Source organism: Cibotium barometz, chromosome 48, assembly GCF_041138505.1.
Source record: "Cibotium barometz isolate CiBa-2024 chromosome 48, ASM4113850v1, whole genome shotgun sequence".
Lineage (NCBI taxonomy): Eukaryota > Viridiplantae > Streptophyta > Polypodiopsida > Cyatheales > Cibotiaceae > Cibotium > Cibotium barometz.
The window spans coordinates 8,268,725-8,340,813 of NC_141093.1; the positions used below are offsets into that span (position 1 = coordinate 8,268,725).

General features: G+C 41.5%; 1 protein-coding gene across 2 annotated transcripts; it reads left to right on the top strand.

Annotated features, from left to right (window-relative positions):
* Positions 1-6,731: 6,731 nt before the first annotated feature.
* On the top strand, positions 6,732-41,099 carry LOC147610776 (paired amphipathic helix protein Sin3-like 4). 2 transcript variants are annotated; one of them, XM_086785256.1, is made up of 21 exons: positions 6,732-7,816; positions 8,096-8,236; positions 8,348-8,522; positions 8,644-8,742; positions 8,908-9,057; positions 9,149-9,470; positions 9,559-9,692; positions 9,852-9,927; positions 10,276-10,305; positions 10,441-10,721; positions 10,819-10,973; positions 11,180-11,304; positions 11,434-11,688; positions 36,623-37,773; positions 37,895-37,995; positions 38,087-38,225; positions 38,311-38,463; positions 38,574-38,737; positions 38,876-38,987; positions 39,168-39,319; positions 39,871-41,099. In XM_086785256.1, the coding sequence occupies exons 1-21, from the start codon at positions 7,743-7,745 to the stop codon at positions 39,872-39,874; spliced, it is 3,993 nt and encodes a 1,330-aa protein (XP_086641382.1). In that variant the 5' UTR covers positions 6,732-7,742; the 3' UTR covers positions 39,875-41,099. The 2 variants fall into 2 exon arrangements, with proteins under 2 accessions (XP_086641382.1, XP_086641383.1); XM_086785257.1 differs by having other exon boundaries at positions 9,152-9,470.
* Positions 41,100-72,089: the final 30,990 nt, after the last annotated feature.

Sequence of the window (72,089 nt, forward strand, 5' to 3'; positions counted from 1 at the left end):
AAAAAACATTTTGAACTATTCTTACCAAGGTGATAGAGGCATCAAGGAGCAATTAGGAGCACAAGTTGTATTCCACTCTATTGGCCTATCATAGTGTCTACAAGGTGATATCACACCTTGTTAGCTTACATTTGGGCTTAATGACATAGTCATGCCAATGGAAAACTTGGTCCCAAGACTTTGACTTGTAGGCGAGGGAATAACCCTCTCATAAAGAGGTTAGTTACCTTAGAGAAACTAAATGAGCAAAGATTGTGATCCGCGTATGGATTGATGGTTGAAAAACTATAGCACAAGAAGTAGTGGTTTGACGACTAGCTTAAGGACAAATGCTTGAAGGTAGGAGACATGGTACTTAGGTATAGTGTCAAAAACACCAAATGAAATCTCAAGTACAGAGGCTAAGATCCCCTTACTGAGTAATAAAGATTACTCCTCAAGGTGTCGAAAAAATAGAGACCTTGGATGGGACTGAGATGGAAGGATATTTCAATGGTAGCAAGTTGAAATGCTACTATGGACCTCTCACCCACCACAACATGCTCTATCAAATTCACAAGAAAGAGGAGGAGAAATGAGAGGATGATATGAAAAAATGGAAAGTGTGGCCTCAAGGCAAACACCCCATAAAAAAAGAACCAAAGGGGCCATAGGTCCCCAAGCATATAGATCTCTTCTGTACATGCAGTTGTAACCTTCACAATGTGGCTGATATAGAAAAAATGGCGGAACCCACTTGTCTTGAGCTAGAGTTCCCCCAAATGGACTACCTAACTACATGACCAGTCTTAATTGACACTAGAGTTCCCCCAAATGGACTACCTAACTACATGACCAGTTTTAATTGACACTAGAGCTAGAGTTCCCCCAAATGGACTACCTAACTACATGACCAGTCTTAATTGACACTAGAGCTAGAGTTCCCCCAAATGGACTACCTAACTACATGACCAGTCTTAATTGAAACTAGAGCTAGTCACAATGTCTTGTCTTGGGAGACATGGACCTCGTTAGGCCACCTAGTCCTCACATCATCATCCGTAGCAATAATCAAAGTAAAAATTTCCCAATTTACGAATGCTGGTTGTTTTTAAGTGGAGTTTTTCATTGGATCTCAACCTGCATCTTACAAGTTTTATGTGACCCTTGCAGGTATAATGAGATAATCTTCCTCGAAAGGGAATGGACTACTATTTGCATGCGAAGAAGAACCATGATGCTTGAGCTCCCTTGTGGAATGGTTACTATAGCTAGGTGAATGACAAGGATACCCCTTTAACATCATCTAAATGCTCATCGTCTAACCACACACCGTCATTTTAGGTAACCCCTAACACACAACATTTCTCTCACCTCAATGCATCGACCATCCCCTCCAACCGTAGTAGTTTGAGATCCAAAACCTTGCTGAATGAAGAGCACCCCCCATGAACAACTTCATTGGACCCTCGTGGAGATCATTAGGAAGGAGTGGGTACCCAAGAGTACCCTGGTTAGCGAAGGTAGGTTCAATGCCAAATCAAAGGCTTGGAAAGCCACCCATTGGTTCAATGCCCACCTTTGAGCAAAACTCTACCTACTTTCAACCGAAGCCTTGATGGATTCTAATCAAGCAACCTATTGAAAGATCAAGGATACTATGAGGGAAAATCATTTGTTTGGGCCCCAAAGCAACATGTTCAAAGATCAAGGCTACTATGAGGGAAAATCATTTGTTTGGGCCTCGAAGCATCATCGAACACACCTACTCTCAACCGGAGCCTTGCTAGAACCTTTAGAAGATCAAGGCTACTTTGAAGGAAAATCATTTATTTGGGCCCCAAAGCCTTGCCATCCACACCACAAGACCCTAAGCCAAAAAGATCCCAGTACCCAATGCCAACCTAGTAGACAACACTTTAAGGGATCCCAACAAAGTGACTGGAAGCTCAATGTTTCTATGAAGGGAACCCCTACATTTGGGTTTTAAGATTAAATAAAACCACACCCTAGCTCTCTACAAATAGAACCTTGAATGTTAAATTCAAGTGGGTGTGAATATTCAAATCCATGCCTCCATGCCACCCCCAAAATTTAAAGCAAGAGCAGGGGCGCACCCTTTACATGTCAGTACCATCCATGAAGCAATTGGAAGAAACTGTGGATGTTTCACCAAGTCACACCCATGAAGCAATTGGAAGAAACTGTGGATGTTTCACCAAGTCACACCCCTATCAATTCAAATCAAAGGCAAGCTAGCCTTCGTGCCAAGCCCTTGAGAGAGCCATGTACACACTCCCTCGGCACTACCAAGCATTCAAAGGGTTCACCATAGTCCCACAACACCCATGTGTGCAACACCACAACATCATCTCACTAGTTGGACACCCAAAGTTTAGAGATACATACCAGTGAAGCCGATGGTGGCAATGGCATTCGAGCTTTCATCATGGATGGGCAAGCCGTTCTTCACCTTTTCCCATTGAGCCAACATGGTAAACCTTAAGCCCTCATTGTACATATGTAACATAGTACCCCTATCCAAGTACATAATCACATCTATCGTAAATTCTTAAAAACCCTAAAAGCTGAAAACTTGCACTGCATTCCCCCTATATTCATGTGCATAAAACACATACACACTCACTTGCATAAAACACATACATACTTACCTACATAAAACACATACACACATGTGCACAAAGCACACACACTGGCATGTGCACCCCCTACACACACATACACGAATTGTGCCAAAGGAATCGACACAATAGGGCGTCACTCACCATACTTGTCAAGCTACTTTTAGGCCAACCGATAAATTGGTGGGCTGAAGCCTTTCCCAGTGAGCTCCAAGCCTTATGCAAGAACCTCTAGCAAGGTACATTACATCCACATGCTTACAAAGATCCTTTGTCATGCCATTCGCAAAGCACTTCCTCCCCTTGTGCCTTTACCAATGAACTCTAAGGTATGTGCAAGAGCCTGTTTTGGCAAGGTACACTACGTCCACATGCTTATGAAGATCCTTTTGTGATGCCCCTTTATCATGCCATTGGCAAAGCACTTCCACCCCTTGTGACTTGCCAAACCCTTTCTTAGCTTATGAAGTAGCGTCTCGTCCACCACAAGCTTCAACTCTCCTCGAAGAGGAAAAAGCTAGAGACATCCCGAAATCCCACACGCTTGTAGCACAAGAACACCCACAATCATAACCTTTACAAGCCAAAATGCTTATTCCTTAATCCAATCAAAAGGAAGATTCTATTAGCTCTATAAGTGATATGTTTGAGCCTCATAACTTCTTAGCACATGACCCACATCAAGGAGAGGTGCTTAGAGCAGCCCAAGATGAAGATGCCCACCAAGAAAGTCACCAAGTGACCCATGCACTGGCTTCCACTGTCCTCCACAAATCCATCACCCACTCCCACATCATCCCAACCTCCACAATATCCAATTCGGTTGGCCTTTCACCTTCGGGACCACTCCATAATACCATCTCCCACAAAACTCTCAATGATGCCTACACCCTCTTAGCCTACATCATACCATGTGGCAACCAACCCTCGCCACCCTTTTCTTCTTTGACCAAGCCATCTCTCCTTCTTGGACACAACACTTCTGTACACTATTGAATCCCATTCAATTGTGTCTAACCTCACCACGTGGTGCTGGGTGCTTATCAATTCTACACTCTTTACTAAGGAAGATCACTTCCTCAAACTCACAGCACCACCCAACCTCAACTACCCCATCAAGAAGTATCTGCTTCACTCGGCCATGCACTATGAAGACCCTCGTTTGTTAAAGAGTGAAGTCCATATACTGCTAGCTTTGTCACATTCCTAGGGGGCGTCCTCCAACTATATCAAATAGTCTACACTTACTTTGAACCACTGGAGATGCCCACCATTTTCACGCCATCCATGTGGCTCACCTACAAGACATCTCCATTGACGAGGCATAAAAGGCCTATGCCTTCTTCCAAAGCCACAAGCTTGTTAATGAAGAGGATGACTTGATGATTCCTCAAAAGCATGAGAAACCTGCATTCTAGAGAAGAAGATCCGCAAGTTGATGAGGCACACTCTTTTAGTAGTTTGGGGTTGACAAAGAAAATACCCAAGAACAAACACAACCTCGGTCATGCGTTATCATGAAGCCACTATACCCATTGCTCCACCTGGACCAACTCTACACCCCACCCATAACCCTCCGATCAATCCATCCATATCATCCTCCATGGGGTTACACACTTTGTCCACAATTCAACCTCTCCCCTAACTCAACCACCTCATTAACTGTATCCATGAGACCCCATCATTGAATCATTCCATGAGGGGCCGGATCTCAATGAGGCACCATTGTCAACAACTTCAGAAGAAGCCAACACAGAGATGATGGGAAGGACTCAACGGTGTCCTTGCCTGTCCATGAACAACAAATCACATACCTGCCCAATGTACAGGATCTCACATTCCAAGGCAACTTCCATAATAGCCTTGATACACCCTTTGACTTGATTGAAATCCATCCGATGAATTAATATATGGATCACCTATTTACCTGGTAGAAGATCAACCACCCATCTCGTGGCACACTCGAGGAGGCTAACACTTTGTTGATCCTAGGGAGTACCCAATCGTAGGTCACATAGGAGTCTAACCCGAGTGGCACATGCCACTATCGCCTTGCAGGACAAATGTGGCGAGAGTACATGATGGTAGCACCTAGAGAAGTTCGCATCGACCCCAAGTTCATGCCAATCAAGCGAAGGTGGTCCTTGCACAAGTTCTTGTGCATGGAAGGCAAATGACCCATCTACAATTTCCTATATATTGATGGACCCACACCATTCACCACCATGGATGTTCAACTCAAGAGCTTACCTTATCCTTGTCGAATCATGTGTCATTGGGTCTTGACTTTGAGTCGTAATGCAATGTGGGTGCGTTAGCTCGTCCGTTCATTACAATATGCCTGTGCCATATGTCAATATCTTTAATGACACCTGTCCCATATGCAAACATGGCTGCTTCTTATACCATCATTGTGGCCTCATGCCTTACCCTTGCCTAGTCTCCCATGAGACCATTTCAACTATCTATCTCTCTTGTGTGCTCTTGCATGCTTGCCTACTCTTGTGTGTGTGTGTGTGTGTGTGTTTGCTTTGCAAGGAGCTCAAGCTCACCCTCTCCCCCACATTCTTCTCAAGATTTAATAGCATACATGCAAGCAAGAGAAGAGCTCACAAGTATTCTATTGCAAGGGAATAAATATATATTGCTTAGTGTCCAAAATAACTTATATATAAGTGACAAGTTTCACACTAGTATGCAAGCAAGAGTAGAGAAAAGCAGAGCTCACAAGTATTCTATTGCAAGGGAATGAATATTTATTGCTTAGTGTCAAAAATAAATTATATATATGTGATTAGTTTTCACACTAGACTGGTCAAACTAAAAAATGGTTAGGGAATTAGCACTAGACTTAAGCAAGTATGTATATGAAGTCTTTAGACTTTCCCTTTGCATTGAAATACCATCTATTCACTGAAAACTATGATAGTCTCATTTAAGTCTACCATTAGTTTTGATTGTTCTAATCTATGGTAGGGATGAACATGCATGAATAGTTTGAACAAAAAAATGTTCTACTTTTTTTGAGACCAAAGAGCTCCTGTGTGACAATGCTTTGCCATGCATCACAAAAAAGGGATATTGTGAACATTGACTTGCGTGCTAATTCCACTCTTTGTAAACAAAAGAATTATCATAAAGAATAGAAAACAACCAGTAGATTTATATGTTTAACACACCTAGTGCCATACACACAAAAATTGAAAACAGTAGATTTATATGTTTAACACACCTAGTGCCATACACACAAAAATTGAAAACAAAATTTTCTAAACTTTGAACTTCGTAAGAGTGGTGGCAACATCATTCACATTGATTGAACATGAACATTGCCTCATTACATGCAACGATGAAGCTAATTGATATGAATTACTAGCAGTAAAGGAGGTGCATGTCTATGCTAGTGGGGTGTGCAATAGCTTAATTCCATGAGTTTCCTCCACATGTATGGAGGAGTCAATAGCCCTTAGATACATCTCACAAGTAAGACTCTATGGTCTAGGCTATTCTAGCTTTGGGGGGGAAGCAACATCACATGTACTTTGTTATGGAGCATAGTCTTTTTATGTAGTAATTCATCTTATCAACTTTTTGCAACAATCTCTACCCAAAAGACAATCCAACTTAGCATATTCTTTATTACATTAGAGTGGGAATCGCTTACTAATGTATTGTCTCCTCCTATCTAGGATTCTATTCTAATATGAAAGTCCAAACTTGAACCCGTTTTTGCTCCTCTAATGAAAGTTCGATCACACATGGTCTTGCTTCTCCCTATCTAAAGGTCCCACTAATAGTCTGATCATGTGTGGTCTTGCTTCTCCCTATCTAAGTTCCTATGGATAGTTCGATCTTGCTCGCATCGTATCCAAGGTCTTTACGATAGTCCGCTCACTTTGTATCCAGGGTCTTAATGACTCACCTAATGATAATCAATGTCTAATCTAGTCTAGTCTAGTCTTGCCTTGCCCTGGTTGTGAAGATAGTCCACCGAGGATCATGATATGAAACAATCTTAACAAGTATACCATACCACCACCACCACTTGAGAATAGTGCTTTCTCCATGTAGGTATATATTGACCATTTTCCCAAGGTGATTTTGTCATGTGGTGATGGCCAATAAACAAAGCTACTATGGGGAGAGAGAGAGAGAGAGAGAGCGTGAGCGTGTTTCTCTCTCTTCGGGATGAAGCCTTATTTTGCTTTCTTCTTTTTCCTCCTCCTCTTCCTCCTCTTTGCTCACAATTACAACCAACCAACTAGCTTGTTTTCGTGTTCATCATCGCCATAGCCACACCAGTTAGCCTACCTCTTCCTGTTTAAGGCTTCCATCCCCTCCATCTTGCCTAGTAGAGATCTTCATTCCTTCCTCCTTCTCTCTTTTCCGAAGCCCCCCCTCTCTTCTAAGTGTTTGTAATTCTCAATTATCGTCTTTCCCAATGGATACCATAGGACGAAAGCCATATCCATGAAAGGAGAAGCAGTTATATATGTAGTGTGTGCCTTTTTGTGTGTATAGAGACGCGCTATCTTCATGTGATCGCCCAAGAAAAAAAGCTTTGCAAATTTTGCTGCTATTTTTTCAACCAGCCTTTTTTGCTTTTTCTTTTCTGCCACAGACAATACATTCATTGTATTACGGAAAATTTAGCACACATTCTTCCGGCCAAAGGATCCAGCAACTTAATACTCAAGAACAATCACCTGCTAAATCTGTGATTAGGTTCTTGCAGCAATGCCATGCAAGTGCTTACAAGTCGGTGAATAAAAAAGTGTGTGTGTGTGTGTGTGAGAGAGAGAGAGAGAGAGCATAAGGTGCCACATATAACGGCACACATCTTTTTGTGACCATAGCTCGGTGATTCTTACCACATGATCTGCAAGAGACAGAGAGAGACAGAGAGAGAGAGAGAGAGAGAGAGAGAGAGGAGATGGGTGCCACATATGATCACACACATCCCTTTGTGACCAAGTGTCTGTGTGGGCGAGAGATTTGATCTGACAAAAGAAGCAGAAGAGAGAAGATTTACTACATATTTTGGAGCTAGCTGACTTCAAGACAGTAGAGAAGAAAGAAAAGCTTTCCTCTACCAGAAAGGCATACCCTCACCTATACAGCATGAAGCGCGGGCGAGAGGACAGTGGTGGTGCCGGGACAAACTTCAAGCGCCAGGCGGCTTCTCGTTCAGAGGCGTAAGTCCATCCATTCTTATTCTTCTTATCCAGATGCTTTGCTCTTTAGGCGTCATAGATTTTGGTTGGCATTTGGTGATTAGATTGTCATAGATTTTTGTTGTCACTACCATTTGATGATTGGATTGTAATCCTCTAGCTGCTTGAAAAAAGGGTTTCCCTTCAACCTTTGTGCTCTAAACCTTCTTAGGTAACATTTGATGCCAAGGTTGTCATCGTGAAAGAAGTTCTTAGATGTCCACAGATAAATGTCACCATCTTCCAATGTCCTGAACACAGGTCCGGCCTGCCAGCACAATCTCAGCGTTTGACGACAGAGGACGCTCTTGCTTACCTTAAAGCGGTCAAAGACATGTTCAAAAACAACAAGGGGAAATACGACGAGTTCCTTGAAGTCATGAAAGATTTCAAAGCACAAAGGTAATCTTTTACAGCTTGAGGACTTTTGGCCTTGGAAAAAGTCAACATGGCTGCTGCGGTATTCTGTGCGGCTGTGTGCATCCATACTGATGTCAATTTTACCTTGTGCAGGATCAACACGCCTGGAGTGATAGCTAGAGTCAAGGAGCTGTTCAAAGGTCATCGCGACCTCATTCTGGGCTTTAATACTTTTCTTCCAAAAGGCTATGAAATAACCCTTGAAGACTGTCCAAAAAGGCAGCCAGTGGAGTATGACCAGGCCATTAGTTATGTAAACAAGATCAAGGTGTGCCTTACATCTTTCTCCATACCGCTTTCCCATTATTTGAGAGGATTATAAAGACGCTAGCAGTTTGCTTTGTGCAAACGTTACTTTTTGTGACCATGTTGGGGGATTGTACTTGCAGACTAGGTTTCAACAAGACGAGCTAGTTTACAAGGCATTTTTAGAGATCTTGAACATGTACCGCAAGGGAAATAAATCTATTAGTGAAGTGTATCAAGAGGTCAGTGAGCTTCCAACTTGTTCTGTTCAATCTACATGTGTGTCATATGTGTATGTGGGATGTGAAATAGTTGGGACTCAGCATAGGATATCATAGAAAAGGCTTGTTTTTCCATTGAAGGTGGGTATCCTTGACAAATATTGTAACCAAGGGACTTGATACCAGGTTGCAGCTCTTTTTAGTGACCACCCGGATCTTCTGGAGGAGTTCACATGCTTTCTTCCGGATTCTAGTGGTGTTGTGCACCCTCTTTCAAGAGTGAAAGGAAACACCGTGCTGCCTTGCAGACAACCACAAGTTGAAAAGGTTGTCAAGGTGGGTTTGTGCTCCCATGCATGTGTTAGGTCTTTTTGTGATTGCTTGCAAAGCCACAACACAATCGCAATGTGTTTTTTTGGATGTGAAGCAGAGAGAGATGGTGGATGCTTTACCTGATGATCATTGTAGCTTGGAGAAACCCGATGATAGAGATCATCACAATTGTATTGCCATTAAGAGTGACAAGAAGCTAGAAGAAGAGGAGCATAGAAATGAAAGAGAGCAGAAGCGGTTGGATTCGGAGCAGGAGCATGATGAAGATTGGCATCAGCTTTTGCCAAACAAGCGCAAGTCCGCTAGGAGGGCTGAAGATTTGATTTGCAAGCAATTGCAGGGTGGTGAAGGAGGAGAAGCATTTCCGGGACCGGCTGCCCCAATGCTTTCAGCAGAAGAAAAGAAAGCCCCCAAGTGTAGGTGTTTTTTGAATCATTCAAAAAAATGTTTTGGCCGGTGTGTTTTTAGATGTTCTAATGCTTATTGTGCCATGTGATACTGCAGTTGTACAGAGAAAGCTCGCCTTTTTCGAGCTTGTGAAGGGCAGATTGCAAAATCGTGAAACTTACCAAGAATTCCTGAAGTGCTTAAATCTATATAGCGAAGAAATAATCACTCGAGAACAGTTGAATGGCCTGGTTCGTCTCTCTATGAACCACCCCCCCGCCTCCCCCGCCCCCCCCCCCCCCCCCCCCCCCCCCCCCCCCCCCGCCCCCGCCCACCCCCCAAGTTTCAATTGACTTTTTATCAGGGATTCATTATTGGGTAATATTTTTTCCCTGCATCATCTTTTCCAGGTTGATGAAATGTTCCAGAACTTCCCCGAGCTAATCAAAGGTTTCAATGATTTTTTAACTCATTGCGAATGTAACGGTATGCACAACTATTTTTTGTCCTCCTGCTTAGTGTGGCATTTGATGCATTGTTTCGTATGGGTACAAACTTTCTTTTTTCAAAGTTGTAGGCTCAATCGGTATTTCAAAAAAAATTACAATGTGGAGAAAGTTGAATATGTACAAAGCAAATGAGCAAGCCAGCAAGCCAGGGTGCTGGTTTGCTGTACCTCAAGAGGGTGTACTTAAATTCCCATGCCTTCCTGTTGGTCACAAGTCTCAGGCTAACCTTGTTTTGTTTGGGGAGGTGGGGGACCCACTGGGGCCTCTTGTGAACTGCCCTGTTTTAATGTGTTACATTGACTCTTTACATGTTTTTTTGTTGCAGAGGGATATCTTGCAAACCTTGTTAGCAAAAGTAAGTTGTGCTGGTGGCATTTGTTTGTGTACTAGGAAAGGATGTAATGGCTATGGGTGTTTTTTTCCCTGCAAAGAGCAAGTCTGTTGTCTTTAGCTGTTTGCTTTTCTCATCTTAGCCTCTTGTGCTATTCAGAGCTGGGTGACAGATCAGGTCTGATACCAAACATAGAAAAAGAGAGATCGAGGGAAAAAGACCAAAAACAAGGTAAAGATGACCGGGAGAAAGACAAAGGTGAACAGGAAAGAGACGTGGAAAGAGCGAGAGAGAGAGAGAAACATCCTCTTAGGGAGTTATCCAACCACAAACCCTCCAATGCAACCAACAGTAACAAATATATGAATAAACCGGTTTCTGAGCTAGACCTTTCAAATTGCAAGCAGTGCACTCCGAGCTATCGGCTTTTACCTGAGAACGTAAGTCCTTTTGGTAATGCTTTGTCTCTTTGGCTACATGCATGCATTTGATGCATGGTTTTTAATCTATTCCACATGCCTTTGATTTTATATGCAGTATCCAATGCCAAACGTTGGCTATCGTACACCTTTAGGGCATGTTGTTCTCAATGATACTTGGGTCTCAGTCACCTCTGGAAGTGAAGATTATCCTTTCAAGCATATGCGCAAGAATCAATATGAAGAAAGCTTGTTTCGGTGTGAAGACGATAGGTATCGTCAGTGCAGTTTAGTGATGCAGTGAAGTCTGTGTGGGTGCTTGTGTTTACTTTTCAAGAAGTTATTTACACCATCTTCATTATGTCTGGCACCAAGTACGTGCAACCTGTCATGTGGATATATAGGAATAAAAGGCATCATGTACACATGCATTCATAGAACCATCATCCACATGCACATTGCATACCCAATGTGTGCAGGTTTGAGCTGGACATGCTTTTGGAGTCTACAAGTATTACGACAAGACGCTTAGAAGAATTACTGGAAAAGATGCGGGAGGAAAATATCAAAGAAGATCAAATTTGCATTGACGATTGCCTGACAGGTATGTCTATAGCTCAACTTAGGCGAGCTTCTCAACCCCATCTGAGGTCATCTGGGCTTGTGTATGAAAAAGGTAGGTGCATCTTAATGAAGCAGATGCAGCTTCTAATACTTGTCCATGGTTGTGTAGCTATCCAACTTCGATGCATCGAGCGTATCTATGGTGACCATGGTCTCGATGTTCTTGATTTGCTGCGCAAAAATGTGGGTGTGGCATTGCCTGTTGTCGTGAGCCGTCTTAAACAGAAGCACGATGAGTGGTTGAAATGTCGGGCAGACATGAACAAAGTCTGGGCTGAAGTGTATGCGAAAAACTACCACAAGTCTCTTGATCACCGCAGCTTTTACTTCAAACAACAAGATAAGAAGAGTCTGAGCAGCAAAGGTAAAAAAGTCTGCATGCAAAGAATCAGCCACTTTGTGACCAATTTTGTTTGGGTCTATCTGAAATTTGAATACCATCAACTATGATATTATGGCACTTACTCAGCTTAGCATAGACACCCGCACCCCCCCCTCTCCCCCCCCACAAGGGAGATCTCAAGCCAAAAGTTAGGGAGATCTCAACCAATCGTGGGCACTATGCTGCCATGAAAGTCCCGTGGTAGTGGAGGAGAAGAGAATACCATGGTTCCACTCATAAATCTGATGCGTTTTGTCTGTGCAGCTCTAGAAGATTCCTGTATGCAGGCCCAGGTGGCCAATAGAGTGTGAACGATGTCACTCCATATACTGCAGATACATTGGGTGTCATAAACTTGAATACCCTCCAAGGCCTCTGAGCATCTGATCTTCCAGAGATGCCATACTGTGATACTATCGTAACCGGGGGGATATCCTGAAGCAAACTTCTGAGCTATGTCCCTATGGACAAGTTTAACAGGAAATGCTCCCCTGCCCTCAAAAAGAAGCTGTGGGCTAGACTGAGTCCTCAGTCAATCATGCAATAGCACCCCAAGTAATATAGATAGGATCACTCCTCAACCTGCCCAAGAGCTGGGCTATAGATACCCAGATACTCTGTGCTCCTCTGCACTCCCATAAGCAATGATACTTTAGTGGGCACTGATGACGTTAGTGGGGATGTCGTAGTATCTAGTCCATACTATGCATAATGGAGTTGATAGTTATATAGTCTTGTAGATTGACTACCATGAGAATATAACATGCACGTTCCTAAAAGGTGAATTTGGGCATGTTCTTGCATTCATCTAGGTATATAATTCAGCCGTATTAGCGGACATGCAGATTTCACACTGTGAAGTTTTCATCTGGGTTGCGGCCAGTTGATATTGTGCTAATTCTTTCTATCTTTAGCGGTGCATTTGCCCTATCAACTACTTATTTGCTGTACTAATTCTTTCTATTTACTACTTCCCTTAGTGCTAGGCTTCATTATGGCTGAGTCTGCCTTGCATCTCCGGAGGTTTGACAGAAACTCAGTACGAAGGGCTTTGTGTGAATATATGCTCTTATGTGTGTGTGTGTGTGTGTGGAGTGTGTGTGTGAGAGCATATCTTGAGACAGAGTTCTACACCCACTATTGGGCACTGATGATGTTAGTGGGGATGTCGTAGTATCTGGTCCATACTATGCATAATGGAGTTGATAGTTATATTGTCTTGTGGGTTGACTACCATGAGTATATAACATGCACGTTCCTAAAAGGTGAATTTGGGCATGTTCCTGGATTCATCTAGGTATATATATATATATATATACTTTATCTCGGATAGAACTAGGCATCTAGGTCAAGAGGGGTCCAAGACTTCTTAAGAAATTTTAAGTGCTCAACAGGCTCTCATCAATGAAAAGCTGCAAAACCAGTTTGTGATGTGGGGAATTCAGGAACTACCCCTCCAAGGTCTCAAAATGTGGGGATATATAGCTTTTACTTGTGTGAAAGTGGGTGTACTACCAGCTTTTCTCCTTTAATGATACACATCCGACTTCATGCTCTGACCCTACAGCTCGACTCTCTCTCTCTGTCTCTCTCTCTCTATTGGAGTCGGAGCTGAGCCGATGGGTAGAGAGGCATGGTCATCGAGCACATGGACAGGCTGGCTTCAGGAGAGGATTTACTACCTTGGATCACATACTGACACTTCGGGCACTTATTGAAGAGGGCAGGGCACAGAAGAGAAGGATATACTGCTGCTTTGTGGACTTCCGCAAAGCCTTCGATACCATACCACGTGCCAGGCTCATGCACAGATTGCATGACATTGAGGTACCTGAGGATATGCAGTGTGGGATATATGCTTTGTATGAGTCTGTGACAGGCAGAGTCCGAGCTCCAGGCGGACTATCTGATAGGGTGACCAGCACGATAGGGGTGAAGTAGGGATGCCTGCTATCGCCCACCCTCTTTGGACTATACATTGATGTGGTCTCTGATTATGTAGACAGATTGGGAGGCCCAAGGGCATGCTTGACAGGGGTGTTGATACCCATCTTGTTATATGCTGATGATATTGTTCTAACCATCGCCAGATCAGAGCCATTATTGCTCGGCATCGGAGGCGCCTACCTCGCTTCTACGACCTCTCCATTCTAGACAGCCCCATGGCGGAGATACTTGATCTAAGGAGAGGGCAACACTTCAACTGATCAGCATACATGGATCTACCTGATATACATTTTTCAGTATTTTCTAGTATTTTCCAGTATTTTCTACTCAGTATCATCTCGGTGTCTTACAGTTCTGTTGTTATAACTGTAGGACAATCAGTTTATTGTACTTTTTAGTCTCATTTAGTTGTTCTCTTTGATGAGACCCCAACTTCAGATGTACTGTCAGTTTTGGTCTCATAGGCAATTATGGCATCTTAGAGATGTTAATATATCATTTCATTCTCTCTCTCTCTCTCTCTCTCTCTCTCTCTCTCTCTCTCTATTGGATTTTCTAATTTTCTTTCCCTCTGCATTTTGTAGGGTTTGTGCATTTTTAGGGTTTCCTTCACATTTAGGGTTTCTACGCTTTTGTGTTTTATGGCTTAGGGTTATCTCCAGGGCTTAGGGCTTTTGTCTTTGAGGATATCTGGGTTTCTAGAGTTTCTACATCTGCAGGGTTTAGGAATTCTGCATTTTTAGGGTTTTTTCACTTTTAGGGTCTGCATCCCTCTCTCTAGGCTTTTTTTCCATTAGGATTTTTGCATATTAGGGTTTCTGCATATCGTATCCGCCCCTACCACTTTATGTCAGTTCCACAAGCCTCTTCAGGGGGGGACGAGAATAGAAATGTTTGGATTAAGTTTAGAGAAATCAGGCTCGAACTGGTGACTCATGCCACGCCAAGGTGACATTAGAAACTGTGGTAGTTGAGAAGGTGAGGATTTTTCAATATCCAAGGTTTAGGATTTTTGCATTTTTAGGGTCTCCCTCTCTCTCTATACCACTGAAACTCGCTGAGGTTGCGTAACAAGCTTATCACTGCTAAATCACATTAATCCACTTTTATCCATGGCTGAAAATTGAAGTAAAACTTGTGAATTTTCAGCCAACAATACTTGAGCCAAATAGATGGAAGAATAAATGAGAGAGAGAGAGAGAGAGAGAGAGAGAGAGAGAGAGACGACACAGCATAGACCCGGAACGGCCGGGCCCCTTCACAGGAATATGAATTATTCCTCCAGAATTTTACAAGTGCATGGGCTGATTTGAATCGGCATGGTACCGCCATCAAACAAAATAGAAAACAAAGCCTTTGGAATCTCCTAGTTTGTATGTGGTGGCCTACCACACACACACAAGTGTTGGAGAAACTCACCGTCTGTGTGCCACCCCAATGGCCTACCAATGGGTCACACAACCGGTTCTCTTGTGGCAAGGATGCTCATAAGAGTGAAGTCCTTTGATGAAGAAAATCAGCAAGCTCTTCTTAAACTCTTCAAAGCCTCTTCTTGAGTAGCACCTCCGTCTTCACATGGTAGCCTTGTCTCTTGAAAATGGCTCTCTACACTTGGTAGAGAAGAAGCTAGTCTTCTTGCCTTCCTGCTCTCAAAAATGCACAAGTTTACATGAACTCTCCTCCTCCAAAATGAAGGGAATCACCTCCTTTTATAGGTGAATTCCTTTCTAAAAAGCTTTCTTAGTTCAAAATAGAAAAAGATTACACATGTTAGGTTGCATGGGAAACTTTTACACATGTTTTAGTTTTGCATGGGAAACTTTCCTTTGCCAAGTAGAAAGAGTTAGTTCTCTTTCCCTCTTTGGAAAATAGAAAGGGATGCTTATAACTCAAGTTCTAAAATGAATTTGCATGTGCAATTGAAGAGACAGTTGCTGAGATGGCTGGGCGAGTCGCCACGTCACCTTAAAAAAAAATAAAAATAAAAAATTTGCTCGAGGGATTTCTGACCGGTCTGATTCCGATTCTAGCCTCTGTTTTCCCAAAAGATGAAGGGAAAGGCCTCAAAATCGACCTCCAACATATCTTGTAAAACTATCAAAATTGAAAGTAGTTTAAGTAGGAAACATACTTAACCTCTTGCAAAATACAAGTCGCTAGATCAACAAGCAGTATTATGCACAAGTTCGATTCTTTAAGATGAATGCCTAAATGTTCAGCATTCTCAAAATCAGCATCCAATGCAAGATCTTCAAACAGCTTTTTGTGCATGTGCCTAAGGTGAGTACCATCCGTTCCATACACTTGTATCCATCTATACGCTCTTCCATAATGGTAAGAGTGCATAGTCCATCATGCTTATGAAGCATGTCCAATCATACTTCCCCACTTTGGGAAGGAAGCATGTCCATTCATGCATGCAATATTATGCTCTCCCATTTCGGAATAGAAGCATGTCCAATCATGGTTCCTTGGAAAAGAACACATGTCCAATCATGAAGTCTGCCTTGCTAGGTCAGACAACATGTCCAAGTTTTATTAACTTCAAAATTCTTGATACAAAATTTCCTGGAAGTTGTAAGCTGATTAGGGTTTTGGATTGGGGATTTCTCACAAATACAGGCGTGTGACACTCTCTCTCTTAAACACACACACACACACACACACACACACACACATTAAAAAAAGAGAGTAAAAAACCAGTGTTATATTACCAAAAAACAATATACATGGGGAGGATGTACTTCAGAGAGAAGGCTGTCGAAACATAATATGGTTCCTAGCCTTCCAAATAGTCCGGTATCTCATCCAGATCATGAAAGTGTAAAATCCAGCCATGTAAGATGGCAAAACACCAAAAATCCAGAAGAGTTTTCCTTCTTTGAAGAATGGAAACTGTCCTCGGAGATTGTGAGTCAATGCTTGCAAGAAATTCTTGGACTCGGTGCAATGCTAAAGAAGATGCGGAATGGACTCTGCATGTCATCCACATCCACAGCATCTATCACTGGAGATATGTCGTTTTGCCAAAAAAATGGAAATTGGAAGTATTTCCACAAGGCATCTCCATAAGAATAGACACTATTTGAGAGGCAGCTTACAACCCCAAATTAGTTGAAGTCTTTGTTTCCACCATTTAGTATTCTTATGAAATCCCCATAAAGTATCGGCATGAGGCTGGATCCATGGGGAAGGAAGCAACAATTTGTAACATTACTTGCTGAAAGTGCATCCAATCGAAGAGAATTGGTATGACCAATAAGTTGTCAATCACGAAGTCTGTCCTAATCATCCAAGGGTGGGATGGGTTCAAAAGGCCGCAACAGTGTAGTAATAGTTTTCCACACTCACCTGTGATGCGGACCCAAGTTATGTTTCAGACAGGCTTGTGGGAAAGTCAACACAAATCCCTTATTTCTTATGACATTTGCCTCAGTGTTAACTCCAATAGAGGCCAAAAAGGAGGCCTTTCGTGGTTCTTGTAATGCAAGTGGTTGAGGAAACACCGAAGACCAATGAATTCTTTCCAATCGAAAAGAATTCCCAGTCAGTGCATCTCTACCATGCCAGTGAATAGAAGGCAAAGCTAATTCCCAATCACAGAAGGGAAGATGCATAAGGGCATCCTGGGATTTTTCCTTCAAATTTACTAAGCACTGCTTCCCAGTGAGAAATGTGCCAATTGCCATATTTAGTCTTGATGGAAGCACACATGTCTGCAAGTATTATGGCCCATGGTTGACGAAGTTGATATAAAGTCCAACTGCTTTACCAAATAATTCCAAAGTTCTCATGATGCACTTAAGATCATTTGGATGATTTTTGGGCATGAACAAAGAATCATCTACAAATGCGAACCATTGGGTAACTGCAAACCATGTAATTGCCCCTGTGCTGGTAAGATATCCATATCTATCAAAAGTGGATGTGTGGCAATGGCATAGAGTAATGCACTAAAAGGACATCCTAGACACACAGATTTTTGCAATGTCCACTTCGATGAGAGATCACGACCCAAAATACACTGGGTAGTACTATCCTGATATAAGCAAAAAGTAGGTTGTTGCATTTTATGACCAAAGCCCGTTGCAACCATGACCTCAGCTATGTAGTCCCATTGAACTGTATTGAAAACTTTTGCTACATCCACTTGCATAACAAGGATGTCCTGATAAGTATATTTGGCATATTCCATTGCTAGATATACAGTAGCAATATTATCCATAATTTGCCTTCTAGGGACAAAACCATATTGTTGTGGATGCAAACCATGAAAAAGCAGTCCACCAATATAATTTGCAAGCATTCTAGTTGCCAATTTGTAGATAACTGTCATCAACGTGATTGGTCTCCAATCATTAAAGGATTCTCCCTATACTTTTTTAGGTACCAAAGTCACAAGGCCTTCTTTCCAAGAAGTAGACATACATCATGCAACATTAATCATGGTCAAGATTGGAAGTTTAAGCTCATCCCAAAAGGCAACAAAGAATTCGATTGTCAAACCACCCCAACTAGGTGACTTCCAACGTCCGACTTCCTGAGTGAAAGGCAAATTATATCTCAAAGCAGATTCATTGTCAATAATGGGATGTACACAATTTAAGAAAATTTTTCGAGCATCATGAACATCAGTATCCACAATATATGAACTTTGAAATATGTGCTGATAATGATTGACACATTTATTTGCAAGCTCCATTTTTGTGGATGTTCACGTGCCATCAAATTTCTTAACACGCACAATTTTGTGTCTCTGCCTATAAGCATGCAAGCTTTTGAAAAATTGTTTCGATGAGCGACCTTTATCTTGGATTTGCTTACATCTCGATCAGATTTGCCATTTTTGTATCTTTCTTTGATTCATAGAGACACGCGCTTTGGCTTTGCACAACACATTTTGTTGATCTTGCGTTATAGTTTGAAGATGGCTGAGCGTCGTGAGCGATTGGATTTGTCGCTTAGCCATTTCAACTCTTTGTCACATGCACTCTGCACTGTAGTGCATGGTGACAAGATGGCTCATCATCAGTGCAACATTGTACATCAATAGAACCCTTTAGGATTTGATATTTGTCATACGCCATGACCCCATTGTAATACTTGGTCCAGGATATGTCAAGCACGAGCTACGTAGGTCATTCCTCAACCTTAGAGAGTTAGTCAGTCAGTCAAAGTCCCTTAACCCACTTGGAGAGAATTATTCATGCATATAGAAGTTAGTAGAAGCCTTAGGGTTTGCATCAGATCATGTTTGCATTTTGCATAACATTCATCCCATATGCATATAGACCACCTAGATCATTGTAGAAGATTGAGAATATCATCTAGTATTTTCCCATATTTTATAGCATTTATTTGGCATTTTTACCATATTTTTATCAACATTATCCATTTATGCAAGACATGTTGCAGTCGGCCAGCTTTCAGCCAGCCGACCTGCACATGAGAGGCATATAAATAGCTCAGCCTTGCATTCATTCATCTCATCTCATATTCATTGGAGTCTAGCGCTTCCCTTCAGCACAAGGAGCATCAACACATGAAGCCTACATCAACAAAACGCAGCATCCACAGCATTCAGCCAGTAGAAGCACATCAGTACCTTGCGTTTTCAGCATACATACAGTTTTTAGCATTCTCTCACATCATTGTTTTGCTACAGCCCTACCGGTGAAGGTAAAACGCATTCATTCATTCATTTTCAGCACCTTCTCTCAGCCTCAGATTTGCAGCCTTTCTACATTCTATTGAAGAGTGCATAGGCTTGAGATCGGTCATCATTGGTTCTACTGCAGCCGTGTACAGTTTAGCCTGACTCTTGGTCTTTCAAAGGTCTTGTGTTTGGCTTATCTAGTGTGTGAGAGCATATCTTAATACAGAGTTCTACACCCACTATTGGGCACTAATGATGTTAGTGGGGATGTTGTAGTATCTAGTCCATACTATGCATAATGAAGTTGATAGTTATATAGTCTTGTGGCTTGACTACCGTGAGTATATAACATGCACGTTCCTAAAAGGTGAATTTGGGCATGTTCCTGGATTCATCTAGGGTATATATAATTCCGCTGCATGTTACACTCTTTGCGTAGCGTCAAAAATATAGCACTTGATGCTGTAGAGGAGGTTCCCACAAGGGCATATGAAAATATAATGGGTGTATGATAAGGGAGTATGGAGGCATAATCAACCCAAAGTTTACATGAGAAAGAGTCATATTGTCGAGTATGTAACAAATACCAAACTTGATACTCAACATGTAACATATGAGAAGAGCCAGATGTATTATCGTCCCTTTGTGGAGAGTTGCTAAAATCTCCACAAACAAAAGCATTTGTTAACCAGGGATAGGAATCAAAGAAATTTCAAATCTTGTGTTGCTTATGGGAAGATTGAGATCCATACACTCTTGCAAATTGGAAAATTTCACCATGCAAAATACGTTGCACAATCATACATTGACCCAATGAATCATTATATTCCAATGCTGGCTCTAGTTCATGTCGCAAAAGAAAAGCAACACGTGAGAATTGTTTGCTTCCCCCACAGAAAATATCATATCCAGCAAAATGGCCAATCTGGCCACCATACTCTACTAATTGTGTTCTTGCAAACAAACTATATCTGGTCTTGTCATATGTACATTATCCCACAAACATCTCCATTTATGAGGATTGCAAATGCCTTGTACATGGTAACACACTTTATTGGAAGCATCTTATGTACATGATAGAGAAATGAGGGGGTTTAACTGTCATCCATAGGCGCAGATCTCCTCGGATCTCGCAATACATTCCAAATAACATCATTCTTATCAAAGAGCTGAGTACCTCCAGTACAAATTTGAACCCAATTATGTGAGACCACATTGGCAGTGGGATTCGCTTTTCAATTGAGAACACTAGCCACTAAAGAATCCACATTATGAGCTACATTCTCTTGGGTCTAGGTCCAATTATACAAGTTTTGTACAAAGGCGCCTTGAAAGTCTTTTTCGGGGCAACAAAACCATCTTGATCGGCTATACTTTTCCCTTTAGACTTGCCAGATGTCATAGCCTTATTGGTGGAGGCTTGCTGATTAACTACAGGCAATGAGCCTTTTGATTTTTCTTGCTGCTTAGCCATAGTAGCAAAGGGCGACACAGGAATGACATTCATGGTAGAATTAGAAGGCTAAACTGACGCCACTGGCGGTTGGGCACACACACACACACACACAGCAGCCTAGGTCATTTTTCTGTGGTAGATGTTTCTTTTTTCATGCTTCTCACATCTAGTTATTCTTGGATCATATGTACTCATTCTTACTCTCATACATCCCTTGGGTCTTTTGTAGACACTTAATACAATGTATATGCCTCTTTCTCTCTCTCTCTCTCTCTCTCTCAGCCCCGCCCTGCTCCAGGCATAGCCATTGCCATGACACCTGAAACTCACAATAAAGAATGTGCCTTGTTCTTTTCTGCTTAAGCAACCATGGCGAGGTCTGCGAAGTGGAATGGCTTGCATAGCAAACTGGATAACATCTTCAAGAAGATGCAGAATAGACAAGGCTCATGCGGGGGGTGGAGAGAGAGAGAGAGAGCTGTGAGCTCCGAGGAAGGTGTGTGGGAGAAACAAGAATTAGGGTTAGAGTTCATTCATGGGAGACATACACAGAGAAGCAAGGGAGAGAGAGAGAGAGAGAGAGTTGTGGGGATAAGTCAACTCATGAGGCATGAGTGTGTGACTCCCCTATCACACATGTATATTGCACTAGTACACATAGTGCACTTAGTACATTAAAAGTACTAAGTGTACTATGTACTATAACTTATGGGCTTGTACACACTATAAGGGTGGGCATTATGCCTTTACCCCAACAACCTCCCACTTAAAGGCAAAGTGCCCTTAAGTAAAGGAAAAGAAAAATCAGCATGTACATGATAATATACAAGGCCATATCAAGGCTGAAACTGGCCTCATCCAATGCCCATCAAGTGTCTGCAATGAGCAAACCGCTCCGGAGGCAAACTCTTTGTCAACAGATCAGCCGGGTTGTCATCCGTGTGAATCTTAACAAGCTGAATTTGCTTGTTCTCTATCACCTCTCTGATGAAGTGATACTTCACATCCACATGCTTCGTCTTTGCATGAAAGACAGGGTTCTTTGCCAACTGGATGGCACTCTGACTGTCACAATGCAACAATGGAATATCCCCTGTATAACCCAAATCAACCACTAACCGAGATAGCCATAATGCCTCCTTGCAAGCCTCTGTGGCTGCAATATACTCAGCCTCTGTAGTAGATAAGGCTGTGCACTTCTGCATCCTGGATATCCATGACACAGCACCTCCTGTGAATGTAAACACATAACCGGTAGTAGACTTCCGGTTATCTGGATGACCGGCATAATCCGAATCCGTGTAACCATGCACTAATGCATCCTGTTTGCCAAAACATATGCACATATCCTGTGTGCCCTTCAGGTATCTCATGACACCTTTCACTGCTTCCCAATGCTTCTTGCCAGGGTTGGCCATGTATCTAGAAACCACTCCCATTGCAAATGCAATGTCCGGCCTAGTAGCAACCATGGCATACATGAGACTGCCACAAGCTGAAGCATACGGAATCTTGGCCATATCAGCCCTGTCTCTATCTGACTGTGGGTTGTCCATAGCACTGAGTTTCACATATGGAGGCAAAGGAGTACTAGTCTTCTTCCCCCCGTCCATATTGAACCTCTGCAAGACTTTGCCAATGTATTCCTTCTGAGACAAATACAACACATGCTGATTTCTGTCCCGAAGTATCCGCATACCCAAGATGTGATTTGCATCACCCAAATCCTTCATATCAAAGGTTTGATGCAGCCTCTGCTTCAAGGCATCCATCTCCTTACGAGATTTTCCGGCAATCAACATATCATCAACATACAAGATGAGGATCAATAGACTGCCATCCAAAGCTTTCTTGGTGTACAAGCAGTGATCTATGTCACTTCTCCTGAATTTCTGGGATTTCATGAATGTATCAAATTTATGATACCATTCCCTTGGTGCCTGTTTGAGCCCATAAAGACTCTTTTTCAGCTTGCATACAAGCTTCTCCTTTCCACTCACTGCATAACCCTCTGGCTGCTGCATATATATCTCCTCATGGAGATCACCGTGAAGAAAAGCAGTCTTCACATCCATCTGAATCAAGTCCAGATCATCATGCGCAACCAAAGCCAACACAGCTCTAAGTGTGGTCATTTTGACCACTGGAGAGAAGATCTCATCAAAGTCCACACCATATTCCTGCTTGAAGCCCTTAGCCACTAACCTGGCTTTGAATCTTGGCTTTGCATCTGCTGCAACTTTGAGCCTGTATACCCACTTGCATGGAAAAACCTTCTTGCCTGCAGGCAAAGGCACCAACTTCCATGTTCCATTTTTTATGCAGAGAATCCATCTCTGACTTCATGGCACGCTCCCATAGAGCCTTGTCTGCCCTCTGTAAAGCCTCCTTATAACATGAGGGCTCCCCACAGTCAGTGAGCATCAAGTAGTCAACCCCTGGAACAAACCTGTCAGGGGCTCTGGAGGGTCTAGTGGACCTGCGTACCCAATGACCATCATTTGCAGGTTGCTGTCCAGCCTGCATATCACCCATTGGTGGCTCCTGTTCCATGCCATAAGGCTGAAATATCATGCCCGGTATTTCTTCTAACTGTGGTATATCCATAGGGATATCTTTTGCCATCTCTAGCTGTCCATTTGGACCATTTTCAGCACCATTTAAGGGCTGGTTTTCCTGCTGTAATGGCTGATTTACAGCCCTTTGTTGTTGTCCATGATGTCCATCATCATCAAAGATGACTCTGCCAGGCTCCTGTTGCCTTGCAGGCTCCTTATACATGCATGTTTCATCAAAAATGACATCATTGCTGCGTATGATCTTTCTATTCATGGGATCCCAAAGTCTATACCCCATTTCACCTGTGTCACCATATCCTAGGAATATGCATTTGTGAGACTTAGGATCAAGTTTGGTGCGCATTTCCCTGCGTATGTGCACGTACGCAACGCAACCAAACACTCTCAAGTGCTTGTATGACGGAGGCTTCCCTGTCCATACTTCCTCTGGCACTTTCCCACCAAGCCTCGTGTTAGGTGACCTATTTATAAGGTGAACGGCTGTCATAACAGCTTCAGCCCAAAAACCATGAGGTAATGCAGCATGTGACAACATAGAACGGACCTTCTCCTGTATGGTCCTGTTCATCCTCTCTGCTGTCCCGTTTTGTGGAGGATCATAAGGAGTAGAGAGCTCCCTCTTGATGCCTTTAGCATCACAAAAGTCCTGAAACTGTTTGGACATGTACTCTCCACCATTGTCGGAACGCAAAGCCTTTAGTGTTTTGCCAGTTTGGTTCTCAACAAGAGCAACAAACTTCTGAAACACTGAGAATGTATCACTCTTCAAACGAAGAGGATAAACCCACACCTTGCGTGTGGCATCATCAATAAAAGACACAAAGTATTTTGCCCCTCCCAAAGAAAGCTGAGGCATCTCACATACATCTGTATGCACAAGCTCTAACTGAGCATCTTTCTGTCCAAGAGCTTTCTTGTGGGGGCACTGTAGTTGCCTACCATATATACAATGCTCACAAAACTGAAAACTTGAAAACTTTAGAGAAGGCAAGTAACCCAAACGAGATAATTGCTCCATTCCCTTGACACTCATGTGTCCCAACCGGCTATGCCACATAGAAATTTCCGGCAGCTCGGTTGCATTTACATTAGCATGGTGACAAACACCTGCATGCATGAAATAAAGAGTGTCCACCTTAGAGCCTCTGGCAACAACCAGTGAGCCCTTACTAATCTTCCACTTTCCACGACCAAATGTGGTAACATAATCAGCATCATCAAGCTGTCCAGTAGAAAGCAGATTCTTCTTGATCTCAGGCACATGCCTGACATCATGGAGCATAAGCTGTGAGCCATCTGAAAATACAAGCCTCACATCACCTCTGCCAAGAATCTTGCATGCATGGTTATCACCCAAATAAACCACTCCTTCATTGCCCGCAGTATACCTGACAAACAAGTCTCTGCAACCTGTGACATGAAAGGAGGCACCGGTGCATACCATGACCACCTGTAAGAAGTGAATGGGCATCAAGTGAAGAAGTAAATAGGACCTCATCCTCACTGCCACCTGCATGTGACACATTGATTTCTTCAATCTTGACTCCACTTTTGCCCTTTGGCTTTACATCTTTGGCTTCATCTTTCTCTTTGTCTTTGCCTTTTCCCTTTTCCTTTTGATCATTTTTCCATTTGTAGCATTGCTTTTTAATGTGTCCCTTCTTGCCACAATAATGGCATTCCAAATCTTTTTTGGAGCGAGACTTGCTCCTTCCCCTTTCTTGGCTTTTCCCCCTTTGCTGGGATCTCCCACGTGCATTCATTGCATTGGACTTTCCAACAGAGTTGTTTTTCCTGTTCATCTCTTCTTGAAGAAGAGCACTCTCAACATCTGCATATGACAGCATAGCATGCGAATTGCTAGTGGCTGTCCTGAATGTGTCCCAACTCTCTGGCAAAGTGCATAACAAAAAAGTGGCTTTGAACTCATCGTCCATTGCCAACTTTTGATTAATGACCTGGCTGACAATACCATTAAACTCATTGAGATGGGCTGTCATAGACGCCCCTTCCTTCATCTGAAGACCTATGAGTTTCTTCAACCAATACACTTTGCTTGAGGCACTTTGTTGGGCATACAAGTCCTGCAATCTCTGCCACATTCCCCAAGCTGTCTTCTCTTCACGAATGCTGAAAAGTAATGAGTCTGACACAGACAACATGATAGTAGATCTTGCCAGCTCATCCATATCTTCCCACTCTTCAGCAGTAAGAGAAGCGGGCATTACACCCCTTTCTTTGATAGGCTTGTGCTGCTTTTTCTGGAGCAACACATTGTAGCACTGGGTTTGCCAAATATCATAATTATGCGAGCCTTCAAGCTTCTTGATGTGAAGCAATGAAGAGCTCTCACCTGTGGTTGCCATAGCAATATGCAACCTGTCAATGCCTGACTCCCTGCAAAATGTGCAAACACTGCACCAAAAAGCACACAAAGTGCTCACAGTTTTTCTCCCAAGCTTTATCTCCCACTGCGGAAGCACAAATGCAACTTTTCTCCCACTTTATGTGATGAAATCACCAAAATCTGGTTGCTGCAGATTTTGGACAGCACCTTAAATGTGCTCTTTTGCCCTTCCAAAGTACTGTACAGCAGTACCAAGTGCTCACCAATGATGTACCAAACCTGTACTGGCAAGTACAGCAGCTGAAATTGAACCTTTTGGTCACTCAAAACAGTGTACAGCCATGCCAAAACTTGCACAAAGCTATGCCAAATCTGTACCAGCAGGTACAGTAGCAACAAATGTCCTCCTGGCTGTCCAAATGACTAAAAATCAGACTTTTACAGTCCCGAACACTGCATAAAACAGTCCCGAACAGAAATTGGGCAAAAGCCCCTTGACTGCAAGCTGATTTTTGAGGATTCAAGGCTTAAAAGTCTTGCCTGCTGCTTTGCCGAGCTTAACAAGCATACAAACTTGAAAAGCCCCTTGATTTAAGATCAATTTTTGATCATACATGGTACATTGACGCACATGAAGGCATCCAGAGTGTTCACGATGCTTCCCCCTGGCCACATATACATCAAATACATGAAAGCCCCTTGATTTACAGGCACATTGAGTGCTTGTAAGGCATCAACACATTATCCACAGCATCAAATGCGATTGCCTGCATGCAAATCAACCAAATCGGCACAAAAGCCCCTTGATTTGCACTGCAATTTGCTGCAATTTTGCCCAAATGTGCGATTTTTCACATCATACAGCATGTATGAGTGCTTAATTGCACAATTACATCAAAAACCCCAAATTTCGACATCCAATTTCCTGCAAATCGATCCTGATTGTGACCAATGTCCTGCAAATTGATCCTGATTGTGACCAATGTCACCCAATTTTGCCAATTTTGCTCAAAATTGAGCAATTCGACACCTGTATCTGCTCAATTGTTGTTTGTTTGCTCAATTGCAAATCCCAAAAAAAAAATTGAGGAAAATACCTTGTAATTTTCTGATTTTTCTTCAATTTGTAGGCTGAATTTTGTTGTTGCAGGAAAAGAGGGTGATGATGCTCTGCTGTTCTGTGCAGGTGGGAGCTCCTTGCTGGGAACGATGCCTAAGAAGGCACGGGCTTCAGGACTGCTGCTCTTGTGATTTGCTACGGGTACTGCCCTGCGCTCGTTTTGTTACACCTCCGCTCGAGAGTTTTACGCCTTGTGGCCAGGCGTTAGTATATGGGCAGCTATACCTTGCGGTGGCCAGACCTCAACCAGTCACTCAAGAGAGGAGTCGGCTCGCTGCTCAGAAGCGTCCGTGGTGGTCACTATTGCGGCCAGCAGGCGGCGTGCCTCATTAACAGCACTCCTGAGGTGCTGTAGCTTCAACGCCATTACGGACGGAGTTGTTTATGTCACACTGCTCTCTGTCCTCCGTCAGTTCGTCTTTTTGTTGCAATAGTACTCCAGCCTATCAGTGATCTGTGACTCGTGAGTGTTGGGCGCTGTGACCCATCTGAGGTCTCTCTGCTTCGCACTACCGACAGGAGTCTCACCACCACACCGACCACTCAGGACGCATGAGTCCTCACGGGACAGTCTGAACGGAAGTGCAGCCAGCAGCTTGAAGGCGCACAACTGAAATTGGGTAGCTCCAGGAGTGACTAGCTCTGATACTAGTTGTGTGGGAGAAACAAGAATTAGGGTTAGAGTTCATTCATGGGAGACATACACAGAGAAGCAAGGGAGAGAGAGAGAGAGAGAGTTGTGGGGATAAGTCAACTCATGAGGCATGAGTGTGTGACTCCCCTATCACACATGTATATTGCACTAGTACACATAGTGCACTTAGTACATTAAAAGTACTAAGTGTACTATGTACTATAACTTATGGGCTTGTACACACTATAAGGGTGGGCATTATGCCTTTACCCCAACAGAAGGGAGGGAGAGAGACATATCTTCTTTGTTGAGAGAGATATATATTAGAATCTATTGCACACACACACATGAAATCAAACTGCTTTTGATATGGTCTATTTCCATCGCCATCCCATGTTTGTACAGCAACACATACACATGCATGCATGCATTCATTCACGTATACACACAATCAAAATGATTTTTTGTATTTCCACCTTGCCATCCCAAGTTTGTATAGGGCGCACACACTCACGTGTGCACAATTGCGAGCACACACTTTTTTTTTTTTGTGCTTCTATTAACAATGACTTATGTACAATATAGGAGATGGACTCAAAATAAATCCATCCTCAAAGAACTTCAGAAGCAGTGGAAAAACACCTCAAACTGTCCAAGGGCAATGTCCTCCAACTATAAGCAGTTGTGGAGGGATTGTTGCAAATTCATTTTAAAATAAGCATATGCCTCAAAGGGGCATGGTGGCCAGCCACAACATGGTGTGAAACGGCTGATTAAAAGAGCATTTTATTGCTTTTGACCTGGTCATGAAGTGGCCGACCCCTGTTTGGGCCAGCAGACCAGAGCATAGAAGGGGTATAAATACCCAACATAGAATTCAGTCAGAGTATCTCATTATTCACAAGAGTTGCTGCATTCCAAGGGCCAGGGCAGCCAAGGGGAAGTGCTTAGCCAAGGTGAAGAAGTGCAGGTCAAGAACCAGTCTTTATTTCAGATTTACATCATTCTAATAAAGCAAATACACCATTTGTGGTGGGGGCCCTACAGAGGGTATTCGGGACCCAATACTGTGTCCTCTTCTTCCTCTCTCTCTCTCTCTCTCTCTTCGCTACTGTCGCCGCCGCTCCCTCCCTCCCTCCCTCTCTCTCTCTCTCTCTCTCTCTCCTCTGTTCGCCGCCCGCTGCTCTCTATTCGCCGCCCGCTGCTCTCTGTTCACTGCCCGCTGCTCTCTGCCTGCTAGTGTTGCCGCCGCCTTCTCCCTGGGCCGCCCCTGCTCACCGCCACCTTTCGCCGCTCTGTGCGTAGCCGCTCTCTCTGTTCGCCATTGGCGGCCAGTACCGCTGGCAATATGCTGGCCCGCCTCCCCCTCCGCTAGAGTCTGTGCCCCCCTTTTCCCAGCCACCCTTGCTCAGCCCCCCAAGGCAGCAACATAACTCTCTCTTTCTCCTCAATCTTGAGGAATGGCCCCGAGTCTCCAAGAGAAACTCGAGGCCCTCGAGACGGCAATGAAGGCACTAATCAAGGAGAATAAGAAGACATCCGATTCCAACCTCAATGAGGTGGAGAACAAACTACACCGGCACATCATGGCCCTCGAAGCACGGGTCACGGGCCTTGAACAAGAGAACACGGCACTCAAGGAGGAGGTGAGTGCATTGAAAGTGGAACTGGTAGCCGTCAAGAACACCGAGAAGGAAGAAGGGGAGATCAATGAGAACACTCTCACGGCCATCAAAGAAGAGATCTCCAAGGAGATCACAAAGGACATGGAGGGAAAACTCGAAGCCAAGCAGTCAGGATGGGTTGAGGTGGTGAAGAAGAACATCCGCAAAGAAGTGAGGGAGGAGACTCAAAGGGAAGAACATCAAATCATTCACACCACCATTGAGGAGGAGAAGATGAGGCATGCCCGCCGCCTCAACATTCGAGTCACAGGTATAGCCGAGACACCCAACTCCACTCCCGAGAAAGATGGACAACTTCTATGCATGAAGCTAGGCTACAGGGAAGAGGACCCTCTCCCCTTCACCAAAGCATGGAGAGCCTAGAAAGACTTAACACGCAAGCGAGCCCTCATCCTACAGTTTGCAGGAGAGACGGAGAGGGTCACCTTCATGAGGAAGAGGGTCATACTACGAGGCTTAGAGGGAGCTCCTATTTTCTTGGATGATCTCACGAGGATGCAGCTAGAGCATAGGAGAGCTTGCATGCCACGAGTCTTACACGCGAGGAGAGAAGGCAAGAAGGCCTTCTATCGAGATGGTCGGGTCATCATTGATGGCCGGCCCATGGATTAGCGGTTTGGGGCCTATGGGACACAGACCAGGCCACTGAGACAGAGATACACATGGTAGTATGGAACTGTAATGGTTCACTATGGGTGCAGCCTGGACGACTGGAGCATGTTATGGTGGGGAGAGACATCATACTTTTGACAGAGACACATTAGAGCCCAGAGAGAGGGCTACCTCGAGTAGAGGGATTCCAGTGGGAGTCAGCATACAGGAGGACCACACGCCAGGGTACCTTGAGAGGGTCGGGGGGAGTAGCAGTTCTATTCAGACGGGAGCTATAGGGGAGACTGAGAGTGGTAGCATAGGATCCAGAGGCCAGATACCTGTGGATCAGCTTACAGCTCTCACAGGACAGGGTTATATACATAGCCCTATGTTACTTTCCTCCATCAGGATCCTCCTATGTCATTATAGAGGACATGCCACAGGAGGAGGAGACAGGAGCCTCACCATACACTTGTCTGTCAGAGGAGATTATGCATTATTCTACACTAGGGGAAGTATTTATTACGGGTGACTTCAATGTCCACACACAGAGCGCAGACAGTGTGAGGTGTATGACTATGATGACATGGAGATCCTCCACCCTGTGGCTCCAGAGGAGATAGGGGCTAGTCGGGCATCAGAGGACACTGGACCAGACAGAGGACATTAGCAGAGTTTGCTGCGCCTCCTATGATGGTAGAGGCCATATTCCAGACTATATGCCTGCTAGACAGATTCAGAGAGATGCCACAGGACAGATTGCCATACAGAGCTTTTGAGAAATATAGACAGCTGGCTGAGGCAGGAGACAAAGGATCATGGTATGCACAGGTCACACATTGGTTCTCACAGCATGGCCTAGACATGGATCATCTACCACCATTCCAGTATGACAGGGATGCACCACATATCCGTCTCTCTCATAGTGAGAGGAACAGAGTATTGAGACAGGACCTATGGCAGCTCTATACACGGTATACATCAATGTCCACAGCTCCCTGAAGAACATGCTTGGGTCTGCTCTGAAGCGAGTCAGTCGCTTCGCACCCTCTCTGTGAAACTGAGCTCTGATCTCTGTCATCTCTCTCTGGTATAGGCGTGGTGTCCGAAAGCCAGGTGTCCTCTGCCTCCTGCGGGCTCTGAGTGTCTCTGCTCTCTGGAGAGTAATTCCCTGCTGTGTAGGGGCTGGGAGTGGGGTGGATCTCTGAAAAAATGTAGTAATCTATGTCTGTCGTCCCCCCTCTGGAGCTGTCTGAGCCTGTAATGATCTCTCTTTGTGACGCTGTATGTCTAGAATGAATCTCCCCAGTATGCGCTGGTCTGCTGCCTCAAAGATCTGGGGTAGGGAATGTGGCTCTCTGAATAAAATGGGATATCTCTCTCTGATGGCTGTATATGCTCTGCATCTGCATACATAATGCTCCTCACTCTCCACCTCCTCTCTGCACAATCTGCATACCCTCTCCTCTCGGGGGATCCGTGCTGCTCTGCTAGTCTCGATCTCCAATCGATGTGATGAGACTCTAAGTTGACCAATAGCTACTCGGGAGCCGTGTGGTAAAAAGCCCTCCATGTATCTAGGCCTCTCTATAAATCCATCATCAGTGATACTCATGAAGTGATATCTGTAGTATAGCATCTTCGGTGGAAGAGGCTGTGTAGGTGATATCCATGTCTTTCGTACCCCCAGTATGGTATAGGATGGAGCTAGCTAGGTTGCATATCATGATTGTATACTCCATGCATATAGCTTCGCATTCTCCTAGTAGTGGAGCTCCATCACCTCCCCCACTCACTGTACTTATTGCACACCCAGATTCAGCTTTTTTAGTTCAGTACTTTTTCATTTTGTTGGGATGACAGAGGATACCCCATACAGGTACACTGATTTGTCTCATAGGCCGAGTTCGGTCTTTTGGAAGACGTTAATAAAATCCTTCTTTCTTTCTTTCTTTCTTTCTCTCTCTCTCTCTATTTTCTTTCTATGTGTTGTGCGTTATATTCGTCATGAATGATTGCTGAATTCTCGGCATTGAAGTTACCGATTCTTCCACAAAGCTTCCGCATGTTACATTAAGCACTCAGCTTCATTGTCATGTGCACACACATGTACATGCTTCTCACAGGGGCTAACCCTAAGGAGGCAACAAGATAAAGAAGAGAAGATCAGAACAAAACCAGATTTTTGGAGCATTTTCTGTGGAGTATCTTGTGGAGAGACACATCATTATGTGAATTATTTGTCCAGGAGTTGGCCGACCAGCAGTCGACCAGTCCATGGGATATTCTCGAGCCTATAAAAGGCAAGTTTTCTCATTGTTTTAGTCATTCACTCCCACTTTGGGTGTGGGTCTAGACATAGGCCTAGGGATTAGGGTGTTCTACCTTTTCTAGAAGTCAGCCCATGGCTGCAAGGGATTGTGTACCTTTTTGTACCATATGAAATACTGAATTTCTAGCTCTCTCTCTCTCTCTCTACTCTCCCTTTTGTCTGCGTTTTTGCATCAGCATGTTCTAAGTGGTGTTTAGGGCTGAAAGAAGACTCTCAGAGCTTCCACATGTAACATTGTTATCAAAGCATCAGGCTCAGCAAGGCTAAACCTTGATTCAATCCCATATGAAGGTGTACAGGTCCAAGGTACAGGAAAGTGCACAGGTACGAAGCCCAAGGCAAGGAACACAAGACCAGAAAGAGCTCCCAAGAGGTTGGTTGGTGGTGTTCCACAAAGCCCAAAGGGGATGGCCATCCTATAAGCCAGGAAAGGCTTCCGGGCAACGGTTCCAAGGGATGATATCCTCCAAGGGGTGGAGTGAGGGTGCCAGACTCATTTCTCAGGAATGAAGACCAAGACGGTGTTCAGAGACAGGGCATGAACGGACTGGGGACTGGATGGAATAGATGCATAGATCTTATTTAGAGTCAGAGTGGATTTGGGGACCGGGCCGGGCATTCAGTGAAAAGGTTGCCAGAGTAGGAAGGATGACAGAGGGACTCCGACAATAGCATGGGATGATGACAGTCATTCAAGAGTCAGATTGGAATCCCGTCATCAAGTTTAGCAGAGAGGGATGTCATGTGCACACACATGTACATGCTTCTCACAGGGGCTAACCCTAAGGAGGCAACAAGATAAAGAAGAGAAGATCAGAACAGAGCCAGATTTTTGGAGCATTTTCTGTGGAGTATCTTGTGGAGGGACACATCATTATGTGAATTATTTGTCCAGGAGCTGGCCGACCAGCAGTCGACCAATCCATGGGATATTCTCCAGCCTATAAAAGGCAAGTTTGCTCATTGTTTTAGTCATTCACTCCCACTTTGGGTGTGGGTCTAGACATAGGACTAGGGATTAGGGTGTTCTACCTTTTCCAGAAGGCAGCCATGGAAGGCAGCCCATGGCTGCAAGGGATTGTGTACCTTTTTGTACCATATGAAATACTGAATTTCCAGCTATCTCTCTCTCTCTCTCTCTTTACTCTCCCTTTTGTTTGCGTTTTGCATCAGCATGTTCTAAGTGGTGTTTAGGGCTGAAAGAAGACTCTCAGAGCTTTCGCATGTAACATTGGTATCAGAGCATCAGGCTCATCAAGGCTAAACCCTGATTCAGTCCCATATGAAGGTGTACAGGTTGAAGGTACAGGAAAGTGCACAGGTACGAAGCCCAAGGCAAGGAACACAAGACCAGAAAGAGCTCCCAAGAGGTTGGTTGGTGGTGTTCCACAAAGCCCAAAGGGGATGGCAGTCCTGTAAGCCAGGAAAGGCTTCCGGGCAACGGTTCCAAGGGAGGATGATCCTCCAAGGGGTGGAGTGAGAGTGCCAGACTCATTTCTCAGGAATGAAGACCAAGACGGTGTTCAGAGACAGGGCATGAACGGACTGGGGACTGGATGGAACAGATGCATAGATATTATTCCGAGTCAGAGTGGATTCGGGGACCGGGCAAAAGGTTGCTAGATTAGGAAGGATGACAGAGCGACTCCGGGAAGAGTCAGATTGGAATCCCGTCATCAAGTTTAGCAGAGGGGGATGTCATGTGCACACATGTGTACATGCTTCTCACAGGGGCTAACCCTAAGGAGGCAACAAGATAAAGAAGAGAAGATCAAAACAGAACCAGATTTTTGGAATATTTTCTGTGGAGTATCTTGTGGAGGGGCACATCATTATGTGAATTATTTGTCTAGGAGCTGGCCGACCAGCAGTCGGCTAGTCCATGGGATATTCTCGAGCCTATAAAAGGCAAGTTTGCTCATTGTCTTAGTCATTCACTCCCACTTTGGTGTGGGTCTAGACATAGGACTAGGGATTAGGGTGTTCTACCTTTTCCAGAAGGCAGCCCATGGCTGCAAGGGATTGTGTACCTTTTTGTACCATATGAAATACTGAATTTCCAGCTCTCTCTCTCTCTCTCTACTCTCCCTTTTGTCTGCGTTTTTGCATCAGCATGTTCTAAGTGGTGTTTAGGGCTGAAAGAAGACTTTGAGAGCTTCCGCATGTAACATTGGTATCAGAGCATGAGGCTCAGCGAGGCTAAACCCTGATTTAGTCCCATATGAAGGTGTACAGGTCCAAGGTACAGGAAAGTGCATAGATACGAAGCCCAAGGCAAGGAACACAAGACCAGAAAGAGCTCCCAAGAGGTTGGTTGGTGGTGTTCCACAAAGCCCAAAGGGGATGGCCATCCTATAAGCCAGGAAAGGCTTCCGGGCAACGGTTCCAAGGGATGATATCCTCCAAGGGGTGGAGTGAGGGTGCCAGACTCATTTCTCAGGAATGAAGACCAAGACGGTGTTCAGAGACAGGGCATGAACGGACTGGGGACTGGATGGAATAGATGCATAGATCTTATTTAGAGTCAGAGTGGATTTGGGGACCGGGCCGGGCATTCAGTGAAAAGGTTGCCAGAGTAGGAAGGATGACAGAGGGACTCCGACAATAGCATGGGATGATGACAGTCATTCAAGAGTCAGATTGGAATCCCGTCATCAAGTTTAGCAGAGAGGGATGTCATGTGCACACACATGTACATGCTTCTCACAGGGGCTAACCCTAAGGAGGCAACAAGATAAAGAAGAGAAGATCAGAACAGAGCCAGATTTTTGGAGCATTTTCTGTGGAGTATCTTGTGGAGGGACACATCATTATGTGAATTATTTGTCCAAGAACTGGCCGACCAGCAGTCGACCAATCCATGGGTAATTCTCCAGCCTATAAAAGGCAAGTTTGCTCATTGTTTTAGTCATTCACTCCCACTTTGGGTGTGGGTCTAGACATAGGACTAGGGATTAGGGTGTTCTACCTTTTCCAGAAGGCAGCCCATGGCTGCAAGGGATTGTGTGCCTTTTTGTACCATATGAAATACTGAATTTCCGGCTATCTCTCTCTCTCTCTCTCTACTCTCCCTTCTGTCTGCGTTTTTGCATCAGCATGTTCTAAGTGGTGTTTAGGGCTGAAAGAAGACTCTCAGAGCTTCCGCATGTAACATTCATTGACTTGGCATTGCTTATAACTATGAACATCCTGTTCAACATCAACTTTCAGCTTTGGCTGGCACCTCGCATGTGGATTGGGCACATAACCTTGAGAGAGCCATATGCCCTTTCAGAGATCCGGGCCCTCTTCCTGCAACCCAGTTGTGGAACATTCTCTAGTGACATAGAGCTGCTTCGCCTTGAGTAGTGGATATTGTCTCCATGTTTGTTGTCACAATGTAGGATGGCACAAGATGAGCACTATTTGTCATTCTGGCCTTCTCATCGTACATGAAGGGCCCATGTAGTTTGCGGATCTATTTTCTCTTTGGCACTTTTTTTATCTCCATTTCTAATCTTTTGGGCTCCCTAACCCACAGATTAGCCAATCTAACCCTCAGGTACATGACATTATTATCTTCAGTTTACACATTGGAACTTTTGTAACACTTGTTGGTCTCATAGATGCATTGGGACTTTACTAGAGTTTAATAAAATCTTTCTTTTACCAAATCTGATAAGATTGGGGTCCTAAAGCACTCCAACAAGCTTAAAAGCACAATGATATCAATGACATAGGAACTAACTCCAATGCAACTCAAGCAAAATAATGCAGAATTAGCCAAAGTTAGAGCAGCTCACAAAGAAAGCAACTGGGTAGTCTAGGGTAGAGCCCTCCTTGAGAATTCCCAATCCAAACCAAAACCCAAATCTAACATAAACCAGATTTTTGAGATGTTTGTTTCTAATGCTTGGCATCCTAGCTCTACTAGCTGATTAGTAGGAATGTTTTCTTTTGCTGGACTGCAGATGGGGAAGTACATGGGGTATAAGCACTAGTACAAGAGACTGTCATCATGGAGAGAGAGAGAGAGAGAGAGAGAGAGAGAGAGAGAGAGAGAGAGAGAGAGATTGCACACAATGTCAGATCTCCAAATTTATTGCATAGAGACCGGAAGTTTCGAAGAGGAGATGGGATTTCTGGCTAGAGTGAGAGGGTCAGAATCATCTATTTTGTATCTCTCACGTCACTCATCCATAACCTAAGTGCACACTGTCTGCCCTGGATGAAGCTGCTTGTCATCTCATTATCTATGAAGAGGGTCCCTAGACTTATCCCAGCATGGACTGGTGTGATGACTCATTTGGTATCAGGGATGTATCTGCGTGTAGGCCAAAGAGCAACCTGCAAGAAGACGTGACCAGAGCCCTAGGGTTTGGTTTAACTTCAATTAAGGTTTAGCATGCTTTGTTTTAGACAAGGCTTTGCAAGGATGTTGCCACCATGACCTTCGACATCATCTCCTTAGGCCTTCAAGAAGACAGTTTTGTCTTCAAGGTCTCCCATGTGTTGGCTTGCATGGCACTATGGCAATGGAGCTATGATGATTAATCTGACAATTTTTTTGTCTTGTGTTCACAACAGCACTTCTGGCAGAAATCAAAGAAATCAATGGGAAAAAGAGGAAAGGTGATGAATTTATCATCTCTATTGCAGCTGGAAACATGAGGCCACTTCTCCCTGATCTTAAGTTAGAGTATCCAGAGCCTGGCGTGAATGAGGACCTTTATCAGATTATAAAGCATTCGGCTGATGAGATGTGCACGACTGCGGAGCAGTCAAAGAAAATCATGCGCCTCTGGAAAGCTTTCCTTGAACTATTTGGTGCACTTCATGGTGCAGAGGACACTGTAGAGATCACAAAACTCAAGCCAGTAAGATCTCAAGATAGTGTGTCAAACAACGGTGATGCTACTGCAAATGGGCACGGAAAGAGCTTAGCAATGGAAATGAGAACTGTTACACCTCTCACAGATGACAAATTTGAGGCTTCACGAATGGATGACTCTGCACCGATGGTCTTCCACGTTAATGAAATGAAGCAAGATGCTGACAGAAGCGTGAGTGGCTCAAGGAGAGAGAACAATACCTCAGATACAAAGGCTGATCTTGTGCCAATGGAGTGCTCCACAGACTTCATCACCCAAAATGGGTGTTTAGGAAGGGTAGAAAGAGAGGAAGGTGAGCTTTCACCCTCTCAAGAAGCGGAGGAAAAACATATTGGAACCTATGGTTCTCGAGACAGTCGTGTTCCTTTGGTAGGTAACGTAGCAGCAGGAAAGGTTTTTTATAAAGGTGTGGCTAAGCATTGTTTCAGCAATGGGACAGAAAAGCATGGAGGAGATGGTAGTCACGAGTGTGAAGGTGGACATAATGCAGATGTGGTTGATGATGATGAAGAAAGTGCACATCGAAGAAGTGAAGGTAGTGGGAATGGTGGTTCTGAAGCTGGTGAGGAGATGTCGTGTTCGGAGTCGGGAAATGCAGACGATTCATGTGAGGGTCACAAAGAGGTTGAAGATGAGGAAGAGCAGGGAATTAAGAATGGAAGTGCTGAAGGGATGGCTGATGCTGAAGGTGATGGAAGTTTTTTGGCAACTGCAGATAGGTTATTGCTAAGGTGCATGCCCCTTGCAGCTCACAACCCTTCGATTTCTCCTGATTCTGCATTAGAGAGGGACACCATGCTGTTTTATGGCAATGACAATATATATGTCCTATTGAGGCTGCATCAGGTAATACCCCTAACCTCACATGGCCCAGTTGGCATAGCCGATGGGTACTTGTCCTGTTTTTTTTTTGATATGGTGGTTGCAATCTTGAGCTGATCCTTTTTCTCCTGAACGTTTCCTGCAGGCACTTTATGAGCGCATACGTGCGGCTAAGATTCATGCAGCAGCAGCTGAAAGAAAACTGAAAACCACCAAGGATGATTCTTCTACTGAGCTGTATTTCAAGTATGCTGTGCTGCTACGCTTTGAAATAAGGCAATATCTGCAGCCATATTCTCATATTTGGTACTGATATAACCTTTATTTGGATGTCCAGATTTTTGCGGGCTCTTTATGGTCTTTTAGACGGAACTGCAGATAATGCCAAGTTTGAGGATGTCTGTAGGTCGATAGTTGGAACCCAGTCATATCTCCTCTTCACCTTGGATAAGCTGATTTTTAAGCTTGTCAAACAGGTAAAAACAATATGGCTAAGGTTTTTGAGAGGTAATGCAACGGTAGTCGTCCTGGTACTCAAGTGTTCTGTCCTTTTGTTTACAGCTCCAAGCTGTAGCATCTGATGAGATGGCAACCAAGTTACTTGCATTACATGCTTATGAGAAGTCGCATACTCCGGATGGTCTTGTAGATGCTGTTTATCATGCAAATGCTTCTGTGCTTTTGCATGATGAAAACGTTTACAGATTTGAATGGGTAAGGAGTCCTCAAGTGTGTAAATCGTATATTATATTTTGGTCTTTTTACGGCAGTTCAAGGGGCCTGTAGCATGCTGATTGTGTCTTTCTGCCATGCCTTTCTGTCAGAGATTGAAGCCTAGTCATCTCTTTATCCAGCTTATGGAGGGGGGTTTTGAGAGACAGGAAGTTTCTGCAAATGCTATGGAGTACACGTTTGCAAATTATCTTCATAATTTTTTGCTAACAGAACCTCTTGAAAAACGGGATGGGCATCCTATATTCTTGAGAAGGTACCTTCTCCTTGGAATGTTTTGTCAATGTTGTGAAATATAATCTTTCATTAAGAGCATTTTTGTCTCTTATAATCAGTGGAGTTGTGTTGTAAGACTTAACACTGATGCTGATGATTGCATCTCACCATTGGACAGAAATAAGCTTCATTATGCTGTAGATGATGAGCAGATGGCAATGGTCAAGGCTTTGAGGAATGTGTGTGTTGCAAATGGGCTGGAATACAAGATATCTTGCAACACCTATAAGGTAACTTGATCATATCTTCCATTTTGTTGTGGCAGACTGTCGCAGGCATTTAGAAAGTGCTTGAAATGATGGGCCAATTATGTCTCTCTCTCTCTCTCTCTCTCTCTTTTAGCTCAGCCCTATCAGTTTGGGCCTAGTGTTGATGGTGGTGCTGATGCATGGTGTTTTTTATGCTTTTAGATTTCGTACGTTTTAGACACACAAGATTTTCTCCACCGAAGGAAGAGGAAAAGAGGAAATAGTGACTGCGTCCATGTTGATAATGTCTTGAGCGAGGAGGTGCTTAAGTTCCGCAGATGGCTTGATGGCCATACGAGCCACAAAATGGGCAGGTAACTATTGAAAGTAGGGGTCTGCTGATGATTCTGCTTATCTAAACTGGTTCTTTGTAATCATATGATTCTTGTATTCCCTTTTCTTCTAGGCCGTTAATGCGTTGAAATTTAGAAACATTAGGATGGGAATGTAAACATGGACCGAGTTCTTGTAGATGGATAAAGCTGTCAAGTGTGTAATCTCTGTTTGGCGTAACCAGGGAATGTACATATATGTATATACATAAGTATACACTTACATCCACATGCATAATCTCTACACAAATGTGGGCTAGCAAAACCTAGAAAACGTTCATTGATATACAGAGATGACTCGATGAGGAAGAGGAACAAGCTCAAATAGTCTATGTAGAGTTTCATTTTGAAGAGATTTACCTAGCATCTCCAAGCTTTTAGACGTGTTTAGGATTATTTAGACTTGGATTTTAAAAATTGTGCACACACGTGCGTGTGCATACATGCACGAATGGGTTTGTGTGCGTGTGGCTTTTTGCAGAGTGGCAAGAGGTCTTACAAACGGCTATGATAATGCCTGTTGCTTTGAACAGGTAACATCTCAGAATTATCTGTTCTAAACAATTGTACACTAAAATTTGCGACGACATCGGACAAACTACCTGCTCAAATTACCTGACCCTGCAGCTCCAAGCGCTTGATCTGTGCCTCTGCTTGGTTATTTTTAGATGATTGACTTACACAAGTAACTTGCAGCATTCCGTGAGTGAAGTAAAATCCAAATCTGGACAATATACATGAAAATTTTCGCAAGCAGGAAACCTTTTCAAAGAGGATGGATTGAAGGATTATATCGTATCACTGGAATTCTGTGTCATAAGGGAAAAATTCACAAACTAAAAGATTACAGACTATGGTACTTGCAATCACCTGTAAGTGGATGTAGTAAGCCGGTCGCCATACTACGGTGATATGGTACTGGCAGCTCACTGCTGGATATTCCTCTTTTGTATAGAGATGTGGTAAGCAGGTTGCCATAGTAAGGTGATATGGTACTGGCAGCTCACTGATGGATATTTCTCTTTGTATAGAGATGTGGTAAGCAGGTTGCCATAGTAAGGTGATAGATAATCGTAAATGAGGAGTTTGATCTGAACCCTAAGTGTATGAGGCAATGATGATTTATATCTGAAAATACATCCTACTTGTAAAGAATATGTGACAGAAGACATCTGGAGTATCACCGTAAACCTTTTGTAACAAAGAATCACATGCGAAGATGGGTAGGGAAATGTATCATAGAGGTTACCAAAAACAAGAGTGAAGCAGTTGTGGCTTTGGTTGCAAGCTCATGAAGCATTGGGATTTCTAAAAATATGGTCTTCCCGAAGTATAGATGGTGAACCCTTTATGTGCCCATGGAGCATATTTATAATCAGTTATCTGCTTGGTCAATCCTCTAATTAGAGAATCTGGCTCCACATTCAGATGTCTCAAAACAGCTCTTGTATTGGGAGAGGCCAAGAGGTGAAGAAGACAAAGTAGAGCATGTTTGTTCACAAAGGGGCTGGGCCTCCTATGCAGAGTGATTGATGAGCTATGTGGCTTTCTACTTGCATAAACACAGAGTATTGCAACTGTACACTTACCATTCAAGCACCCTGCTACTTTCTTTCCAGGGATTGATGAGCAGTGTGAGTAGGAGACAATGTGAAGAGGAAATTAAAGTAAACGAATTTCTAAGATTGTGAGGAAAAGGTATTTAGAAGATACTGTTAGTAGATGGTATAATAAAAGATTAATTACGATTTTTTTGTCGAAACTCAATTTAAGCAAGATGTAGCCTCGTGTTGATTGTGTTCTTTGTGGATCCCTCTCTTCTTCTGATTCCTCACAATCGGTATCAGGGCTAAGTTAGTATCTCTCTCATTTCTCTAGCTATCTATCCAATCTATCCATATTAAGTGAAACCTTGTTACAGCCATAGCCCAAAGCTTTTCATTGTTTGTGTCCGAGCATGCAAAAAATCTTATTCTTTTCAAGGAGGATCTAATGAGCTTTGATGGGAGTTTTTTAAGTGACGGTTACCATTCTAACCTCTTACATGTATGTATGGTTTGATCGAGGGAGAAATTTGTATGTTTTCATGAGAACTTGAAATCTTGTTGGCTCCACTCCAAACTTTGGTTTCCATTCTATCTTGCTTCAAAGCAACTTTTGGTTGTGGAAGGCTCAAGGCTCTTTATGAAAAGCATCTACATCCACAGTAAATATATTGTTCTCTCTTGGATTTTTTACTAATTGAGTCCTTGTATTGGCGTTTTTTCTATTGTGGTGGATGCTCACACACAACCACATTTCTCTTACTATGGAGGATAGGTATAGGGATGGAGGTTGAGAGCGATGATAGGTTCTTTGTGTCTGATTGTCTTGTGTCGTTTAGCCTTGAGTCATCCCTAGTTAGGACTAATGTTTACCCAAGCCAGTCTGCTTCCTTCCATGTCACTAGATCGTTACGCTCAACCTTGAGTTTCTATAGAGTTGAGATATGGGGGGATCTTGTTGGCTCCACTCCAAACTTTGGTTTCCATTCTATCTTGCTTCAAAGCAACTTTTGTTTGTGGAATGCTTAAGGCTCTTTATGAAAAGCATCTACATCCACAGTAAATATATTGTTCTCTCTTGGATTTTTTACTAATTGAGTCCTTGTATTGGCGTTTTTTCTATTGTGGTGGATGCTCACACACGACCACATTTCTCTTACTATGGAGGATAGGGATAGGGATGGAGGTTGAGAGCGAAGATAGGTTCTTTGTGTCTGATTGTCTTGTGCTCCCTAGGTCGTTTAGCCTTGAGTCATCCCTAGTTAGGACTAATGTTTACCCAAGCCAGTTTGCTTTCTTCCATGTCACTAGATCGTTACGCTCAACCTTGAGTTTCTATAGAGTTGAGATATGGGGGGATATTTTCCAATTAGATTTGGTGGGGGAGAATGTTCCTACTAAGGACAGTTCCTAAAGATAGCTTTGTTGCCTCGAGCTTGAACTCCATGTCGTTCTAATACGTACCTTGGTGGGTGCGAGTGGCCTATTGAGCACCAAGTTTCATAAGACATAAGATTGTGACTAGCTCTAGTGTCAGCTAGAGCTAGCTTCTCTCTTGGTGCTTAAGAGGGGCCATGGAAAATCCGGGTCTTCCCCATACCATCGTCCCTAAACATGCTCTGATGGGGACCAAACTTTGCAAGCATGTGGGGGGGACCCACCCCCATATGCTTGCAAAGTTTGGTGATTTTAAACAAACAATATGGTGATGGTGATTTTCAACAAACAATATGATAGCCAAAGTGTTAAAAAATCAAAGGCAAACCAATAGTAGATAGGAACCGAACTGTCTCACGACATTCTAAACCCAACTCACGTACCACTTTCATCGGTGAACAACCAAATCCTTAGGACCTTATTCAACCCCAAGATGTGATGAGTTGACATCGAGGTGCCAAATGACTCCGTCGATAAGAGCTCTTGGGAGTCATTAGCCTGTTATCCCCAGCATACCTTTGATCTATTGAGTGAGAGCCCTTCCACACGGGACTCCTGGATCACTATGGCCGACCCTCGTCTCTATCCGACAAGTAAGTCTTATAGTCAGGCAGGCTTATACCATTATGCTCACAAGCTGTCAGAATATTAGCTTGAGCCTACCTTCGCACACCTCCGTTACTCTTTGGGAGGCATCCCCAAATAAACTACCCACCTGTTGTTTGGTGTGTAATGTGTTGTTGAAATCATAAAAGCACGATGCGTCTCCATCGATGCTACAGCCTAAACAACATGAACATGCTTGAGGTAAAGGCGGCTAGCCACGTTTGCACGTAAAACAAGTGTCGTGGTAGATATTGACATATGGCACAAGCACCTAGATAACAACAATATTGTGCTCATTGCTAGTGCCATAGAAACCATGACGCATCTTATTGCTGGTACTAGGAAAATGCGGCACCACAACCTATACTCTCGGTGTAAAAGCAACCACTAGCTCTACCACCCATACCAAATGCTTCTCAATCGACTCATTGAGAGCTCTCTCTTAACCCGTTTGGCAAGGAGCATTCTAGTGTAACAATGGAGTGAGGACGTGCCGGATCAGCTAGCACACCCACATAGGAAGTTGTAGATTGCAGTTCTAAGAAAAAACCCAACGATATATATACTTCGGCAAGGCTAAGGAAGCTGTTGGCTTGAACATCGTATCGTTGTTGCCAAGGACTAGCCTAGAGCTTAGCTTCATTTTTTTGTCCATTCAGGGATCACCCAATATTGCGTAATGTTGGTCACACTCCAAAAAACATACGGATTTGGAGCAATTGGTTGTGTTTATGTATTGCTTTTGATTTTAAATTGTGGGCATTCTAAGTTCATCTATTCATATTTTGGTGATTTACATGAAATTGGAGTCAAAGAAGAGACTTAGATTTCATCGATTTTATCCAAGAATTAGCTTAGCGATTGTGATTAGGAGTGGAATTCACTCCAAAAACATGAGCATTGACCTCCATTAGGTTGGATTAAAGTAAAATTGTCAATTTTTGTTCATGCATTTCATAGTTTTTTAGAATTTATTCATGCATAGTTAAAATTGGTAGTAGAAGCATGAAAAATCATTTAAAAGCAATATAAAAGTATTTAATTAGTTGTATCACAACCATTAATTAGAATTAAGAATACTAATTACACACCATCAAGTCTAAAAAATCATGAAACCACCAAAAATCGAGTCAAAGCAGCTCTCGAGTAAGAGATGTGAGCTCATAGTCCCATGTAAAAAGACGTGAATATGGACACGTGAGCTGCTTGGAGACGTGAGCCATGAGCCTGGACATGTGAGCTGTGAGACTGACGTGAGCCTTGAGATTGACGTGAGCCGTGAGACTGATGTGAGCTATGAGACTAGAGACGTGAGTTGTAAGCTTGGACACGCGAGCTGTGAGACTGGAGACGTGATCCGTGAGCTTGGACATGTGAATCTTTAGACATGAGCTTATAGATGTGAGCATGGATATAGGTATATCTAATATAGTACGGACCACCTATTATAGCATATAAAGACTCGTATGGACACACCTGCCCGTGTTTTTGGAAGATTTTCTTGTGATACAATCTATACCAGAGCTAGAACTTTTAAAGAAAAATCTTGTCCTTCATTTTTATTGGAGAATAAAGTACACTTATTACCCAATACCAATCTTGTCATCATAAGTCTAGTTCGTAGATGTTTACGCTATAGATAGGCCTACTTCATACCAGGGAAGTATGTGAACCGACTTTATTAAAAAAAGAAGAAGTGTGAGCTTATATACGAAGTGCACCTAGATATGTAAGCTTGTAGATGTGAGCCTAGACACGTGAGTCTAGAGATATGAACCTGTATACATGAGTTCAGACATGTGAATCTACATACGCGAGCTTGGAGACGTGAGTCTAGAGGCGTGAATCTGGGTATGTTTGATAGAGTGAAATCTTCCCCCCTTAATCGGAGTACGCCGATTCCTCCCCGAACCGTACGAGATAGTTACCTATCATACGGCTCTCTAACTCCACTTATTGGGTTGTTCTGCTTCCAATTGATGGTAGTACCCGAGATCTGCGGAATGAACCCCCGCTCGGGTGATATACGAGCCTAGTAGCCAAACAAATGTTGAAATTTGATGTGACATGAGAGCTAGAGAGAATGTGATGAGAGAATGAGAATTATTTCACATGTAAGAGAAAAGCTAAGTTGTACTCTCCTCATATAAAAGAGGACATTTCAAGCAATGCAAACATATCACTTACACATACCTCAAGCCTTTTTTGAGTACAAGTTTTCATCTTGTAACCTAACTGAACTTGAGTCTAAGGGCAAGCATCAAGATGGATAGAGTTTAAGAACCTGGACAATCAGTGCGGCTAGCTGAGGAAGAGTGAGATCACATACAAGTATAGCTGGTGCAGATAAGAAGGCCAGATAGTAAAGAGCTTTAGCTCAACTCAAAGGTGCAGACATAGCAAGAAGTTGAGGCCATAGTAGTAGCCACAACAATCGGAGGCAACCAATAAGCAAGTGAAGTGTGACAGTAGTAGCGGAATACCAAGGCGGCCGTGCAAGTAGTTGAGCAACGGACGACTAGAATAGAGAAAGTGCAGAAGGAAGCCGATTTTTTGGTAAGTCATTATTGTAAGCACAAAAGAAGAAGGTGCAGCCAAGCAAGCAGTTTAGCAGAGCAGGCGGCCGCGTCAGCAAGGAGTGACTGTTTGTGAAGGCCTATTGCGCAGACCGATAGGCAGAGAAATAACACCATCACTAGTAGCGCAGTAGAAAGTAAAGAACGCTGTGAAGAAGACGACCTGATGGATGTGGGTCCAAAATAGCAACGAGGGAAGACACTGTACATGCTGTCAGCTCTGCTGGTGCTGTTTGCAGAGAGGGAGAGGCGACCATCTTCAAAGCTCATCGGCGACTTGCAGAGGCAACGAGCCATTTTTTTTTGTTGGTTTTTTTCATGTGGATGAAAATTGATGATCCTATTAAAACCTTATCCTTGGTGCATAACTCAAAAACACACACTAACACATATTGTATGCCAAAACGTTGCATTAATGATTGCACGATTGATGGAATATTCTCTGAATTGGGCACTATCACCATCCACATGCATGCCTGCATAAGCATGACATTAATGCAATCTTCTTCAATAATTTTTTTTCACAAAAAAAATTTACAACCATTGTACATGCAGCTGCCAATATGAGCATGCAAAATTCTCTCAAGTGTGTAAAAGCAACCAAAATGAGCACGCTAGTTTGTGTGAAAGAGAAGAATGTAACTTGTGTAAAAATGCCGCAATCACATGAGTGTGTGAGCGTATGTGTGAAAACCATAAATAATAAAAAAATACCTCTAGCTCCAAAACTATCCTCTAAAAAACATTGTATGTTATATCCTTTGGCATCGATGATGTAGCCAAGGTAGAAGAAATAGCAAAATTTGTAACCCTATTCTTAGAAGAGACCTCTAGACCTCAAAGATAGGTCGAGTCTCTATCAAGGGGGAGACCTCACTCTTAGAGATGACCTCTACGCCTTAAAGATAGGTCAAGTCACCATCAAGGAGGGGTGTTGAGATTTGAGGTGACATGAGAGCTAGAGAGAATGTGATGAGAGAATGAGAATTATCCCACATGCAAGAGAAAAGCCAAGTTGTACTCTCCTCATATAAAAGGGAGACATTTCAAGCAATGCAAACATATCACTTGCATAACATCTCAAGTCTTTTTATGAGTACAAGTTTCCACATCTTGTAACCTAATTGAACTTGAGTCTAATCTTAATTAGCACACACTCACACAATGAGTTTTCTTCATTTCTATCCACCTTAGATTAGTGGTCATTAGTGTAGTCTGATTAGTTTGTGATTAGGTAAATGTCTTGTTATTAGGAAGTTGTTTAGGAGAGCTCGATCCATACTTTTAACAACCAAAACATCAACTTTATAAAAAAAATCTCTCCAAAACTATTTTTAGATCTATCTTGAAGAAAAAATTAAAAAATATACTTTATTAAATAAAAAAACCTTGTTTGAAACCATTCTTAAACCTGATCCAAAAGCACCTTGGACCTTTGATGCAAATCCAATTTGTACTCATTGAAGTCATGAAGCTTTAGTACAGATTGACACACGTGCCACTTTAAGATTCTCAAAACTACTTTGACATTCTAGTGAGACCACTGGAATGTTAGCTTCTTCTTGAGATGAGAAGTAAGCAGTGTAGCTATCTTGGCATAGTCTTTCACAAAGATTTGAAACCACCATGTTAAACACAAGAAGCTTCGAATATCCCTAATTGACTTGGGAGTAGGCCATTTAACCATAGCTTACTAGTCCTTAGCAGGGTCTAGAGTTAACGCTTCCTTTGGAACTATATGACCAAGATTGTTAAACCCTTGCTAGAGACCTCTGTGGTGTCGATGTCAACCACCGTTGTATCATTTTCACCTCTCATACCTTCTCTCCTCTCTCACACCTAATCTCTCTCTGTCTGTCTCTCTCTCTCTCTCTCTCTCCATCGCCTATGTATCACATATTACACCTCCATTATGGTACTAGTTGGAGCTAGACATATTTGCATTGCATTCTTGTATACCCTACGCATATAGGTTGCATATTGAGCCTCTAGCAGTAGTGCTCTATCCATCACACCCCCCCACTAGCTCAGTACTTTCATACGTTATTTCATGTTCATTTTGTCCTTTTTTTTCTGGACATCCAGAAGACAATGACAGTTGTACATTCATTTGTCTCATAGGTCGAGTTCGGCCTCTAGTAGACGTTAATACAGCTTTCTTTCTTTCTCTCTCTCTTTCTCTTTGGGCTTGGGTGTGAGGACATTTGCTCTCTCCTTTATAAACTCTTCATTCTCTCTCTCTCTCTCTCTCTCTCTCTCTCTCTCACACACACACACACACACACACACAACATAACACAACACAACACAACACATATATGTGACACAAGTCACTATTATATTAAATTTTTTATCTACTATAAAATTTAATGATTCAAACTTAAAAAATAGACTTAGAAGGCCTAAATATGGTTAAATCGATTGTAAACATTGGTATCAAGAGCACTTAGAAGCCATCACTAGTGCATGCTTTTGAGAGATTCCCATACCTTTTTTTAACATACATAAGTCATCATTATATTGCAAACTTTTTTTTCAAGTGTAGAATTTTAGATGTTTGACTTCAAAAATGGACTCAAAAGGCCCAAAAATGGTAAAAACGGTTGTACACGAGTATCTTTCGATGAGTTATATATTGAAAAAAGTATGAGAAGTGTTTAGAAGCCAGTGGATGCACCGGCTTCTAACATGAGAGCTTCTGAGGGCTTCCTAGCCTTTTTTTTCAATATTTGAAATCTATAAAATTTATTGAAAGATACCCAAGTTTGCAGTTGTTTATATCATATTTAGGCATTTTGAGTCCATTTTTGATATAAAAAATCTAAAATTTTGCACTTGGAAAAAGTTTGTAATATAATGATGACTTATGTGTATTGTGTGAGTTTTCCTTTTGAAAAAAGGTCTAAAGTATTCCCAAACCTTGTTTCTTTACTATTTGAGATCACAAAACTTATTGAAACATACTTATATTTACGATCATTTTAGCCATATTCGGGTCTTATTGAAACATACTTATATTTATGATTGTTTTTAACCATATTTGGTTCTTTTGAGCCTATTTGTTATATCAAAAGTTTAAAATTATGTATTAGAAAAAGTTTTATACTTCAATTATAGAGACTATAATGTTGATGCAAATTACATTATACTCATAAGGATTAATGTACTTGAATGTGCTTGTGCCATATGTCAATATTTGCAATGACACTTGTCTCATACGTAAACATGGGGCTGCCTTCACTCAAGTATGTTAACATCTAAAGTAGATACCTTGCCATTTCTGTTACCCTTTGCAACCAAGCGGCATTGATTTTTGAAGTATTCCACAAAATACCCTTGAGGATTGAACCTCACTTGCAGACTCTATTCAACCATCTATCCAACAAAAACCATGTTCTTTATAATATTTAAAACATGAAGTACATCTGCCAAGTACTTCATTTTGTCATCCTACGTAGATAATATTAGTTTACCAACATGCATAATGTGGTGCATAGTAATTGTAAACCTGCCATTGTATAATATACATCCACTAACACATGTAACACTTAGATTCTTTACATAGACTGTCTTCTGTATAAACTATCTTGCAACCAAATTTCTATTGTAACTTGGCACTGAACTAGAAATTGGGCATACACAGTAAAAAACAACACTTTAGGCATGAATAGACTTCAACCACTATATATTCACATGACCAATATGCTTGTGCTATTTGTTAATATCTATAAATATATATGGCTACTTTAGCATGAGGCATGTCAATATCCAAAATAAACATCCTGCCATTTATGTTACACTTTGCAACCCAGGGGCAATGATTTTTAAAGTCTTCCATAAAACATCCTTGAGGATTAAATCTCACTTATAGACCGTACCTAACTGTATGTCTAATAGAAGCCAGGTTCTTCGTAACATGAAGTACATCTGCCAAATACTTCATTTTTTCATACTGCATAGACACAATGACACTTTATTGACATGCACAATGGCGTCCTTCTGCAAGTTATCATTTTTAATATTATTCTGCTTTTTATTGTAGTCCTTTGCAATGTGGCTTGGTTAGTAGTCCTCCATATTATTTGCACTCTGATTTCTTTTCGAACCACCTCGGCCCCTCTGGCTCTCCCTACCCCTAGAGTGGCCCTTCCACCTATATAAAAATGATTTTCTTCTTGTTGTTGATGCTAGTTTTATTTCTAAAATGGCATTATTTCTAAAATGGCATGCACCTCAATCTCTGGATGATGATGTGCCTCTAGCTCTACCTGTAAAACTCGGTAGAAGGTCTGCTAATGTGACTTTCTAGAGGATGACCTCCCCCAATATTCATCTCCTCATGGATGAGGAGAGCAATCAGTTCCTAAAAATAAAGAGAGTTCTCTTGAACTCCAATAGAGTTCTAAAAATGGGTGTATTCCTTGCCAAGACCATTCAAGGTCACCGACACCATATCATCATCATCTATTGGTGATCTTATAGAAGCAAGGGCATCTACAAAGCCCTTTAACCTTCAACGAGTAATCATTTATACTCAGCTTCCCTTTGGTCACATTATACAGCTCTTGCTATAGAGCTGCATCTTTCGAGCTTGCATGTTTGTACTGTACATCTTCACCAAGGTGAGCCTTCCTTAGGAATTTGCACATCCTATATGTACATAATCATAGAGTCTATCACAGTGAAAGACAACCAATACATGATATTTCTAGCTCTTTCAGGCGTTATATGCCTGCACCTACTATGGGGCGAGAGTTTCTTTAGAAATATTTGGCTCCTGTCATCATCACCTATATATATACACAATCATAGAGTCTGTCACAAAGTGATAGACAACCAATACATCACATTTTTGGCTCTTTCAGGTTATGCTTTATATGTCTGCACACCTACTATGGGGTGGGAGTTTCTTTAGAAATCTTTGGCTCCTCACCTATGATGAACTTCTAATATCCTTTTTCCATAAGGAAATTGGACATCCTAAATTTCCATGCATGGAAATTATTCTTGTCTAGCTCTCACTCACAATCTATTAGACATCTTTACTTCGCAACCAAGCACTTTTAACTTCTTCACCACAGTAACTTGCAAACTTTGATAGTCATTGTCTCTATGGTACTATAAACCTGTTATAATGTCACTATATGTGAACTAGTCACATACGTCCACCAACACTTGTAACACTTAGGTTCTCTGCATAAACTATCCCATAACAAAACTTTTGCTACAACTTGGCACCGTACCAAAAATTGGCATACATAGTCAAAATTGACACTTTCACGGAGGGCATGTGAAAAACTTACAAAGCTGATTCGTGCCCAAATCATGTTGAAACACACCAATTCGTAGTTAATAAACTTAACTAAGTTTACTGACACATCAAGGTATTTTTCTTTCACCTAGGAGGATGCCTCAATCTGAGATAGGGACTTCCCTGTCTGCCTATAGCTCTCATAGCTACTACGAAAGAAGTTGCTCCAAAGCCAAAGTAAAATCAAAGAGGGAAAGAGATAAAAATACCTAGTACGATGCTTCAATTTGAGAGAGATAGGGACTTCCCTATCTGCTTGTAGCTCTCATAGCAACAATGAAAGAAATTGCTCCAAAATTAAAGTAAAATCAAAGAGGGAAAGAGATAAAAATACCCTTACTCATGTACCATTTCTTTTCTTGTCTCCTCAACTCTCACATGAACCTCACATGAATTGGAGCTTCAATACTATAAAAGGAATGCGAGGGAGAAGGAGAGCTTGAGTTCCTTACAAGCGCGTGCGTGCGCGCGCACGCACGCACACACACACACACAAGAGAGAGAGAGAGAGAGAGAGAGAGAGAGAGAGAGAGAGCAAGAAAAATGAGAGAGATGGATGGCTAAATTTTCTTCTATCTTTTTCTTCTCTCAATCTAGTACATCATAAAGATAAGAGTACATACTATGGGGGAAAGTACTCTCCTACTAAAACACACAAAGTTGGTATATAATGTAGCTTGACTATATGAGTTGGCGCTATAACTATGCCATACTCTAGTAATATCTTAATGTGGCTATCACATAGCTTGTCATCCCCACTAGAAGCATATCAACCATAATATCACCAACCATGCCGGTGGCATAAGTACGGAAGTTATCACATAGGCGGTCATCAATGTTCGCATAACATCACTAGTTGAGCTCAATATCGTAAAATTGAATATCAAGGTCAAAATCAATAATTTTTGGTAATTACCAAGGTAAAACTTTTAAGCTTTTGGCTGATTTAAAAAGTATTCATTCACTCATTTTGCTTAGATGCTTATATAAGTTAGTAATCAATTAGAAGCAGCGTAAACCAATGCAAGTAAAGTTGGTGGTCGCCAGTGGAAAGATTTTTTTAACCCACAGAATTCTTGGGATGGATTAATTTATTCAAAATAAGGCTTACATCCATTACCACCACAAGGGGACTATTTATTCATAGATCTTCATGGGAACAATGTGCAAGGAATTAGAGTAATTGGAGCTCCTACCTTATAATGTGTAAATGCATCTAAGTTATTGAAGAGAGGTAGAAAGAAAGATGTAACTTATGTTTTTAAGCTAAATCCTATAGGCAAGGAATTAGATACCTAGGAGCCTAAATGGTTGAGTATGCTGATATATGTCCTAAGGACTTATACTCACAACAAGGGGAGGTGGTCAAGCGGAGATGATTAGAACTGATTACTCCTGAGACGAGACCCAATGACTTCCTACACAACTACTTTTTTCTTCTTTTTCTACTTTCCTCATATCTCCCACACTCTTTCTTTCTTAAACTCTTTTACCACTTTCTTCAACATTTTCCCTTCCAACCTTTGCTTGGGATGTCAAGGTCCCTTTTTCTACTTTGCTCATATCTCCCACACTCTTGCTTTGCTTGACTCTTTTACTTTCTTCAACATTTTCCCTTTGTCCCTTTTATTGGGGAATCAAGGTACCGATATTTGTGTGGCCTCCCTCTCTAATTGATGAGGGTTTTACACCAGCTTCTTACCCATGTGTAGTAAAGCTTGAGAGTTTTTCAAGATTTATCAACAGTAGCTTGGGTTTTGAGAGGTTGAGAGGGTTGTGGCTTTGTAGAGATTGACTGGGGAAGCCGTAATTGCATGTTTCCTTCAAAGTATCCTTGGGCTTTAAGCAAGGCATTTGGAACCACCATCCCTTTGAGATAGTGTATTACTTCTTCTTTTCTTGGGATATAAGAAGGTTGTAATGTTATTTTTGGGATGAGAAGGTTGTAATGTTATTTTTGGGATGAGAAGATTGTAATGTTTTCTTTGGGACCCATACCTTCTTCTTTTCTTGGGATGAGAAGGTTGTAATGTTAACTTTGGGACCCATAGCTGTGTATTGTGCCTATGCCTTCATGGAAACATGCACTTTTACATCATTCCTACAATGAGTCCTATAGTGACCCGCAAAGTTTGTGGTTGTGGATTTGGGCTTGCTTCTAGGGTCATCACTTCTTCTTGAATTTGGTAATGGCTAATATCGTTTGTGTGGCTTTGGGCTCCTATTGCTAGGGTCTTTGATTTTTGTTAGATTTGGTAATTGCTAATATAGTTTGTGTGGATCGCTTAGGAATCCAAAAAAAGCCATTTCCTTCATAATACCCTTATGTTGTGCTTGAAGTATGCACTTACAGGGTGCAATGACAATTGGATCTAGTTGACATTGTTCTGCAAAGTTAGTGGTTGAGGTGTTAGCTATTGGCAAGGCTTATTGTTCAGGGGGTTATTAGCCCATCGATAGTGAGGTTGTCACTTGTCTTGGAAGGGTTGTACAAGAAATGGAATCTTCCTTGGGGTTTTAAGGATTCCAGTTCATAGTCAGTCATCATAAGAATGGTTATTGGTAGAAAGGTGAGCTATAGCATGGTTGTCCTTGAATACTAGTGAATTTGGCACCTATTATGCCCCATACATCCTTATCCTAGTAGGAGGACTTCCTTGTGCATGGTTCATGTAGGAATAACATAAAACTTCCCCTCAAAGGGATTATTTCCAATGTGGAATCTATGTTTTGATCTATGCTTGAGTAGATGTTAGTGTTAGCCTTCCTAGTGAGCATCAAGTCTCATGAGACATAGGTTTTTGGCTAGCTCCAGTGTCGACAAGAGCAAGCTTCCTTTTAAATGCTATCTCAGTGGTCATGCCAATACTGTCAAGCTTCACTTCCCACTCTTCTTCTTCCAAGTCTTTGACACTTGAGCCATATGATATTGATGGAGATGTGTTGTTTCTTTTGCCTTTCTTTGGCTTCACATGTTGAGCTCCCCTTTTCTTCTCACCTCTTCTTTCTTTTAGTTCATGGCCTTAAGGCATTTTTGGCCAAAGGCCCATAATAGAATATGATATTGCTCTATCATTGAAGAATTCCTTCATCTCCACACCCTCATATGCTCCGATGTCAGTATTATGGAGTCATCTCATAGACTAAGAATGGTCCCATTCCTATGTATTTTACACTTTTGGTTTTTAATGTTTTACAAGAGGATTATATCGCTGATCTCAATATCTTTGTCTTTGAGCTTGTAACTAAACCACCACTTATGTTGTAGTTTCTTGACAATCATAACATAGACTCTAGTATGGCCTCTTGTAGTCTCTTAAGATCCAAGAGATATTAGTTAGGAATTGTCCCCCTAGTCTTTCCTTGGCATCAATTTTGAGGTTGGGTACCAAGAATTCTATTACCATAACTATGTTCATTCCATAGTTTAGTTGAATGGCGTGGTTTTGATCGTCACCTTATATGTAGTGTGGTAAGCCTATAGGTCTGGCTAGTAGTTTCTCTTCCCAATCATTATGTCCAACCTCTATGCCTTAGTTAGGATAGCACAACCAATCTTGTTAATGCCCTAGGCTTGGCTGTTTGCTTGAGACTTATAGTGTATGACCATGAATTTATTTAGCACAAGAAGAACTTTGTTGTGATGAAGTGCATTCCTTTGTTGCGTGGACACCTAGATCTAGAGATTATGTTCTCGTACAAGAATTTGGTTGTAGATCTTGCATTAGTCTTCTTGGTTGCACAAGCCTCAACCCATTTTGCACAATATCACCACATGGCAATTAAGATGTAGTGAGCTTATGTGCTTCTTGCCCATTGGGCTAATCGGTCCAATAAAGTCAATGTTACACTTCTTGAAAGATTGAAGAGAAACTATGGGGTAAAGAGGCATCCTATTACCAAATCATATAGGCCACCGTAAGCCTACTTCTAGTAGGACTTTCTTTATGGTAGTGTGTCCACAAGCTTGCTAGTAGGTCTGTAGGACTTTCTTTATGGTAGTGTGTCCACAAGCTTGCTAGTAGGTCTGTAGGACTTTCTTTATGGTTGTGTGTCCACAAGCTTGCTAGTAGGTCTGTAGGACTTTCTTTGTGGTTGTTTCCACAAGCTTGCTAGTTTGCAGCAATGTCCATGAAAAAATGTCCTCTAGCCAATTGGAGTGGCGCTCTCGTAGGATTTCTACATACTTAAACTCTTAAGTGTATTGTCTCATTATTTTAGCCTAGTCTAGTTTGTATAAGTACCTAGTTATGTGAACCAGTATGGGGAAGCCTTCTTGATAAGGTGCCATGCTTGGTCTTTATTTTATTTCCAAGAAAACCTATTGGTTAGCTGATGTACTTTTCTTCTACCCACTTAAGAATAGAGTTTGAATAGTTGAATATCATCATCCACTCCTTCTAGCAATGGTTCTCCATTTGGGATGCATGAGTCCTTCTCATGTTATAGTGAAGTCAAACTCAAGCAGGATCAAAGTCTAGAAAACAAACTTTTTAATAGCAAAAGATAATGGGCGATACTTCTTTATTGCATAAAGTCTATCAATTTTGGTGTAGTTTTGATCTGTGTAATTAAATTTAGTGGCTAGCAAAGCTAACAAGAAATTCCATGTTATGCTCTCAAAGTTGGGCTAGCCAAAAGTAACTAATTGCAAAGGTAGAAGTGTTAATGTGCACATGAAAAGATGATGCCCCATCCTAATTGTGAGAGATCATAAAATTAATGCACTTTCCAAGGCTTTCTTGAGAGTCTCATAAGCTTTGTGGCACTCCTAAGCCCACTGAAAAATAATGAGAAGTAAGTCTAGTGATGTTAGCGTATAGAATGATGAATCATCTATAATAGCCCGACGTGTCCCATGAACCATTGGACACCCTTGTGTTAATCTAATTCTAGGATTAACAAGGGCTACTGTCATTCTCTTACATCAAGGAGTCAGGGTAGATGCACCAAGGGTCATACATTAAAGATATGAAGCAATAGTGTCCAAAGGTATAACTTGAACGGGCACCCGTAATGGTGTGATGGAGTATTTATGGCGATTCCCGCTTCAAGAGCGTGTGGTAGCAATTTAGGATAAAGTCCTAAGTGATGTACTTCATGGATATATTATGAGAGTAGTCATTGTAATAGCATTAGGCCTCTTATGAGCTTAAAGTGCCCGGTCAGCCACAGTTTAAGTAAGTGTGAACACTTATGGCCATGTATATAAGTGAATTTCTCTCATAATACAACATACTCTCCCATTGTGCAATTGAGTCTTGCTCTTGCTAATCTCTCTCTCTAATGCATGCTAGTGAGTGTGTGTGTGAGTGAAGTGAGGTGAGAGAAGGGACGAGTACCCGTAGTGCAATGCGGCAATGTGACAACGCTTGCGGGAGGTGCGGTGGAATTGCTTCTCAAGGAGTTGTAGAACTTGGAGACCTCAAGGGTTACGAGCTCGGCCATTGGAAAGATCCTCACAACAACAGTTGCAGTTCACCAAGTAATCTCTTTTTGGATGTGTTTCAAGGAGGGTTAGGATGAGCCATAACATTTTTGGCGTTGCTGCTCCCTTAGCTTTTTCCATCGTTTTGCTTCTAATCTACGCATAACCCATTGCCCATTATCTTGATTAATGGTTTTCCATGAAAAAGATGTGGATTTGATGGTGATTTGTGTGAGATTTGGTGTAGAATAGCTCTCTTTTTTGTTTTTGAAAAGAATGCTTTTTGCTTATTTTTGCATCCATTGCATTAAACAATGCAATAGAATGCAATTTTTAGTGAATGTTAGCTCTCTTTAGTGTTAAACATAGAACTAAGATCATTAATTTTAGTTTAATTGTGTGTTTGATATTGAAATTGTTTGGATTAGAGTGTTAGCAAGCATTAGGAGTAGCTTAATCTTTCAAAAAATTTCTTAAAACCATAAAAAAACATTTGAATTTGACTAATTTCTCTTAATGGACTAGTTTTTGTCATTAAGGGTGATTAATCTTGTTCAAGAGGCCAAAAAATTAGAAAATGTGTTAATTGGGGTCTAAATTTATCATCTGAGTAGTCGAAATTAGGGTTTTTGAGGGTTTTGAGAGCATCTAGATGCATCAAAACACCTAACCACATCAAATTTTTCATCAATCGGAGAAATTTGACTCTCTTTGCTTAATTTTGCCTTAAAAGAGGAGACTATAATTAAGAGTCTAATTAATCTCCTATTTTAGATTAATTTACACAATTGTTGATGCATGAAGATTAGCATTCCCTTGCTCTATCCAATGATGTGCTCAATCGTGTGAATTAATTAGAGATTAGTGGTTAATATAGTCCTTGATTAGTGTAAAAGAGAGAAAGATTAATTTTGAATTAATTCTTAATCACTTTTTTACATAACTCATTGTGGCTAATGAGCATCTTCAATGAGTAGATGCTCTCACGAGTTGTTAATTTATCCATTTTGGGGGTCATTTATGAAGGGTGTAAGGGGTGTCATTAAAAGGTTGACTTTTTTGATTCCCACTTACCTTTTTGGAAAAATGCCCATATCCCTTTCATTTTAAATTCAAAAAATATTCCCCCCCCAAAAAAGAGAAATTAGTATTTCCCACTAGACTAAAAAAAAAAGCACGGCTTCCTCAAAACTATCCATATCCTTCAGCTCCACCTTCAGACGGAGGGTTGGCTCCAGACCAGCCACAAACCGGTCTCTCTTTATTATCTGCGGGGGTACTTCAGGAATCAAAGCCTTACCCCCTAGACTCCACAGTCTACCAAACTCAATCAAATACTGATCCACATCCTGTTCATCCTTCTGCTGAATTTTGCACAACTCCTTCCATACTTCATTTGGACTCCTCACATGGACAAACTGTGTCAAAAATGCAGCTCTAGCTACACAGTACTCAGGGTCCTGTTGATGAGCATTCCTGTGTGTAGTCACAAACATCTGTAGCCATGCTTTTGCATCACCCTGTAAGCAATAGGTCAAAATCTGAGAGAGGATCTCCGGGGTTGCCTTGTCTTTCATCAAAGCTGTAAATTCCATCTTTTCCAAAAATTTAAACGCACTTTCATGCGATAATCCCCAATATTCTGGAAAGTCCATAGCCATCTCTTCAATCTTTCTTCACACAAACCCTTGTCTTCTTTCACAAATCAAAAGAAATTTCTTCCTTTGTGGAGGCACCAAAAAGTGATGACACGGAAGTGGTATAGCTATATATGCCTTTATAGAGTGTCACACTTCCACACATTGATACAAACACACCCAGAACACCAGTGAACTCAGCTCACCTCGCATACATCCCACATCTGTGAGCGACACACCTCAACACGGTGTCTCACTCACAATAGTTATCTTCGCCCACAATCACAGACTTCCAGCCACTAGGCAACATGCTCCTCATCACGGAACAAGCCACCCACAAACAGAAACAAAAATCAGTCAATACTCCAGCTGATTCGTAGAATATCACGAGCAGTCAGCCCTACAACCATTGCATCACAGAAGGTCCTCATGTCACAATTCCAACGAAACAAATCTTGACTCTCTTCATTCAGTCACACGAACAGTACCTACGTAACACCTTCTCATCATGATCGAATTCAATGACGACCTTCAGGCTGCATCACGCTGCTTCAGCTCCTCCGTTCCTGCTCTAAGCTCCTACGTTCCTACAAAACTCTTATAGCCCATGCTCTCTTTCTTCTGCTCCTGCGTCATCCTTCGTTCTAGCCCATAGCAGCTCACGCTCCTGCGCTCGAGTCTCTTCCCACTCCATCACACTCCTTCTCCTCTTCAGCCTTTTTGGGTATTGCCCCCTCGTTCTGGAAAAACCCGCCACCCCTGGCCCAAATCCGCATCCTCCCTTTTTGTCGAATGCTCCCTGGCCATCTCTCCCCCGTCATGCACATGTTCATCACGTTCTTTTTTCTTCCCCTTCTAGAACCAGCTCATGCACACACGTAGCCATGCAGAGCCACATCACCCTTCCACATGCTTCCCTTTAATCTTGGACATTTTCACCCCTCATACACACATTAAATTGGCACCCCCAACAACTAATTGCCCCCATGCACTTGCACATTTTTGAATACAATTTACAAGTACCCATTTTATTTTTGGGACACGCACACATACAGAGTAACCGAATGACTGACACCATCTCAAGCAGACCACCACGCTCCTTTGGACAAGTCTATGCTTCCAAGATCTCATCATTTTCCTTGCACATACACTTCCATCAAAGCCTAAAGCTTGATTGCCACATATAACCACACATCCATGACACCCACACTGAGTCAATGAGTGCTCCCATGACTTTACCACAATACAGAACATCACTCATGTACACATGTACAAGTTGAGTTTGAGGGTTTCAAAAATCTCCACACAACGGCCTCAATGATTCATATAGAAATACGGCCGTACAAATTTCTAAAATTATGGACAAATATGACGGAACAACAGACCCTGTTCAATTCATTCAAATATTTGAACATAGCTTAGAGGAAGAAGCTAGTTGATGGTTCATCGCATTGATGCCGGCGATCAAAACCAACTTCAAAACCTTGAAATCAACCTTTATACAGGGCTTTTCCAAGATAAGGTGATTGGTGGAGTGCAGCAGTAAAACAGAACTCTATTCAATTGAACGTCAACCAAATGAATCCATTAAAGATTTTATCCTAAGGATAAAACTCTTGGACTCACGTTGTGAGTCATGGGAAAAATTAAACGATGTTCAATTGAAGAGATGTTTCATGATGGGCTTAAAGAAGAACAACTTACACAACTTGATCATTGTAACCAATCCGGAAACGTTCGATCAATGTTGTAAAGAAGCAATATGTTTAGATGACAACATGCTAGAAGATGATCATGCTACGAGGTGTTCCTTATCTAAACCAAGTGAAGCATGCTTCTTCATCACACTATCACCTAAAATTGGCACCACTTTAGTACACTAGAACTACACTCACAATATAGCATTGTTAATCTGCTATCTCTCTGAATTGTTGAAGTGCTATAACACTATTGAACTACTATCTCAAAATTGTTGAAGTGCTATATAGTACTGTTAAACTATCCCTTAGGGAGTTGAAGTGCTATGTATAATCGTTGAACTATTATATAGCAGTTTTAAACTACTAACTAGGGGATTTGCTATATATAGCACTATTGAACTACTATATACATCATTACTTAACTACTATATAGCACTGTTATTGAGTTGTTAGGTTATTATATAGCAATGTGAGGTGCTATATAGCTATGTTGGAGTGTTATACAACAATGGTGAAGTGCTATACAACACTATTTAATTGCTATATAACACTATTATAATAGTACTATATAGCAGTTCCAAAGTTCTAATACATAACAACTGATAAATCTACAATATCTGATTTATCAACCTTATGTGTACTATCAAACAACAACTTCACTTATCTTTCCTTTTGTGTTTGGTATTTGTACATCGGCACTATCACTATTCAAATAGAGTAGTATCAAAATAGTACAACTATTATATAGAAATGTGGAACTACTACATAGCACTATTGAACTGCGATATATAGCAAGTCACTCAACAACTATACTATATAGTAGTACCAAAGTTTTAATACACAATGGGAAGCCCTTGCACCATAGAAAGAGTGTAGGAACAAACCAAGGTCATGGGGCTTTTCCCAACCACACTTGAGAGTATAAAACAGCTCAATTGAGAAGCTAATCTTCCATAGCCTAGCTCACAATTGCATGGGCAAGGTGTGTCACTCACCTCGTAAATGCTCGTGTGCTCGGATTATCGTAGGGATGATGTTACACATAGTCACACTCCAAAGCTCCACTCCAACGTCGCCGCCAGTGCACTCCAATGGAAACTCGACCACCCTCCTCTCACTCAATCGTCCTCTCTCACATGCACTCACACATACACAATGAGCATATAGTAGCTATAATTGAATTAGGCAAGCAAGCAAGACACACAAGAGAGCAAGAGAGTAGAGAAGAAGAGAACTCTATTAGTTGCATAAGAGAATGAATGGTGAGAACACAAATTGACCCTTATCTTGGCCCCCAATCTTCACACCTTGGGAGGCCATACTTAAAATATAGGTCCATGGCTATCCCCACGGCCACCTAGGCTTGTGCAAACACTTAATCTACAATCTCCATAATTAATCCTATGGCGCACCTTTCATAGATAAGCGATGATCGCACACGTAAAATATATAATGTTAGCCTTTTTAATGTCGATGGCCGAATGAAGTGACGGTTGCCAATGGATGGCGTCAACGCTGGAGTGGTATCCAATGAGGGTTAACATGCCCCACTTCCTGATGTAGATTATGTCCTCGAAATATGTCGATGAAGATTCATCGAGGCTGTTGTTGGATGCATGTTGGTGTTGGAAATGTCAGAGGTCTGGAAGGTCTACAAGGCAACATGGTACCGTTCTCTTGTCGAAAAAAATTGAATTTAAGCATAATGAAAACACCAATCGAGCAGTGAGGAAAGATTTTGTTAAATTTTCTAGTTACGACAAGGGTAATATTAAGGTTAGTCCAAATTCAATCCAAACTAAGAAGGAACAAAAAGCTTGCCCCTGGTTATTACCTTAGTCTCGACACATTATTACTTTAGTGAAACCAATTATCTATTTGTATGGTTAGTAGGATTTTTAGTATGGGTATAGTTTCTATATTACTGTACACTATTCATTCAAGCTATATTGTCATGGATTTGTTTTTTTTCAGCATGCTCCCTCTTGATATGGATTGCTCTTGCTGGGGAGAAAAATGTGATTCAGAAGGGTAAAAGTAATGATATTAGCATAAGTCCCCCCTTCCTACTTTTATCATACCTTGATCTCTCAGAAGGTATTGTAGGTTTTTTGTAACCATCCCATCGTCCAGTTGTGCTCCATTAGTGTTTGTTGGCTAGGAGCACCCTTTGTTCTTTGTTGTGCCATGTTAATGTCTAGCTTTAATGGCAGAAAAGGGATTTTATAAGATTGGAGGGAGCTTATGGGTTCGCCAGTATAGATGAGGAATGGAGTTGACACTTGCGTAGTGGGTCACTCTAGGGAAACAATGGGGTTGGGGCTTGGATAGCTAATAATGGTTTTGTAACCTTTAGTGATGTAGAGGCTTCACCATCAATCACCATGTCTTGTATGATGGGGTTTCTCTTTGGGATCTAGACTTGTTTGAGTGTTGGTGGTGAAGTTTCTTTTACAATACCTTTTTCTTTATTGGAATTTGAGCTATTGAAGCTTTTAACCATCTTTGAGGAGACTTGGGAATTCATAAGCGGCAGTGAGACTAGTGGTATACTTTTATGTTTTAGTATCCAAATACAATGATTACCCTCGTAGTAGCCTTGAGCTTTTAATAAGCGTTTGGGGATCCATTTTGGGGTAACTTGTAACTTGGACTTCCTACGCCAATTCTTGTGTTGAGGTCCTCCTTGCTTAGTTGTTGAGGTGGTATGGATGGAGAAATCTTGGGAACCCATTTCAAGTTAGATTTGGGTTGCCACTTTATAGCACATTGTATTTGCTTGTTCTTTTGATATGCAGGTGTTTTCTGTGTGGTGGAGGTAAAAGAATTGAGAAATTTTTGAATATTGGGACGCTGAAGTGGAGGGGGTTTTCATAGATTTTGTGGATATTGAAACCTTCTTGTCGTGACACCCTCGATAATAATGAGAGGTGGTAGGGCTTTATGAGTAGATTGTTCAGCTGTGGTTTTACCCAATAGAGACACACCCTGTCGACTAGTTAATCATCCATCCTGTAGCCTTCATCCACGTACAACCAAGTATTCAGGTGATGTTCTGGTAGGCATAACCAGGAAGTCTCGCACCAGTTTCTTAATGCCATTCACTATATATCTCTATTTGTAATAGCCCAAGAACCTTGGTATTTCTACCATGAATACCTTTCATCTTTAAGGAGGTATCTACAAGTTGGGGTTTTCCACTGGTTCCATGCATTGAGGGAAATTAGATTGTGACGAGCCCCCGTATCAAGTAATGCATTATAAAGCACTTTACCATAAGGGCTAGGTAATTGAATGGATGTTGTGAGAGTTGGGATGTGATCCTCCATGTTGTCAATTACCTCTCCAAGTATATAAGCTTGTGTAGGGTTTCTTCTCGACGTTGTATAAGTTTGGCTTATCTTTCCCTTGCCTCCTCCTGGGCTTGGGTTTTCTTTTGAGCGTCCCTTTCCTTGGTGGCTTTCTTGTCATCATGAAAATCACATAAGGATTCTTTGGTAAGAGGTTCATATTATTTTTTAAACTTGTTACCATTAAGGAAACCAATAGTTTCAACTCTGTCTCAAGAGTCTCAACACGTATATAATACATTGTGGAGGAGTAACTTCACAAACCCTAAATGGTCCCTTTCTAGTATATTTAAGCCTTTTTTTCCCTATTACGGGGCCCCATACATAAGTACAAGATCTCCTACCTTGATCTCCTTGTCCTTGAGATCTCCTACCTCGATCTCCTTGTCCTTGAAATTTTGGCCAAGCCACTTCTATCTTCGGTCCTTTTCTATTAGCATGTTTTGCACTGCAATTTGTCTCTCCTCTATAAGTTGTTCTAAAACAAATAAGTGGTCAATCAATTCATTACCATCAAGATTTTTACTTACAACTACTCTTAAGCTAGGGATCATGAACTCACAAGGAAATTGTCTCAAGTCCATACACCATCTTAAATGGTGTGTAACCAATTTCAACTTTCGATGATGTACGATAGGCCCATAAAGCTGCTGTGAGCTTAGAATCCCAGTCAGTGCATCGAGCCTCAACTGTCTTTGTCAATATCAAAATAAGAACCTTGTTGGTGCTCTCTTCCTGGCCATTTGCACATGGGTAATATGATGACTTACAAGTGAGCGATCAAGAATGTGTTAGTGACATTTTTTATTACATCGTTGATGAGATGCTTACCTTGATACTCACTAGCTCAAATGGACATCCAAAGCAGGTAATGATGCTATCATAGAGAAACTTAGCAGTTTCCAAGGCATCTGATTTTCGTGAAGCTCTTGATTCATCCCATTTGGTTACATCTTTGGTGAAGATGTCAGCGACCTGATCCTGTGTGCTGACATAAACAAGGTCAACGTCTCCTGCCAAAACCTTCTCTCTGACAAAATGGTAGTGGACCTCTATATGCCGCTTCATGCAAGCATGAAAAACTGGGTTCCTGGCTAACTGTATACTGCTACTGTTGTCAATAGTGTAGAGTCCCCATGGTAACTCGTCATCACCCCCGATTGGTGCTTCGCCATTAGGTATGTGGGATGGATGATCCACCATGACATGTTTCTTGTTAGGCCTCACAATCAAGAATCATCAACCATCTTGTGATCCTTCCCATGGAACTAGATATAACAAGGCTTGATGATCAACATAGAAAATAAATTTGTTAGCAAGAAGGTAATGCCAAACCATTGCTAACCCTTCACGCTCAGTGTGGTGGTGTAATTGATTTCAGCTTCATTTAGTTGATGACTTGCAAAACTAATAGGATAGTCCAATTTGTGCTCCCCTCACTGTGCTAGGACATATCCAATTGCAAAATTAGACGCATCAATGTGTATATGAAAGATGAGATCCTAGTTAGGTGTTCGCAAGATTGGAGATTTGGCTAAGGCTTGCTTCAGCGTATCATAAGCTTGTTGACACTCCTCTGTCCATATAAATACAATCAATAGCTTGTACAAAGGACAATCTATTTCTTCATAGAAAAGAATAAACCAACGGTAGTAGCCAACATAGCCCATGAATCTCTGGAATCCCTTGTAGTTTGTTGGTGGGGGTAATTCCAAGATGACCTTGATTTTTCTCTCATCAGTGGAAATCCCATTTTTGGACACTATATGCCCAAGAATAACTCCATGTTTCACCCAAAACTGCTATTTGTAAGGGTTTAAGGATATGTTATAAAATCAACACCTTTCAAACACCCTGTTTTTGGCACGCTAGGTGCTCTTTCCGAGATGAATGAATGCACAAATTTGAGAAACTTTCTTAATAAGTACTTAAAAGTAGTATTCTCATAAGTGTTTGAAACATGGCTCATGCATTGGTTAGACCAAATGGCATAAATCTATAAGCATATACACCATGTTCAGTGTGATAAAGGATTTTTTGGCTTGGTCCTCAGGTGCGATCAAAATTTGATTATAGCCTAATTATTCATCCAAAAAGCTATAAGCCTCTTTCTCGCAACTTGTTCTCACTGGTCTCTTCTTTGATCTTGCAAGTATAGCAAGATTGTAAAGGGGTTGAATGGATGGTAGTATTAGATCTCTGGTTGAATCCACCACTACCCATTGGATGGTAGTATTAGATCTCTGGTTGAATCCACCACTACCCATTGGATGGTAGTATTAGATCTCTGGTTGAATCCACCACTACCCATTGGATGTACATGACCAATCACTAGGTCTACTCTAATGATTGAGTCATCAAATTGTACGTAGACATGGTTTTTGGACCAATCATGGACCATTTTAGCTTCATGCATAAATGGTCTTCCTAAAATCATTTCATAGGAATCGGGTTGCTTGGAAAATTCCATCACAATGAATGTATGTCTCACCCGATGTTTCAACACCTTGATCTTAAGATTGTGTAACATCCCCATTGGTTTGGTAATAGTACCATTAGCCATTTCAACCACAATGTCTGAGAATTCAAGCCTAGGTTTGGCCATTTTTTCTAGCATTTTTTGGTAATTATATTGACTCCTGCACCACCATGAAGGACTCCCATTATTGTGATGCCCTTGGTGGTGATTGGTAGTAATGCATTGCAGTCATCACCTTCTAAGTAGTGAACCAATTTATTCTTGACCATTGATTTGGTGTACTCATCCTCTACTTAGGTTCTTGGATTGTCTATGACTTGAGTTGGTGAAATTCCATTGTAGGGTTGAGTCTTGTGGGTTTCTACAAATAGTGGTAGTCCTATGTTGAGTTCTCCATTTAAAAGAGCTTTCAATGCTTTGAAGAGTTTGGGATCTCCACACAAGCACATAGTCATCGCTCGCTGTCTTTGTTTCAAAAGCCATGAACTCTAATAATTTAGGGATGTTTAAGGGAGTACCATATGAGGGTGCTAGTGTTATTGGAATTTCCACCACTTAAATGGGTTCAAGGCTCTCTTACTCAAACATTCTCCTAAAGAGTTGAGAATCCATGCTTGCGAGACATGTGAGTTCTCATTGACCTCAAGGATGACACTAGGCATATCCAAGGGTTTGTGGGTTATGATCGGCTTTAGGTTATTTGCATGCATAGTGTCAGAGATGTTTACATGTTTTGGTCTTGGTTCTAACTCCTCCTGCGTATGTGTGACCATATCCCTTAGCTCATAAAGTTGTTCCAATTCTTTTACAGGGTCAAGAAGGATATGAACCAAGATTCTCTTTGTTTGGTTTCTTTGGGGGCTTGAATCCCTTCTTTTTTGGTCTCCTTAGTTTTTGTTTGTCTCTAGTTTGCTCTCAAAACTAGCATGTGTAATCAGAATCCTCATCAATATCATTCATCAATATCCTCATCAATATAATATCCCCCCAATCAACCTTACCCCCAATAACAACTATTTAACTACTATATTAAGCACTGTTAAAATATTTAGTTGTTATATATATCATTGTAGAAGTGCTATATAGTAGTGTTGGAACAGATTAAGCTATTGCAACATTGATGTATTGTGACATTACAACATTAAAACATTTTTTACAACATCAACAAAAGTGTCTATATGAACAATCTATATTTGGTCGTTCTTTAAATAGTTAAGAAATGAGTGATCATATCACATTTAAACAAGTGACATTCATAGAATTCCTCATGGAAAACCTATATTACAACTCACTTAATGGGCTCATCAGATGGTCATACTAATGTTGACACATTAGGACAATTATAAGAAGGCACATTGTAGATTTATAAATCCCCAATTAACATTATCTCAATCATAATGATAACTAGTCCATGAATAAAGTAGGTGCTAACTTTATATCATGACTGATTAAAATACCCATTACATGGTCAATGGAAAGAGGAATCAAGAAATTTTTATGTCATTATAATGGTGATGGGGGATACATGAGGCTTTTAAACAAATCTTCTGCCACAAGTTTCATGAAAGCTTCTTGCAAGTTTTTGGCTTCTTTCCACTCTACTTATCATTCTTCCCTCCTCTAGATCTCTTTCAAGTGTTAAGCATTTATATTTGGGACTCTGTAACATTTTTTCCTACATTCTCAAAGGATTTTACAATTTATACTCACTCGATTGAATAAAAAAATATGTAAATATTCTATAAGATCACATCATTCTCAACTTGTGGGGGTTCGGCGTCTATAAAATGGTTCTTGTAGCATCTTCACCTGTATTCAAAATGAATGTTATAAACTAAAATGTAAATATATGCAAATATGACCAAAAGTCTCATTAATTCTAGCAGCTATATCATGTACTACAGCACATGACAAGCTCGTATGGATCCCAAGGAGAGGGAGAAACACTAAAACAAAGAAATGATCCAACCACCCAATGATGGATAAACATAAAATGCTCCCTCAAGGCCTAAGGATATTATTAAGGATAAAGTTTGATTTGGATGCCAAAGATTAAGCCAATAAAGGGTGGCCACCATCAACAACAAAGCACCGGATCCAAAGTACATCTACAATTATCATCATGCTCAAAGCCAATAAACAAGCTAGTCAAGCCAAAACAAAATGTGTACCTTAAAAAACCATCCAAAGGCACTACAAAGGTATAAGAACAATTGACCAATGAAGTGATGGAACGACTCCAAAGGAAAATTCAGGACCTCCCCTCAAATTAGACATGTTCGAGCTACGTTCAAGCTCACAGGACTTATAGGGGGAATAGAAGGTGTCACTTCTTTATGACCCAACATCAACCTCACCTTCTCCCATAGTGTCCTACATAGCTTCAATGTCAACCCCACTTCATGTAGTCTCTTGTGTGCCTTCTGTAGTTGGTGGTTGTGCACCTTTTTAAGCACCTTCATGTAGTCTCTTGCATGCCTTTTGTAGTTGGTGGTTGTGCACCTTTTTAAGCACCTTCATGCATCAAGTGCACGTCAATAAACAAAGTCCCCTTGGGAGATGCCATAACCTTTGCATTATTGATTATAGGTCTCCTCGTCAAATTCAGCTTTTGATTTGAACCTTTAGAGAAATGTTTTATAAAAAAAGAGCTGCATCAGCATCAAAACTCTACCAAAAAATAGACATACTTGATATACCATTAAAAAAGACATTCCTAATTTTTGCTCCAGCACATATCCACTTGGAGAGCAATGAATGCATGTTGATAAAATGGAGACAATAAAAACGTAAGAAAAAATTACAACTCAAAGGAAAGGAAACAATAAGCCACTCTATACCAATAGATGCCTACATGATTGCTATAGGGATACATTGCATGCAACCCTTATGCATGCAACCCTTATGCATGCATATCCGCACTCTACACACATATGAAAGGAAGAAAGGAAGTGACAGTAAAGTTTGCATGGAAGTGAGAACACATCCATGGCCTCAACAAGAAATGGCAAACCACAACTGTAATTAAAACAATTGTCGACTGCTAATGTATCACTAAGCCCATCTACAGGAGGAGGACACGATGAAACCAGATAAGACATCTTATAGGCATAAGTATTTAAGCCTTCATGAGACACACCTATACAACCCTTATGGTATCTTAAAGATTTATCATAAAGCTCATAAGCATATTAAACAAATTTTGATTCCTTTTGCAAGGTGATTTTTTGCACTGGGCTGTTGTAGCTCCAATTGGCACTCCTACACCCCTTCTTGAGGCATCTTCACAGTGCCTAGTGGCTTTTTGCCTGCTGCAATGTCTCTTCTCTTACTGACCAAGCTTGTCCTGTCCGGATTAGTGTCAGCCTACTCATTCAGGAGCGAGCTTTCCTGCATCGTCCATACCACTCTCTTATGAGCAAGCCCCATAGCCCACTAACCAAGAGAAACTTACTAACTCAGAATCTTCTTTGCAGCATCATTATTTTTCCACTGACACTCTAGCCTTTGAGCCGTCCCTAAAGCCAACATCAACAAGTTAGACAAAGGTAACCAATACAATTGTGTGCTGATTATTTTAATGAAGATATCTTGGTGCAGTTGTCTATCACAAAGTACGAAGACTTAATAAGAGTGTGAAATACAATGCTCAGGATAAAGTTGTTTATCAAAGTGCTAATACAAGTTACACTATTTAATCCAACAAAATGAGGCTCTTTGTAGAAGTCTACAATACTGCTCTCCTCATCACAGCCTGCCCTATGTTCCATATCTGAGCAAAGCACCCATGCTAGAATGGGAGGAATTTATGCTAATGGTAGGAGACGGAATGTGGGGGTGTCCACAAAGCTAGCCAATCACAAAATTATAGGATCTGCTAGAAACTTGCCGACTCATCACATACATGATTACATATAGTTTACCAAAGGTGAAAGAGGGAGTACCTTGTTAAAACAAGATGTGAATACTCCAAGATAGACATAGATGAAACCAAGCTAAAAATAGAGAATTTTGAAATCTAGCTAGAATGGTGGAAGGAATTCCTCATAATTCTCAAGTATGGAAGCATCTACACATGTGGTTGTTGTTCAATACCAACACAAGGGTCGACCCTGATGTACATGCCAATCAAGAGGGAGGTGGTTCACCTTAACTGTATTTATAGTAGAATAAAAGGACTCTCGTGCTTGGTAGAATAAAAGGACTCTCGTGCTTGGTTCGTGCTTGGTATAATTTATAACAGAATAAAAGGACTCATGTGCATTTATAGCATAATAAATGGAGTCCCATGGCTTCTATAAAAGGACTCCCATGCCTACTATAATTTATAGCAAGCACGAGAGTACTTTTATTTTGCATTTATAATAGAATAAAAGGAATCCCATGCTTTCTATAACTTCTCAATCTTTGAGCCTAAAGTATAGAGAGAATGAAGGAAGATCCTTGACCCAATGATAGTCTCTAGGATCTATTATTTCTTAAAGCTCATAGTTATCTTATTGGCTCAAAAACATGAAGACATAGAGAACTTTGATATATAGGCATTGTGCTTTGATATGAACAAGGGTATAAAGGAGCAAAGAACTCTATATTACTATCATCTTATGATGTCTACCAGGGTACATGCATGTAACCCTTGAAGACATGATAAACAGCTCCTTGTAGGCACCTCCTTATATGGACACCGCTATCCTATTTCAGATGCACTCTTTGTAAGCTACAATCATGAAAAAACCACCAATAGCCTTTCAAGGTTAATGAGAGACATTTCAACCTTAACTTGTTTCACGGATGTAGGGGGATGTTAACCCCATTTTGGGCTTAAGAAAGGCACTCCCTACCACACATGACACATCCTCCTGAATAAGTGCTATGTAGATGGAATTAAAAGTTGTATATATTATGAGTAAAGATGACAAATAACCAAGCTTAATAGATTAGTTTTAACGTAGGGGGGCCAAGTGTGAATAAGGGCTAGTTGTATATAAGTAATTTTCTCATAGTAGTGAAAAAACACAATCCCTCTTTTTTCCCATTGAGTCTTGCTTGTCTACTTGTTCTTATCTCGTAGTAGAGAGAGAGAGAGAGAGAGAGAGAGAGAGAGAGAGAGAGAGAGATTTGAGAGAAGTGTTTGAATCTTGGTGCATGTGCCTCTTATTCATTGTGTGAGAGTGAAAGAGGTGAGTCCTTTTTACAAGGAGGTGAAGCATCTTCTTGGTGTGCTGATAACAAGGGGGAGAACACATGAGCTTGGAGCTAGCTCCAACCACTTGTAGTGCTCAAAGGCTAAGAACCCCAAGCCGAAAGCAAGATAAGTGTCCCATGATGGCTATTTCTTTTCTCACATTTGCTAGAATGGTACAATTATTATGAAGCTGAGAATAAGCCATAACAATAGTCCAAAATTGTTGCATATAAATAGCAACCATCATGGCTATACAATAGCAAGAAAAAGAATGTTATTTTAATGCTATCAAGTAAGACTGGTACATTAGCTATTTAAAAGGCAAGCATGGTTTCTTCATAGCAGTCATAAGACTATTATTTAACTACTAAATATAATCAATGCCTCATTTGATTGCTATAAAATAAAAAATAATCAACTAATAGGAAAATAATATATTTGATGGCTATAAAGCATTACTGTATGCAATAGATTTCTATTAGACTTCTATATATAATATTAAGATAGTGTCTCCACAAGGGATTTGGGAAAAACCCAAGCGAAAACCTACGAGAGCGAGAAAATCCAAGCGATGAAATTTCACAACCCACCCTCCACATATTAATTCAAGGGATATGTGTCCTCCACTTTCCCAAGAGACTAATAGGTTAAGAGTGAGCGGTGTGTGTACGAGATTGATTGAGTGGTCGCCCCCCAAGAGACTAGTAGTTTGAGTGTGTGCACCAATTCAATGTAATATCACTATAATAATATGCCAAATTTTCATCTTTGGAATACATTCTGACCTCATGTAAATGTGTGACAAATATATAACAGTGCTCATTATACTTAGTATTCTTATTGAATAGCGTAAGGTATGTTTAGTACCATCTTATATTTTAAGTACTACCGTGGGGCAAAAAGGGACTAGAAACAAATATCATCAATCCATGGTAAAAAGAGACTAGACAAAAAATGACACAATAAAAAATTTAGAACATGATCCACCAACACATTATTTTCTCTCGAGTACAAGCACCAATCCATAGCCTCATCCACATATGGCAAGTCGAAGATATACTATAGAGTTTGCTCAAAAAAGATAAAAAATAGCATAACGACGTAAAAAACATGAGGTCCACATCATTGTCTCCTCACTATCAAGGCATGCCAAACTAAATTGTCTCAAAAAACCAAATGAAATTACCAAACCAAACCATGTCATTGTGACTCATCAACCCTATTATCAATATAGTGCAAATACTGCCTCTCCTTCTCAACATCATCATAGTCAAAGAGACTAGGTTGCCGGTCCATGAAAGAAGCCATGTCTTGTGCATAAGAGGGCATAAAACTTTAACCACCATGAGCACCATGATTATTAATTGAATGAAAATTTCGAAACAACATGAAGAAGAGATCCACAACCTCTTTCTAGTATGAGTACAACACAACAAGTCAGAATTTAAGAGGGCAAGTAGTAACTCACTAGTCAATGGCAACGTGTTGATCAAAACCTT

Bases quoted from the DNA above. Each gene is read 5' to 3' on its own strand.
- LOC147610776 (XM_086785256.1), top strand. From the start codon at position 7,743: ATGAAGCGCGGGCGAGAGGACAGTGGTGGTGCCGGGACAAACTTCAAG. The intron at 10,306-10,440 runs GTAAGTTGTGCT...TGTGCTATTCAG, and splicing joins TGCAAACCTTGTTAGCAAAA to AGCTGGGTGACAGATCAGGT. The intron at 37,996-38,086 runs GTATGCTGTGCT...TTGGATGTCCAG, and splicing joins TCTACTGAGCTGTATTTCAA to ATTTTTGCGGGCTCTTTATG.